Genomic DNA, 72,089 nt, shown 5'->3' with positions numbered 1-72,089 from the left:
TGTCTCCAAAATAGCTGTACAAATAGAATGTAGTACAGATTTCATGTGATATTGAAATGAAATGGGAATAAATAATAATATGAATGTCAAACTACTGTATAAGCATATAGAATAATAGAGCATTTTATATGAATATAGTATATAACATAAAACACAATAGCGCAGACAAGAAGATGGGCAATATCTCATTGAACAAAAACAATCAATTGTTTCGACAACGGAAAACCAGTTTTCCGGTGTGAGTGTGTGTACTGTATAATCATAGCAGTTGGGACTGTGTTAGTGAGTTCGACCACACTTTTTGGAAAGGCTAGTAGGGAATTGAAGCTTTCTCGATTGCGAGTTCTTTGCAGGTACTTCGTTCTAGCGTGTTTCGGACGCTATTTTCCAACCGATAATCATGAAAATGGTACCAAATTGTTCAGAAAGATTTGAACATCTGGCGCCGTACCGCCAAATTTTGATATCACTTATCAACTTTTTCCTATTGAACATCAAACTTTGCCAAATTTTCTCCAAGTTCATCGAATTTTAAAGTCATTTTATATTTAGAAAATTGGAATTTGGCGGTACGGCGCCAGATGTCCGAATCTTTCTGAACAATTTGGTACCATTTTCATGATTATCGGTTGGAAAATAGCGTCCGAAACACGCTAGAACGAAGTGCCTGTTTCAGCCCTTTTTCCGAATCATAACATTGCTCTTAAAGCAAAAATTTATAGATATTTAACTGAGCGTGGAACCAAAAACTGGATATCAGAGCTAGACAGTTTGGTTCGTGATTATAATGCAACAATGCACACTTCAATTAGAATGAAACCTAAAGATGTGAGGAAGAAAGATCGTAATCATGTTTTAATGTCTTTGAATTCTGCATTCAATAGACGATATTAATTGAAAAATTGAAAACCGAAATTTAAGCTAGGAGATGTTGTACGAATCTCAAAGAAAAGAGTTCTTTTCGATAAATCTTATAACATAAATTGGAGTGAAGAGTATTTTGTAATTCATTCTATATTTCCTTCTCAGCCTGTAACGTATAGCTTGTGAGATCTAAACGGAGAAGTAATTAGTGGTAGGTTTTACGGAGGAGAAATCAAAAAAACAGAATTAAACGAAGCGGAGAGACAAGTATATCTGATTGAAAAAATATTAAAGCGTGACAAAAAAGGATTGTATGTTAAGTGGATTGGATTTTCAATGCCTAGTTATATTAGTAGTAGTCAACTATTAGATGAAAAATAATCTATTGTAATACATTCAGTGTAAATAAGATTTGGTGTAAATATAATAGCTCTTTATCCTTCAAAAAACGCTTCTCATTTAAATCCAAAGATTCGTAATTTGCTAAGGGAACAGATGCATTCAAGAGGGTGCGGGCAAGAGAGGGAACAATATGTTGAAGTGAGCTATCAGTGGGGGAGCGAGTAAACGCCTGCCGCTGTGATAAGCTATACATAGCCTCCTCCTCCTCCTCCTCCCCCTCACTGATAACTTACGAATAATGATTAGTTCCTTATCAGATCACGTGCTGCACATGTGTCTAACATGATCCCGATAGTAAATTTCGACAATGTTATAAGAGAGAAAGAAATGCCAACATGGTGTAAAAATGGTAAGTTGTTACCTCATAATGCGAGGATCCTTATAATAGGCTCTTCAGGCTGTGGCAAGACCAATTTGCTATTTAATGTAATTTTTTCAAAGAATGGGTTGAGATTTAAAACTATATACTTGCATACGAAGAGTGAGTATCAAGATAAGTACTTGTTTTTGAGAAAAGTCTTTTCAAAAAAAAAAGATGTTGAATTTCATATAAACAGCAATTGCAAATCTATAACTCACCGGAACAAAATATCACAATATTCTTTAGTAATATTCGATGACTTCCAACTTAATCATGTACCTCAAATAAGAGAATATCTTACTATGGGACGACATCGTAATAAATATTGACACTGCATATTTAATTCAGAGTTATGGAGCTACACAGAAACATTTCACTAGGGACAATGCAAATATGATTATAATCTTCAAGATAGATTTATTGAGTCTGAAATTAATTCACAGAGATCATGTTGGAGGAGATATTTCTTATAAAGATTTTGTTAAACTTTGTCATAATGTTTGGAATCGTAAACCTCATAATTTTGTAACTATTATGAGCGAGTGTGGAATTAATAGTGGCAAGTACCGAGATTCGCTCGATACGTTTCTTACCATTCAGTAGAGATTAATTCTTTGTGCAGTCATGTTGTCTAAAACACGCAGCAGGAAGCTGAATAGAAAGAACGTTGGTTTAATCGAAAAGATTAAGAAATTGAGAAAAGTAATCAGCGACAAGCATAAAAGCTTAGTTAATTTTGAAAAACGATTGGAGGAATACAATAGGAAAACGCTCTCGCCATTGATAGAGCCCATAATTGAACTGGGAAAAAACAAATCTAGTTTTCACTCTGGTGTAAAAAAGGAAGAGCCAAAAGAGGAGAGTATGGAGATTGGTGATGAACAGTCGAGTTATGATAAAAGCTATGAGAGTTCAACAGACAATCTTTTAAGCTCGACTAAATTTGAAAACAGTTTACTCGGTTCTAGTAAAAACGATGATGTGCTGTCACAATATCTAAAAACATTTCATGCGGAAAAATTGAATAATTCAATTAGTTATGGAATTTCATACAATTCTAAAGATGACGTGTATTATATTGGAAATCAGCAAGTAATATTCGACAATGGTTATATAGATATTAATAATGGAAGATTTCGTTTAACACACGGTCTACTTGAGTTATTATTCAGTTCAAGACCGAATTCAAATCTTTATAATCAGAGAGATCTGGATAAGTATAAAAAAATCGAAGAGGGTATGTTTAACGAAATCAGGGAATTAAATTGCAAATGATTCAGAAGTTATTTCCCAGTAAAAAAATTAGTAAAAAGAAGGGATGGGGTTTATTGAAATTTGCAAAAAATAATTCTCATGATAGAATTTATCAATACTTTGATAATTTTAATGAATTAGAGGAAAGATTAAATTTACTCCATTCCTCAAAAGCTTCTGGCAACACTGGACATGATGTTGAGATCGCGTCTATAATTGAAGAGCTAAAAGAAGCAAAACTAATTGTTTAGTGTTACAATGACTCTGCATCAATTCGGTCAAATTGATACACCTAGTGCTGGGGCTGCTGTTGCTAATCTTACGTGTGATATTGACTCGATAACGCAGAAAATAATCGAATTGATAAATCAACAAGGAATCAGCGAAGCTGTGAAGTTTTATTTAGATTCGCAAATAACCAAACTCGTTTCAGAAAATACAAAGAATATTGGAGTGAGCATAATTGAAAGAGAACATATTCTAATTTCAATACAAGATTTTAGTGCCAATATCGATGAAGCTATTGCAGAGAGAACTCTCTAGAATCTGCTCTAGGAGAAGTGAAAACTTTAACAGACAGCTTTTCATCCCAGTTGGACAGTATTAACAACGATAAAGTTGATAAAGGTTATTTAGATGAGAAATTAGAAGCCATATCAGATAAAATTAAGAATTTGGAGGTGTTGGACAGAAACTATCTCAATACTAAATTAAAACAGCTTAGTACAGAAATTTTTACTAAAGTAAATGAAACACAGTCATCGCCAATTGATAAGCAATATTTAGAATCTACTTTGCAGAAATTGACTAGTTCTTCATTAACAAAGGATGAGTTTGAAAATTGATTATCTGAAATGGCGAGTGCAATAAAAGCTAATATTATGGACGGTATTGAACAATTCATTACAAAAGATGATATTGCTATTCTGATTAATCAAATTGCAGAAAAGTATGCAACTAAAAATGATATTGGATTTTTTATTAAGAAAAACGAGATGGAAGTCATTGTGAAAAGCGTTCGTGATGAAATAGCTGAGGCAATTAAAAATTCGGAAGAGGGCACTGTCATGAGACTGCAGTGTTCGGCTCCATTCATAGATTATCTTAATTTATTCATACACAGGATAGCACATGATATCGTGTCCAGATATGCCCAGGTTAGTTTTCATATGAACTGGATAGAGGCCAAACAACATAACCTTACAGAAAATCAGGTAGCCGAAATTATTACAGAAAAAATGGGGTTAGCACAGTACAAAGGGGTCGTATTGACCCTGAAAACATAAAATCTCAAAAAGACTGGTAAGCGGTGTAATGCGTAGCTGCAAAGATCAGAGTGCAGATCATGGTTTTACTTTAATCTGACAGTAGAGTACGCTCGATCAAAGGAGAGTTTAGAAAGGTGTTGTTTGAATTCTCCTTCTCTAGCCTTTCGTAACGCAAAGATCGCTGCGCAGAGAGAAGCATATGGTTTCACTTCAATCTGACAGTATAGGAACGGTCGATCAAAATGGAACTTAGTTAGTCGTTGTCTGTATTCTTGCTTCACTCGGCTTTCGTAATAGAGAATAGCAAAAAAGGAATTTAGAAGGAAGGGTGCCAGTAAGAGATGGAGTGAGTAAAATAAGGAGAGAGTAGATGTGCCATCTGGCTAGACGGGTGAGTTGTGCAATCTCTGACTGCTGCTTGTGAAAGACAGAGAAACGAGGGGCGTATTGCAATTTCTCTCTCTAAAACCTTGAGCCGAGCGCTGGCTTGCGCTACCCATTAAGTGTTTGTCATCATCATGATAAGGAAAGTGGGGGGCGTAGCAAGCATTCTTATCGTATCCATTAAGTTAATACCATCAACATGTTGATAAGGAAAGTGGGGGGCGTAGCACGCGATGTACTTTCATTAAGGACACAAAGACACACACACTTGTCACTTGCCTCTAATCGCTCAAGCTAATAAGATCAAAAATGAGTGAGAATTTTGATTGTACAAGTTTCAATGAATTCTCAATTGAAGCAGACCCGCAAGCCAATTGGGGTTTCAACTGTTTTCCTTTTGATTGGTTTGTAGTAACAAAAGTTACATTTCCCGATAATGGTGAAATTCACCTTAAAATTACCGATATTGATAGTGAAGGCAATTTTACATACATTATTGCATTGCCAAAAGAGTATTCACTAGTTTTAAACAAGCATAAGCTCAGAAGTTTTAATTCTCGCTCGTGGGAACTGAATGTTAGTGGAAATAGAATTTTCCTAAGAGAATTGCACAGTGAATGTAGAGCTTGATTTCCCCCAAGTGGAATAGGTCTGAGGATATCTATACCTATTTTTGGATATGCTAGCTCATTCTAAATTTACTATAGATATTCTCGGAGAAACACTTTAACAATAACGCCTGCGGTTTGTACAGCACATGAAAATTCAATATAAATTGATTGAGTTTTCTTAACTGTCAGGTGGAAAGCAAACCATTATTATTATTAAGCATTAGATGTAGAAATATGCATTCACTTTAATTTGACAGTATAAGTTATCAGATGTAGAAATATGGATTCACTTTAATTTGACAGTATAGATGTAGAAATATGGATTCACTTTAATTTGACAGCATTAGATTATTAGATGTAGTAATATGGATTCACTTTAATTTGACAGTAGAGAACTTGAGAATGGATTCACTTTAATCTGTCAGTAAAGAATTTTTCCCTCAAAGGGAAATTATTTTTTCCCTCACTCCCCTCACAGGGAAATTATTTTTTCCCTCACTGAGAGAGAGAGAGATCACACTCTCCTCCTTCATCCCCCTCGTCCTCACTGGGGGAGGGGAAGATTAGATTAGATTAGATAAGATAAGATTAGATAAGAGAAGATGAGATAAGAGAGAGAGAGGGAGAGGGAGAAGGAGAAGGAGAGGGAGAGGGAGTGAGAGAGAGTGAGATATATCTCTCTCTTTTCATCCCCCTCACCACCACTTGGTAGGGGGGAGGGGAAATCTATTTTTAGAACACCCCCCACCCTAAGGGCGGGGGGAAGAAGAGGCGGGATGGACGAGGGTGGAGAGGGGGAAGGGGATTTCGAGCAAAAAAGCTTCCCAGTTCTCTTGAAATGTATCTACTCACCTCAACGTGAAATAGTGGAGTTTCTTATGTGGAGAGTATCACAGTCTGTGATACTTTACTAACAAGGTATATCATCATCTCAACTTACAACTAATTTCATTTATACAAATATGGTGTTCTCTATACTTCCTAACAAGTAGAATGTATTTTCGTCACTGGTCCACTTTTTTCTATATTCTATTGTTTTTTTCAACTGCTATATAAAGCTTTGTTGGATCAACCCACAATATTACTCATTGAGAAATATGATTTTGGACTAGTATTGTCTTGCAAGAGAAGATTCACAATAAGATCAATTTTATTAGAAGTTGAATGATTCATTTAGGTTGTGTTGAAGGCATTTGTAGATGCTAAACAAGAACGAGAATAATTTTTCATAGGTAATATTTGATACTTTTAGTAAGATAAATATTTTTTCAAGCTAGTATTTCAAAGCTAAAAAAAAACAAATATAGCCTACAATATGAAAATAGCAATAATGACTTGATCACCTGACTAGTATTTATTTGAAATTTTAGTACAGTATAAATAAATTCCACACTAGTTAATAAGACTAATATTACTAGTTCATTCATGCAATAGGCACCTCTTCCAAACCTGAAGAGACTTTCTGCACACCGTTCTACAACAGAAAATATTACAATGGGCTGAAGTGAGAAAGAGTGTGACAGGGATAGGGGAGAAAGCATGAAACTATCATTCGCCAAACACATTTCTCTCTCACAGCTGTATAGCTTCTCCAAACTCAGGGGTTGGAAGAGAGAGAAAGCGATTGTCAGAGAGAGTGCGAGTTAGGTTTTGTTTGGATTTGGAGTTTTGCTTGTCATGTTGTTCTGTCTGCTGTGTCAATGGCTATATAATACAGTATACAGTTATATATGTGTGTCAATATGGAGTATTGTGTTATACAGTATATATATATATATAATATATATATATATATATATATATATATATATATATATATATATATATATATATATATATATATATATAAATCATATAGAATTACTATCTTCAGCTCAATTGGTAAGGGAGAAAGAATACATAGATACGAGATATTCACAGGCATACGATTATCATTTCTGAGAAAGATTATCGACATACTGTGATATATAAACCTACTCTTCATCGCTATAAACTTCAGAGAGAGAAGTTCATTCCAATACTAAAACTAAGTATAATTCCAAGTTGACATTTTTTGTAAAATGATATTGGCCTAATTACTATAGATCTAGAATTTGTCAAAGAGTCTCTATGCTCTCCTAGTTCTCTTTACGCACACAAAAGCAGACATAGGCGGAGAAACATACAGTTCACTATAGTCATGTGAAAGAAAGAAAGACATTAGAGGTGTAGGTGGTGATAGACAAAGGCTGAGCGAGTGTGAAATGGGTAGGTCGTGACAACTATTGAGGGTTGAATTTGCAATGACAATGGAAACTGAAAGAATTTAGGACGAAGGACAATGCTATAGTAGGACAATGTTGACAGAAGAGGGTTCACCTTCATTGTTTTGATGTTTCAAAATTACACTTAAGTTCACACTACAGCTATTCATTTGTTCTATTTTTGTCATTGCACAATAATCGTAAAATTGTTGATTGAACCATTACGCAAAGAAATATATTTTGTGAATTGCAAACTTTGTCAATCACTCCCACAACAATAACCATGATAATGGTCACTGACTATAGATCCAAAGTAAGAAAGTTCCGAGACTAGTTAGAAAGAGAATGAGAAAGAGAGTGAGAGAATATGAGAGAGACCGAGTAAAAAGGCTCACAATCAATGCATTGGGCAGTGAACTGACCGTGTGCTACTGTTCTGTCTCTTTCTATTTATATAATAATATAGACCTGGGGATATGGATTAACAGCTCATTAGAATGCCCTATTTGTAATATGAAAGAGAAGGAATTTGTGGAGCATTTTCTGTTGAGGTGCCCGATGTATGGTGGAATAAGAAGACACTATTTAGAAAAATTCACTACAAATGTGGTTACTGACGATGACAAACTCATGGTATTACTTCGAACTTTATGGAGCAGAAAATCAACCGTTTGTATGTGTATACAATGAAAGCAATCGAAATCAGATCTATGATAATAAGCACTTGAATAATGTCCGATAATTATAGTCAGGAAACAGAGGTATCATTGAAAATATTAAAAGTATTCGATGCTCATTTTAGACGGTTAAGTGGGGAATGCATTGAGCTGAATAAAGTAAGTTTGATGGGGATAGATTGAGCTCTAAAAATTAGATAGTTGGAAAAGATTATTGTATGTGTGATGGATTATTATTTAAAAATGTATTATTTGTCTGGAATTTATTATTGTTGAAGTTAATACTGTTACTACTCGTTTTGTTAATAAAATACGAATAGGTAGATATTCAAAACTAGAATGTTTTTATTGTTGATTACTAAAAATGGTATTTTATTAGTATGTAAGAAATGTAGTATTGGATAAATTTTATGTAAAATTCATTATTTTCTTAGTTGAACTGTTATTGCACGTTTATAAAATATGTATAGGTAGATATATAATACTGGAATGCTATGATTGATAGATATTATGGAATTGTTATTAAATGAGAATGTACAGATTGATATTTTATTTTAAAATTTTAAATTTTTTGATAGTAGAGAAGGTTTAAGATTTCAGACGGACTTTTTTGCTCGAAATCCCCTCCCCCCTCTCCCCCCTCGTCCATCCCTCCTCCCCTTCCCCCCGCCTGTAGGGCGGGGGGTGTTCTAAAAATAGATTTCCCCTTCCCCCTGTCCAGTGGAGGTGAGGGGGATAGAGAGAGAGGGAGATATATCTTTCTCTCTCTTTCTAAAAATAGATTTCCCCTTCGCACTGTCCAGTGGTGGTGAGGGGGATAGAGAGAGAGGGAGATATATCTTTCTCTCTCTTTCTAAAAATAGATTTCCCCTTCCCCCTGTCCAGTGTTGGTGAGGGGGGTAAGATATCTCTCTCTCTCTCTCTCTCTCCAGGTGAGGGAAAAAAAATTTCCCTTTTAGGAGGAAAAATTCCCTCTCTCTCTACTGTCAAATTGAAGTGAATCCATATTTCTACATCTAATGCTATGCTGACAGATTGAGGTGAATGATAGATGTGGGGAAAAAATCTCTTTGAGAGGGAAAAATTCCTTTGGTGTCAAATTAAAGTGAATTCATATTTCTACATCTAATGCTATACTGACAAATTGAAGTGAATCCATTTCACTCTACTACAATGACAGGTTCAAGAGATAGAGATCTCCTTCTTTTACTCGTGCCATCTCTTTCCCGCACCCTTTCCGAAAGGAAAGGAGATAAGAATCAATTGAGAAATTCTTTCTACATCTAATGCTATACTGACAAATTGAAGTGCATCCATTTCGCTCTAATGATATACTACGATGACGGGGTCAATTGATCCTTATCTCTTTCCCACACCCTTCTTTATTACGAACGCTGAGTAAAGGAAGAATGTTATACTAATGTTATACGCTGCCTTCGCTTCTCACAAGCAGCATTTCTTCTTTTACTCGTCACATCTCTTTCCCGCACCCTTCTTTATTACGAAAGTGAGTAAAGGAGACAAGAAGTAACTATCTTCCATTTTGATCGATCGTTCCTATACTGTAGTAGTGAAACGTTTCTCACCAGCATTACGAAAGGAAGGAATCTAGTATAAGTTTTATAATGGGAACATATCACCTCTTTAGAGTAAAGTGACACGTGCATTCGCTCGCGCGTGCCTCACATCTGCTCTGCTCCCTGTGAGGTCCCTTGCTAACTCCAATATCTCCTGCATCGAAAACCGTTGCATGAAAAAATCGATTTATGTGACAAGTGTTTAGTCGTTAAAGTTACTTCACACAACCTTCTTCAAGATTTATCGATATAGTCAAAAATGACTAGGGTGAAAACTATAGGTGTTGAAGTTCACTCGCACAACCTTTTTCAAGATTTATTGATATGCTCAAAAATGTCAATCATGGTGGTCTAGACTGAAATTTGAAACTATAGGTGTTGTCTCACTCAACCTTTAAAAGATTTATCGATATACTCAAAAATGTCAATCATGGTGGTCTAGACTGAAATTTGAAACTATAGGTGTTGTCTCACTCAACCTTTAAAAGATTTATCGATATACTCAAAAATGTCTAGACTGAAACTATAGGTTTTGTCTCTCTCACACATGTGTTTATACAATCAATCACACTCGTCTAGACTGAAACGTTCACTCTCTCACACTCAACTCAAGATTTTATGTTTTTGGCGCCAATATAAAGTCTTTATATTTGACCAAATCCATTTTTTCTGTAATAATTTGTACTACCTGATGTTCGTTAAGCCCATGATCCTTTGCTTCAATCCAATTCATATGGAAACTTACCTCGGCGTATTTTGATACTATGTCTAATGCGATTCTGTGGATAAATAAGCTTAGGTAGTCAATGAATGGGGCCGAACATTGCAGTCTCATGACAGCACCCTCTTCCGAATTTTTAATTGCCTCAGCTATTTCATCACGAACGCTTTTCACAGCGTCTGCCATCTCGTTTTTCTTAATAAAATCTCCAATATCATTTTTAGTTACATACTTTTCTGCAATTTGATTAATCAGAATAGCAATAGCATCTTTTGTAATAAACTGCTCAATACCCTCCATAATATTAGCTTTTATTGCACTCGCCATTTCAGATAATCGTTTTTCAAACTCTTCCTTTGTTAATGAAGAACTAATCAATTTCTGCAAAGTAGATTCTAAATATTGCTTATCAATTCCCGATGGGTGTGTTTCATTTACTTTAGTAAAAATTTCTGTACTAAGTTGTTTCAATTTAGTATTGAGATAGTTTCTGTCCAGCACCTCCAAATTCTTAATTTTATCTGATACAGCTTTTAATTTTTCATCTAAATAAGCCTTATCAACTTTATCGTTGTTAATACTGAGCAACTGAGATGAAAAGCTTTCTGTTAAAGTTTTCACTTCTCCTAAAGCACTCTCTAGAGTTTGAGTTCTCTCTCCAATAACTTTATCGATATTAGTACTGAAATTTTGTAAGGTGCTTAGAATATGTTCTCTTTCAATTATGCTCACTCCAATATTCTTTGTATTTTCCGAAACGAGTTTGGTTATTTGCGAATCTAAATAAAATTTCACAGCTTCGCTGATTCCTTGCTGATTTATCGATTCGATTATCTTCTGTGTTATCGAGTCAATATCACACTTAAGACTAGCTCCGCTAGCACTACCCGTATCAATTCGTCCGAATCGATGTAGAGTCATCGTGACACTAAACAATTAATTTTGCTTCTTTTAGCTCTTCAATTATACTCGCGATTTCCACATCATGCCCACTGTTCCCACTAGCTTTTGAGGAATAGAGTAAATTTAATCTTTCCACTAATTCGTCAAAATTATCAAAGTATTGATAAATTCTATCATGAGAATTATTTTTTGCAAATTTCAATAAACCCCAATTCTTCTTTTTACTAATTTTTTTACTGGGAAATAACTTTTGAATAATTTGCGATTTAATTCCCTGATTTCGTTTAACATAGCCTCTTCGATCTAAATGTATACCTGTAAGTGTTAAGATTTTTTTATACTTATCCAGATCTCTTTGATTATAAAGATTTGAGTTTGGTCTCGCACTGAATAATAACTCAAGTAGACCGTGTGTTAATCGAAATCTTTCACTATCAATATCTATATAACCGTCAACAAATATTACTTGCTGATTACCAATATAATACACGTCATCTTTAGAATTATATGAAATTCCATAACTGATTGAATTATTCTGTTTTTCCGCATGAAACGTTTTTAGATATTGTGACAGCACATCGTCGTTTCTGCTAGAACCAAGTAAACTGTTTTCAAATTTAGTCGAGCTTAAAAATTGTCTGCTGAACTCTCATAACTCTGTTCATCTCCCTCCTCATTATCATCAATTTCCATACTCTCCTCTTTTACTTGTTCCTTTTTTGGTTTTACATCAGAGTGTGAGAATTTGTTTTTTCCCAGTTCAATTATGGGCTCTATCAACGGGGAGAGCGTTTTCCTATTATATTCCTCCGATCGCTTTTCAAAATTGACTAAGCTTTTATGCTTCTCTCTAATTACTTTTCTCAATTTCTTAATCTTTTCGATTAAACCAACCTCCTTTCTATTCAGCTTCCTGCTGTATGACAACATGACTGCACAAAGAATTAATCTCTACTGAACGGTAAGAAACGTATCGAGCGAATCTCGGTACTTCCCGCTATTAATTCCACACTCGGTCATAATAGTTAGAAAATTATGAGGTTTACGATTCCAAACTGTATGACAAAGTTTAACGAAATCTTTATAAGGAATATCTGCTCCAACATGATCTCTGTGAATTAATTTCAGACTCAATAAATCTACCTTGAAGATTATAATCATATTTGTGTTGTCCCTAGTGAAATGTTTCTGTGTGGCCCCATAACTCTGAATTAAATATGCAGTGTCAATATTACGATGTCGACCCATGGTAAAATATTCTCTTATTTGAGGTACGTGATTAAGTTGGAAGTCATCGAAAATGACAAGAGAAAATTGTTGTATTTTGTTGGGGTGAGCTATAGATTCCAAATTGCTGTTTATATGAAATTCAATACCCTTCATTTTTGAAAAGACTTTTCTCAAAAACAAGTACTTATCTTGATACTCGCTCTTCGTGTGCAAGTATATAGTTTTAAATCTCAACCCATTCTCAGCAATATACCTCTTATCATCATAAGGGCTCAAACAGATTTTTGCACATTCAACCTGATACATGGTGTGATTATACGATCTTAACATATTAAATTTTTCTACATGTTCACTACGTTCAAACAATGATTTCATATATAAATTAAAATTAAGCTTTCTACATTTTACTCCGCTCTGTACACCCTTTGCTATACATTTATTTATAAGTTCTTCATTCTCGTTACAAACTAAATATGAGTAAAGTTTGGATCTAAGTCCGAGAAATCTATGGACAGGCTTTGACCCGGTCTCATCCTTGAACTTTCCTACAACTTTATTCCTCTCCATGGAAAAGCAAGGGTGGGAAGGTGGATAGTTAGAAGTATCGAAAAGGGACAAATTTTCTCTAATCAACTGATACACATCTTCGACTTTAAGGTTTAGAAGAAAACTGTCGGTGTCAGTCATGCACAGTTCTATACGATCCCACGGTATAATTTTTTGTAATTTACAATAGAAAAAATCGTACATATGGAATTTACTCAACTCCAGTACACTGAAGCCGGAATAGACAGGCTTGTTCATTTTAAGTTCCAACTTACGAGAGAAAACTGCGATCACGTTCGGACTAATTATTTGCCAGCGTTTACATAGCGGGTTTGAAATGTACTTATCTAACCGTTTTTCATCTGTGATAATTTTAACATTCATTTGCTTACGACAACTCTGAATAGTTTTTCCAAATATCAAGTTGCAACAGGCCTTAAAGAAGGATATTTCAAATTTATTTTTCGCGTTCTGTCTATTCCGGATATTGAAGTCAATGTAGCTTTTCAGCCAGGGAGATTGGGAAAAGCTAATGACGCGATGCACTTTCAATAATTTCAAACCAAGCTGAAGGTAGAGCTTTAAATTGACATAGTGAACAATGTACTTTTCACGGTCGAAAAGTGTGTTCATGAGCTTTTTGGTTCCAGTTTGACCGTTCTCATTTGTTTGGTAGTTCGACAGCAATTCGCGTGGTGGGGTTTGGTGGAGAGGGGCAAGGGGGAAGCTCGCATGCTTATCATGTAACTCTTGGGGGTACTTGAGATCACATTCTATTATATACCCGGTTTCTGAATTGCTGTCCAAATTCGCGAAATCAAGGCTGGAAATTTCTTCCTCTGAGAGGAATTTGAAATTTCCAACAGGCAAGCTTCGGCTCATAGCTTCCGAGTATAAACTGTTTGCATCGATATAAAGCAGATAATTAGACGGTTTTGAAGGATCGTATGTTTCGGCTAGATGTTTGTTATTCGCCTCACAATAACGTTTATCGATAAATGAGACCCCGCCTCTCATTCCCGCCTCAAACATAAGATGCATGTCCGGATCTGTTAGTAATTCCAGTTCGACTTTAGTGTGTTTCAGCATGCAATTCCAGGTGAAGTGCGCAAGGGAAACAAAATGGGTCACATCGAGGCTGTATGAGCTAAAAAGCGTAGACCTCATGGATTCAAAAACTACCGCTAATAGCATTACGTCCAAACATAAATAAAAATCGTGATATTCACCCAGATTTTTCAGCTTGAATGTTGAGAACACTCTTTGCGCATGCTCATATTCTTCGTGAGACAGAGGTGTATCAATACCAATACTTCCAAGGATTCAGACATAAACTTGTAGGAATCTAAAAATTTAATTTTGCCTACTGAAAGTGTCAAAAATCTCTCTGACGTATTTGCGATGCAGGAAATTTCTTTTTTACATTTACCAAGCGATTTTAGAATAAAATGCGAATCAAAACCGGAGAAATTATGAAAATAACACGATATGTACTCCGGAGTACGAGCTGTTAAATTACAAGAAACATGTGCCGCACACAAGTAATTACTGGTTTCATGCGCGTGGTGACGACATTTAATATCGCTGTCTAAAAACGGTTCAGCACAAAGCCCGCAGTTTACTGTATTTTGAAATTCACGCTCTTGACTCTCGGATAAAGCTTGCATCGGAATTTCTCGTTTCATATCCTCATACAAAATGTCACCGAGATCTGTAATTTCCTGAAGAAATTTCTCCATGATTTTTTCGTCTAAACTACTCGATCTATGGAGTACAGGTCCGTGAGCGATTTCGCCGTTAACATCGATAACAACGAAACAATACCCGCAGGGAATATGTCGCGCCGTTTTCTTTGTGTAACTACGAGTAATTTCATCAGAATCGGAATCATCATCATCATCATCATCATTATCGATATTAACAACGTATGTTTCTAAATCCGCGTAAATGGTGTAGTTTTTCTTCAATGTCGCGCCTAGTTTCTTGAATTTAATTGTCTCTCCGCGTTTAGGATATGAAACGCGCTGAGATTCAAACTTGCAACAAAGTTCCACATGTTTCAACAAATTTGCTTCAGCATCACAATTCTTAGATTTGTTTGATGTGAACCGGTGAAAACAAAAATTACAAACATGTACTTGGCCGTGGCATTTTGAAAGGTGGGAGAGAAGACGAGATAGCCCGTTTTTCCCATTCGCGGTATTTACTAAACAGAAATGAGTTTTTCCTGCATCGCCTTTTAGCATTAAAAGATTAATTTGGTGTTTACGCGTGCGGAAAATGCTTGTACGGAAGGGGAAAAACTTTTTGTTGTCGTATGCGATGACGTGAATTGCAATGTCCGGATTGAGTATTTCAAATTTCTTAATATCGCGTGTCGTCACCGGGAAATTTACACCTTGCGTATTAAGTGTGTGAGCAAACTTACTCAAATACTTTACACTTAAGTCCGAGTTCCTTGGCTTCTGATGGAAATACGTGAGCACTGACCATAAAAAGCATTTTTCGTCAGAGAGATTTTTCACATTTATAATACATTTTTTGTTTTTCAAAAACTGGGGTGTTTGAATGAAACTGGATGTGTATATAGGATTAAATTTAATCACGTTCACATCCAGTGATTCAATTTTCTTTAGCACCCATCCACTCCCGTGTCTTACAAAATTTTCAAAAGATGAGAGGATTTTTCTCACAGCTAACATGAAATGCTCATTAAACTCTTCATAGTTCTCAAGCACATTTAGTGCTATGTTGGAGTAGCTATGTAGATTTATTAGAGATGAGACAGAGTCACCAACCTGCTTGTCATCCATCACCACTAATTTATACAGCAAAACGTTGAGGACTATGAACCATTTTACATTCCCATCATAGCGTGCGGCATGTTCCCTAATTATATCGAAAACTCGACGTTTCGAGCTCTCGAGCACACTGGTGATGTCGATATCCTCCTCATCGAGGCTGATGCGATGGCGGGCTGCTGCGGAATTGATACCACGTAGTCTGCGTTCCCTCGGCATGATTCTGAAAAAACAAAACGATCAGGATGAGATAGAGTACAACAACAACATGTTTAGTTGTGAATTGTCATTGGTAGAAGAAGGGTGTGTGAAAATGATATCTCAAGATCACATAATGTTGCATGAAAGATTAAGATTATTATCTTTTGATAAAAGATGGTTGAAATCTTCTCCGCATTTGTCCGCGGAAAACATGGCGAAAGAGGGATTTATATTCTCATCTCCACCAGACATTGTGCGATGTGTATTTTGTTCAATTTATTTGGGAAAATGGGAAGAAAGTGACATACCAGCAATAGAACATGCAAGGTACAGTCCAAACTGTAGAAGGAAAGATAATATAACAATTGAAGAGGAGAATTACGATAATAATATTCTACGAGAATATGAAGAAAGATATTGAACTTTTAATTGTGTAGAAGATTCATCCGTCCAAGGAGAGTACTTTGAAAAACTACCTCCACACCATCTACATTGTGACTTTTGTAAATCATTACGCAATAAAGCAGAGTATTTTGCGAGAAATGGTTATTTCTTACATAAAAATCCATTCTATCTGCAATGTGTCTATTGTAAATATATTATCGGTGAACCAACTGAAAAAGTAATTCATTTACTGTTTTGTTTATACGATGAGTGTGAGAAAGAAGAGCGGGGCTTGAATGTTCCGGATATAGCATATTCTAAAGATAAATCGCATGCATGCAGTATATTGTAGAAGGTTTTTTCTCCTCGGAGGAGAAAACCTGTCCTCGGAGGAGAAAATAGTCGTCGGAGGAGAAAACCTGTCCTCGGAGGAGAAAATAGTCATCGGAGGAGAAAACCTCTCCTCGGAGGACTATTTTCCTCCTCAGAGGATAAAATCAAAGTAAAAATGTACTTACATGTAGTGCTTGATGCTGCGTGAATCTCCTCGAGTGTAGATAGCGGGCTACAGGTGTAGATAGCAGGATACAGGTGTAGATGATTATGCTATGATTGATTCCTCTCAGGTGACCGCCCTATGATTCCTCTCAGCTGTGTTGTCTCGGCGAGAGCTCAACTGGTTATGAGGTTCGGAAGTCGAGTTGAGAGGTGAGAAAATGCTGTGAAAACAATGAAATATTTAATAACTGAATCGAGAATGCTATTCCTCTATGTTGTGAAATATTTAATAACTGAATCGAGAATGCTATTCCCCTATGGTGTGAAATATTTATTAGAAATAGAGTGCTATAAAGTACAATAAATTATCGCTAGAGTGTGCTTTTCATAATAATAATAATAATAATAATAAGCTGGAGCAAGGTACTCTGTTAGTTGTGATCTTCTCTTTGCTGATACAACATCAAGCTAGTGTACTGAGATGGATAATGTGTTTGGTGTGGAGAACAAGTCTTCAGATTTGTTCGTTCAATTCATTATAGATAGACATTTTAATCAATTAAGTGAATACCATTCTGTTCCTTTAGAAAAAATGAGATATCAATATAAATTAAGTGAACTCTTGGACACGCACCTAGATATATTGGGACAGTTAGCAGAAAAAGGATGGACAAATCTACAATATTCAACTTTTGTGAGAGACTATGAAAAATTAGGAGTTTGGCATAGTGATAACTATAATCATATTCTTGTTTGTGATTTATACGGTTCATCATATGATAAATTCTGGGGCGATGGTGACTTCCCCGATTCGTGGAGATGTCCGTGCACGCATCTTGAAGACTCTATCGATAAAATTAAAAAAGTTATAATAGAAAACAATGCTCATTTAACAGAAGAACAATTAAATCAAGTTATCTGGAATTTTTTTCGAGATTCTGCAGATGAGACAGGCTTAGAACAGGATTGACAAAGAAAGATCAAAATCAAGTATGTGTGCAATATTGTAAATAAATGAAATGCAACAACTTTGCCACTGTTAAAATATTAAAATGTCATATTGATGATAGAAAACGCTGACAAGATTCATGTTTGAAAAATGAGATGCTCTTACTTTGATGTTGAAGGATCTAACATTGATTAACAAAATTAGAATCATGGGTTTTATTGGGGATTTCTAGCAATGTCTCATGCCAAGTTCTAGACGAGATTTTTTTTTCGTCTTCTAACACATGGATGCTATTCGAAAAATGATCGTGTGTGGCATACTTACAATCTGATAACGATCTGGGAGCACGTGTTGTTGTTGGGGGAGAAATTCGAATTTTTTTTGCCTTGTGGCACGCTCTCGCTTGCACGTGTCTGGAACAGAGAGAGAAACGAATGCTATATAAACACGAGCGATGAGAGGAAAATTACCATTTACATCAGAGACAACAGAGACTTCACACACACACGAGATGAGTTCGCCGTCCCTTATCCTGCCGGATAGCCCGCCTCCGCAGCATGTGCTAAACTACTGGCAGGGCAAAGCTGCCGAGTCCTGTGCCAGCTCTTCTGCTGCTGCCGCCTCCACTCCTGCCTCCACTGCAGCCGCTCCACACCGTCCGACATCACCAGGGGGCGAGATGGTGTTTCCGGACAGCCCCATCCAACGCTTGCGTCCAGCAGCTACGTGGGCTCCGCGGCGTGCTGTGTTGACGACGCTGTCGAACAACATCAGGCAGAGGCAGGCGAAGAGGAAACTCGACTTTGAGGAGGGTGAAGTCAGCGGCGAAGAGGATAGCGTGCTCCCTCAATCAAAGGTTAGTTTCAACAAATATTATTAACTTGTGTATGCACAGATTTTTTTTCTGTGATTGATTGTTAAAAAATCTGTGCACATACGATTCTTTGATTATTTGATATGAATATTATTTGATCTGAATATTATTTGAACTGATTAGAATGCAAGCAATATTTCCTCGAACTGATTAGAAATGGTATTATGAGATATTATCGTTTGAAGTATTCAATCATGCATAAATGTCACCAATATTATTTGAAGTGCTTGGAATGTAAAGGAAATTACGAACCGAATTGATGCTAAGGAAATATTATTTGAACTGCTTAGATATTATCATTATTTAAAGTATTCAATCATGCAACAATGTTACCAATATTATTTGAAGTGCTTGGAATGTAAAGGAAATTACGAACCGAATTGATGCTAAGGAAATATTATTTGAACTGCTTAGATATTATCATTATTTAAAGTAGCCACTCATGCAACAATGTTACCAATATTATTTGAAGTGCTTGGAATGTAAAGGAAATTACGAACCGAATTGATGCTAATGAAATATTATTTGAACTGTTTAGATATTATCATTATTTAAACCAAATCAAGTTGATGTATTGATTAATTAATTAACCTCAGTTAATGTTCAACCATTGAGTTGAAAGGTAATGAAAAATGGTATGTAGGAGAAAAAAGCAGAGTTCGAGGAAACGGGGTAAAGGAATCTTGAGTTCAGCGGCAAGAGTTTTTAAAGGTTTGGCAGGTAATGTAACATCAACTATTCTAAATAAGGTAATTGATAACCTTGGGGAAGAATATCATATTCCCGGATACGAGTGGTGTGGCCCGGGCACGAAGGTTAATGAAAGGTTAAAGAGGGGTGATCAAGGCATAAATTCGTTAGATAAAGCTTGCAAGGCCCACGATATAGCCTATACTCAAAATAGTGATAATAAAACTCGGGCGGTAGCTGACAGGGCTCTAGCGAACGCTGCATGGGACATTTTCAAAAATCCTCAAACACCCCTTGCCGAGAAAGCACTTAGCTATCTTGTTACAAACGTTATGAAAGCTAAAGCGGCGTTTGGTGGGACTTTGAGAAAGAAGAAGAAGAAGAAGAAGAAGGGGGAGAGGAGAAGTTATAGTAACGATATTAGACGCAAAGCTATAGCTCAGTTGAAAAAGCATATTGCAGGAAAAGGATATTTTTTGAAGCCTTTTCCTAAAAGTGGTGGCAGACTTCTACCCCCACCCCCACCAGCATCATATGGAGTGAGTTTATTCCCTCAAGTTAAGAAACGTAGAACAACGGAGAAGAGTAGGAAGAAGAAGAAGAAGAAGACATGAATATTGAAGGAGAATTGAGTAATTATGATTTGATTGATTGGTCGAAATTATTACAGATTCGGTTAAGAGGCATATATATGCTAGATGCATTACCCAAAAAAATTCTAAAAAACGAGAATGCCATTGTGAATTTAGCAAGGGAAAGCGAGGATGGTACACATTGGGTAGCATATAAGAAAATTGGTTCTAATGTTTGGTATTTTGATCCGATTGGAAATTTACAACCTCCATACGAATTGGACAAATATTGGAAAAAAGAAAATGGAGTAAATATATTTTATAATGTAGAGCATATGCAACCATTAAATAGCGATTTTTGTGGTCATCTTACATTATTGTTTCTTGCAAATCAGTTGTAATTAAGTGATTGTGGTGAACACACAAGATGGTGGTTATTACATTACGATCTAACACAAGTGATCTCTATGAACATTTACAAGAAATTATAGAATTGGATAAAAATCGTGAATGGGAAATTGGATTGAATTATTTTTCCAGTTACAATAGTATTGCAAACATTAACAGAGGAACAAATTCCAGCTTCAAATATGGTGATAGATTAATCGAGTTGGATACTGGTGCATATGAAGTTGAGGATATTATAAAATCTTTAAAGAATAAATTGAATATTGATGACAAGAAGAATAAACTTATTATACGTGCAAACGTAAATACTATGAAGATTGAAATTCATTCTGATAAAGCCATTGATTTAACACGTTCTGATTCGATTGCTAAGATACTTGGTTTTGATAATGTTGTTTTGCAGCCAAATAAATGGCATTATTCCAAACATTTGGTTAACATAACAAGCGTTGACAGTATTCTTGTTGAGTGTAATTTAGCTTGCGGCAGTTACTCTGAGGGAAAACAAAAACATGTAATCTACGAATTTTTACCAAAGGTTCCTAGCGGTTATTTAATAAACGAAGTACCATCACCGATTATTTATGTACCTTTGAATACACATCGAATTCAAACTATTAATGTAAAGGTAACGGACCAGAACGGATCGTTTATTGATTTCCGCGGAGATACAATTACAATTAGGTTGCACATACGTGAAAAGTAATGGGTTATCTTATTTTCAACCCACGTTCGAATAAGACCAATCAAGTCATTAGAGAAAGGAACGCGATAGCGACAACACCTAAAAACAAAAGTGCTTTGTCGGCTAAAAGCGCGAGAATATTAGAAAAGTTGGGTTTTATAGTCGATTGGCGACATGTTAGGCGGGGGAGCGGCGGCAATTAGTGAAATTCTGGATGTGGAGACAGACCTTCAGTTTTATAATGATATTACTAAATTCCAATTTCACACTCATACAGTTTATTCGGGACAGGAATAAAAAACTCTGACGAGGCACGTATTGGCATAAATTCTTTAGATGTCTATTCTTTACCTTGTAAATCATTCATATTGATTGAGGGAACAGTTAACTGTACAAAACCGGGAAAAGACCCAGCCGATACACCAGTTGCAGCAGAGTATAAATTAAGCAGTAACGTAATCGGTAACCTTTTTGACGAAATACGATATGAATTAGCAGGTCAGCAAATTTCTAAATCAAGATTGATTGGATTAACATCCACAATTAAAGCTATATTGGTGAAAAATACTCTCGATAAAAACACATATCACTTGGCTGGTTTTGACAGAGCAGGATATGAGCTAACGGATAATACATTCACTTTCTGTGTTCCGCTGAAATTAATCCTGCCGTTTTTTGAAGATTTTCAAAGAATAATTTTAAATTTGAAACAGGAACTCGTCTTATTGAGGTCACCGACAGATCTAAATTGTGTTGAGTCTCAAAGTGGAACAAACGTTAGTGTGAAAATTACAAAACTGCAATGGCGCATGCCCTACATAACTTTAGAAGATCATGTAAGACTGAAATTTTTGAGACTGCTCGATGCTGACACTCCGCTGAAATTAGGTTTCCGCCATTGGGAAATATGTGAATTACCAAATTTGCAAAATTCACTTAACCATTCTTGGGCAGTTCGTACCACATCGAGTTTTGATAGTCCAAAATACGTTATAATTGCATTTCAAACTGATTGTAAGAATAAAATAAAAAAATCAATATCTAATTTCGATAGCTGCGGTATTTACAATGTTAAAGTATATTTGAACAGTGAGTATTATCCATATGAAAATCTGCTAGGTAAGAAGGAGGTTTTATACCGGATGTTCTTGGATTTCGCGCCTTCGTATTATAATCATTCAATCAATAGCGAACTCGGAACAGAAATCGATTTTAAAACATTTTGAGAATCAACACCGCTGATTGTTGTAGATTGTTCACACCAACCAAGTCATTTGAAATCATCGACAGATGTTCGTATTGAAATGGAATTTAAAAGTGCAGTACCTGCAAATACTTCCGCGTATTGTGTTTTAATTAGCGATCGTGTGATGGAATACACACCTCTCACGAGTATGGTGAAAGAAGTTCAGTAATTTGTTGATAGAGTGCATCACTGCAGGTTATATAAGGTGTGTACTGCGACAAATGTAAGCCATTATCAGTTTCACCTTTGAACAGCCAACATGTCCTATTCTTTGTGTTCTGATATTTTGGACAAGCCACAAACTCGCTCTATTGGTATTCAGTGCGATCTTGATAGTTTCTATTATGAAGCAAGGTGCAGTACGCCGAAGCCGCTGGGGTGGAGGAGGAGAAGGGGAGAGACGCAGGATTACCGAACCCGCTGCAGGTGGAGGAGGACAAAGGAGGATTTGAGGAATCCGCCGCCGCCGCTGAGGGGAGAGACAAAGCCCGCGAAGAGAAAGAAGGTCAAGCGAGTGCTAAAATTGCTACGGTTGATCTTCACTGGTTTAAACATGATTGTAATCAAATTATTGTGAAAGAACTTGCCATAATTGATCAGTTTAATAATTATATTGTGTTCCATTTCAAATCACCATTTGCAAAGACAGAATTGAGTGCAAAATTGTATAACGATGTAACATGGTTAGAACGTCACTATCATAAAATAAAATGGGAAGATGGAGATTTAGAATACAGTGAGTCATTAATACGTGATTACCTTACAGCTTATGAGAAAATTTTCACAAAAGGAACTGAGAAAGCAAAGTTTTTAAGAAGATTGCATAGCAACGTACAATGCATACCAGAGGATTTTCCAAAACCTGATTTCAGCTTTTTCACTAGTTCATGGTGTTATGCTGCATGCAACATTCATAAAAATAAACCACATTCTCGCTGTGCGTTATTCTCTGCTCAACATTATAATTCTTTGTTGTTTAAAAATATGTATCAAACAATAATTTCTTGTGCGAAAACAATCGAATGCAAAGTATGAAAATGGCTCCAATGTACACAAATTCACAGAAAAGAAACTTTGCTCGTTATGGATTCTTCTACAACGGAAAGGATCTACAGTGTGTTTATTGCCTGCATGCATTGAGACTGCATAAAGCGCGTACATGTTGTCTATCGTCAATTGATGAAGAAAGGCCACTTAATTACTCTATAATAGTTCCTGCCTACACTCAGTTTTCTTCATTCGCTCAACAACATGGATCCGAGAAAGTGGTTGGCTCCCGACAACGAATTGGAAGTGAGGTTAAAAAACTGTATTGATTGGTACGATGAGTGTGAAAGTGCAATTAGGAAATCAACTCCTGAAAATTATAGTTTGGCGAAGCAATTGAAAGACATTTTTCTAAGCACGGTGAATTTAAATGATATAAGAGACTATCTATGTTATTATCGTCCTCATAATTATGTATAGATAAGCTAATTAGAATTGAAGATGAAGTTATGTATTGTTGTAGTGAAATGTGTAAATAAACGTTTTCTGCCTTCAAATGATTTTTCATTCCGATATCCCATTCACGTTTTTTAGTTTAGTTGCTGCTTAGAGCTAGAGCAGACAGCACGTGTGGGGTAATCTTTAGTGCACGTGCGTCTATAACACGTGCATCTCATCAATTTAGAGCTAGAGCAGACAGCACGTGTGGGGTAATCTTTAGTGCACGTGCGTCTATAACACGTGCATCTCATCAATTTAGAATTTTTTCCCCCTCATTCGAGTCACGTCAAACATCTGCGAGATGCAGTGTTATGGTTTTTCAAAATTCAAAAAATTATCTCGTCTCTTGATGTCAATTTCATTTAATGAATTTGATTCAATTGCGAAGAATATAAAATTTTCAACAGGATGTCAAGATGTTGATTTACCGTTAACAAAAACAGAAAATGTACACTTTTCGATTCTATCTGAGATTTTCGAACTGCTCAATATTCTAGACAGCGGTCATCTACATTATGATTGTACAAATGATTCATCATTATCTGTTGTTAAAAATTCCGATGAACTTTGGAAATGCTTGTACAATATTGCAGATAAAAAATGTAAAAGAACGTAGAGATTTATAGCATTAGATGAGAGAGAATTTCTCAATTCAATTAGATGTAGAGAGAGTCATTGACCTCACTTTGGATTAGAGTAATATGGATTCACTTTAATCTGTCACCAAGGGAATTTTTTCCCTCTCATCTATACTGGGAGAGAATTTCTCAATTGATTCTTATCTCCTTTCCTTTCGGAAAGGGTGCGGGAAAGAGATGACACGAGTAAAAGAAGGAGATCTCTATCTCTTAAACCTGTCATCGTAGTATATCATTAGAGCGAAATGGATGCACTTCAATTTGTCAGTATAGCATTAGATGTAGAAATATGAATTCGCTTTAATCTGACACCAAAGGAATTTCTCAAAGTGAGTCTGGCATTAGAGCGAAATGCATTCACTTCAATCTGACAGTATAGCATTAGATGTAGAAATATGAATTCACTTTAATTTGACACCAAAGGAATTTTTCCCTCTCAAAGAGATTTTTTCCCCACATCTATCATTCACCTCAATCTGTCAGCATAGCATTAGATGTAGAAATATGGATTCACTTCAATTTGACAGTAGAGAGAGAGGGAATTTTTCCTCCTAAAAGGGAAATTTTTTTTCCCTCACCTGGAGAGAGAGAGAGAGAGAGAGATATCTTACCCCCCTCACCACCACTGGACAGGGGGAAGGGGAAATCTATTTTTAGAAAGAGAGAGAAAGATATATCTCCCTCTCTCTCTATCCCCCTCACCTCCACTGGACAGGGGGAAGGGGAAATCTATTTTTAGAAAGAGAGAGAAAGATATATCTCCCTCTCTCTCTATCCCCCTCACCTCCACTGGACAGGGGGAAGGGGAAATCTATTTTTAGAACACCCCCCGCCATACAGGCGGGGGGAAGGGGAGGAGGGATGGACGAGGGGGGAGAGGGGGAGGGGATTTCGAGCAAAAAAGTCCATCTGAAATCTTAAACCTTCTCTACTTTTGATTGTAATAGATATATTCTTCTGTATATTAGGAACATATACTTACTAAAATACTCTTACTTGTGATATATATTTAAAGCATATATGATTCAAGACATACCAGTAACTTGATATCATGGAATGTAATGACTGTATTCAACTCAACTCGTTTGTATTAGCATATGTGCTTGAAACAATAATAAATTTTTTTATTTATCATTATTATTTTACTGTTCTGACTGCCTGAACAATACACTGCAATTGAACAATGCATTGGAACTGAAAACGCGCTCCCGACAGAACCGTTAAACCGATTTGTTTGAAATTAAATTTAAAATTTGCCTTTGAAATGGCTACCTGCATTAGTTAAATTTTTACTTATTATAAAAGCTAGCAATTGTAAATACTTATTCAGATTGAAAAAAATGAATTAAGTGAATTGCAAACTTCGTCAATCACTCACTCCCACAACAATAACTATTACAATATGGTCACTGACTACAGCTCCAAAGAAAGAAAGCTCTGGAACTAGTCAGATGGAAAGAGAGAGAGAATGAGTGAGAATGAGTGAGAAGGCGCTCAATCAGTGTATTAGGCTTAGGCAGTGAACTGACCTGTCCTGACTACTGTTCTGACCGCGTGAACAATACAATCCAATTGAACAATGCATTGGAATTAAAAACGCGCTTCCGACAGAACCGTTCAACCGATTTGTTTGAAATTAATTTTAAAATTCTTGAAAAAAATTTGCCTCTAAAATGACTACCTTCATAACCTAATTTTTCTCTTAATATAAAAATTATCAATTGTAAAAACTTATTCAAATTGGAAAAAAAATTAAGCATATGGTAGCAAGTTTCAAACCTTTAAGCTGATTTCAAAACAGTTTTGCTCTTCCGTATTGGACTAGAAATAAGTGAGTAATCACATAAATTAATTTGACCCCAACAGTGCTATCTATAGGGCTAGAATCACAATTTTTTCCATGCTGATTCGCCTTAACATTAGTGTCCTCCCCATAAATTTTCAAGTCAATCTGTCAACAAATAAAAAAGTTATTGACATTTTTCAAATATTTTGTCTTCAAATGATGAAAGTACAATGAATTCCGTGTAACCTACATAGATGTTGAACACAATTTGGACTAATCAATCCATTTTCGCCAAAAATTGATTAATCAATGATATTTTTGAATTTCTGAACTCAGGATTGTGTTTCTGAAGAGTTCCTTCATACATATAGCATATCAAATAGGTTTTAAATCATACAGTTTGGCAGTTTGGGAGGAGGGTGACGAAACGATGACCCTCTACTCCACCCACTCATCATTCGTAAAGGAAGATAAGATAAAACCCACCCCCTTTCTATTTCTTCCAAAAAAGCCTTGAATGATCTCTTGGCGCTCCCTCAGCTACCTTTGTCTCAGAGTCCTATTTTTTTTTTTTGCAATAAGCTTTAATTTTGAGTTGAAGAGTTTACAGAGTGCTCGATTTGCAAATAATTAGCATATACAAATCCTAGTTAGCTCTATCGTATTTAACTGAATCTGGGATGGCATTAAGCGAGAAAGTTATGTTTGCAATGCTTGAGAAAATAAAAAATGAGATCAATGATAATACGCTCACAATTATCAAACAAGTGATTAGTGAATTGAATATTCCATCGTTGCTTGGAGAGCAAAATAAAAGAATTGATAAGCTGACTGAGGAGAATGATAGGTTGAAACTCTAGGTATCGCGGCAACGGGCAGTAATATTGATTCCATGCACAGAGAGAAAAATCTTGAATTTTACGGTATGGAGGAGAAAGAGTCGTGAGCAGATCATGGAGAAAATACTGGATTTGAGTAATGGTGTGATGGAAGTTGAACTGAAAGAGACAGATATTGATTTTTTCAAACGATTAGGAACTGCTGGTCCCGGTACCAAATGCCCAATAATGTTGTCATTGGTATCAAACATGAAGAGACAAAGTATTCTAAATAATGAGATAAGATTAAAGGCTCGTAAGCTATCTGTCTATCCAGATTGTGACAAGGAGACGAGAGAGAAGAAGAAGAAGTTATATTCAACTCAAAAGCAACTGCGGGATGCCATTAAAATCAAGGGAATCGGACTTCTAATCAACGGAAATTATGCTACTTGGAATGATTCAACCGAAGATGCGTTGAACAAGTACTTGGAAGAGGCCTTGCTATCAGCGTTCTCGGCGTCGCATGAAAGTAAGAGAATCGCCCATCAGGAACAGAATCCAGCAAGAGGTGCAGCTACAACTGGAGGGAACATAACACAATTTCTCCGTCCACAACGCAGCAAGTCAAAGTGGAGAAAACCTTCGGAACGTCAATAATTAGTAGGATAATGCCGTAAAGAATTAGAATGTTTGAAGGTAGCACCTTACAATGTAGCTGAACTCGCTATTGCAGTTGACAACATAGACTTTTGAGAGAAAACAAGAGAGTTTAACTATGTGAAACAACACCTTATCACTGAGAAATTGTGCCTGATTGAAAATTATCACCATAGCCAATTGGAAATTGGACTGCTTACTAGTTATCATATTTTATTTTCAATCAGGACATTGATAATTGGTGAAGCGAGTGGAGCCCATTTATAGAGTCTATAGTATAGCGCATGGTAGTTCCGCAAAAAAATCCGTTTAGAAGAGTAGTGAAGAGGCCATGTTCTTAGTATAGTTTCGAGATTACTCAAGTTCAATTTCTGAACGAGAATTCTGAAAAGACAATTCACCTGTGTTGAATTTCTATTAATAATAATTTCTCTGGATGTTGGACGACACATCCAGAGGAGTTTATTCATAAATTCATACATTACATATTTTTTTCATATATTTTCAATAATATAACAATATTCAGTGTTTACAAAAATGATACCTCACTATATAATATATGTGTCGAGGTTATCATCAAATTAATACTAATTCATGCTACAACAGATAATACAAAAATTCCAAAAATCTAAAACTATATCTATTACCCTAAGCATCACCTAGTACAAAGATACTAAACCGAGGTACTATTTTCTACATATAAATTACCTTATTTAAAAAGAATACTGCTTAAATCTAAATCCTACTTACTATTAGTTCCTCACTACTTTGTATCCCAATACTGAATAACCAATGTCTAATTTTTCTTTTGAACCTATTGAAATTTTCCTCTCCTTTGATTTCAAATGGTATTCTATTAGATATTGTAGGCCCTAAATATCCTAGTGATCTTTGCCCAAACGCTGTATTCATTCTTGGTACTTCTTGATTGTAACGTTCTCTTATTCTAGTATTATGGCTATGATTTATGATATGGTTCCTATTTTGATGTTTTTTCATATACCCTAATAACAACAATATATACAATTGCCTAACGCTGAGTACTCTATTTTCTATAAATAATTCTACAGTTGAAAACTGGATTTCCCTGTTTCCCATTATTTTCAAAATGCGTTTTTGAGTTTTAAATAATGGATTTATAAAACTGAAGTTAGCTGCACCCCAAACTAACAGACCGTACCTTAAAAGAGATTCAACTAATGTTAAGTATACAGTTTTTAACATTTCTTTGTCTATGATACGCCTTAATTGATAGAATTTGTATATAAGCTTCCTTATTTTGGCAGTTGTATATGTTATGTGTTTGTTCCATTTCAATGAATCATCTACTATTATTCCTAAATACTTTATATTGTCAGAGCGTTCTATTAGTGGGCAATTGCAATTATTGTTACAATTTCTATCACAATTATGGAGCTTCATTGTTGTCATGTGTGGTTTTGTGCTATTTGTTAAAGAAAAAGCTAAAAATTTTGTTTTTTCTGAATTCAATGACAATAAGTTATTTCTTAACCAACTAGTGATTTTTGTGAGTTCTATCTCTGCTGTTTGGAACACTTCTTCCCAGTTTTTTCCTTGAAAAAGGAGTGCTGTATCGTCAGCAAAGGCTATAACTCTACCTTGAATTTGAATGGAGCACAACTCATTTGCAAAGATCGAATACAAAATTGGTCCTAAAACTGTTCCTTGAGGTATTCCAAACTTCATGGAACCCTCTGCACTCATATGGTTCTCAACCTTTGTTTTTTGCTGTCGATTGCTGAGGTAGGATCTGAACCATTCAAGTGGCACTCCTCTTATACCTATTGCCTCAAGCTTTTTTATTAATAAGTCATGGGAAACAGAGTCGAAGGCCTTTGCTAAATCTAAAAATACTGCTAGACATTTATTCTTTTCCTCTAAATTGCTAGTTACAAATTTTGATAATTCTAGTCAGCTAATTCTGTACTTATACCTTTGCGGAAGCCAAATTGGTTAGGAGAAAGAATATTATTAATTTCTAAAAAGCTTATTAATCTTGATTTAACTAGTTTTTCTAAAATTTTTGATACATTGCTAATCAGTGAAATAGGTCTATAATTACTAATAATTAGTTTATCGCCTGCTTTATGTATAGGTCTGACACAGATTTGCTTCATTGCTCTTGGAAAAGTACCATATAACAAGCTCAGATTAAAAATATGAGTTAAAGGCTTAGAAATTAAATCTTTTATTCCTTTCAAGGTCCTGTTATCTAATCCATCTAGGCCTGGTGCACTATTGATGTGTAAAGAATCAATTGTGTTTATTATTTCCTTTTGATATTACATGAGGTTTTTCAAATTTGTTTTTTTTTTTGTTCAAATTAGTGCACTTTCTTAAACTCAATTATAATGTTGACTTTATTTCAAAATTGAATATAAGTAATTATTCGTAATTATATGTCACTCACATCTCCTCAAGGACGGATTCACCCCATGGGTTGAGTACTAATTAGCCTACTTAATAATTATTATTTCAAAAGTTGATTTGTTTGTAATGTATTTGAAAATGAATAAAGGCATTTATTATTATAATAATCATTATTATTATTATTATTATTATTATCATTATTATTATTATTATTATTATTATTATTTATTATTATTATTATTATTATTATTAATCACGTACACCCTGAGTAGTAGGTGATTGATACCCAGGTGTTGCTCCTGGATGACTTCGCTCAGTCGTAATGTGAGCGGGGAAAGGAGGCAAGTCGAAGTTCCTCTTCCTTCTTCTTTGTGCTTCAGCTGGCGTGAACAGCACCTCCCGGTGCTTCTGACGCCGTGAAGGTCGCTCTCTTCTCTGATGACACCACTTTGATGTAATTTTGTATTGGCCTTACAGCCTCGGTTCTGCTCCAGTGAAGTAGGAAGAGGAACGATAGACAGGATAGGGATGGCAGACAATGGTCCGCTGTGCCCTGGGGAGATGGAAGAATAGGGACGGCAGACAACGGTCCACTGTGCCCTGGGGAGAAGGAAGGACAGGGACGGCAGACAACGGTCCGCTGTGCCCTAGGGGAATGGAAGGACAGGGACGGCAGACAACGGTCCACTGTGCCCTGGGGAAATGGAAGGACAGGGACGGCAGACAACGGTCCGCTGTGCCCTGAGGAAATGGAAGGATAGGGACGGCAGACAATGGTCTGCTGTGCCCTGGGGGAATGGAAGGACAGGGATGGCAGACAACGGTCCGCTGTGCCCTGGGGAATGGAAGGACAGGGACGGCAGACAATGGTCCGCTGTGCCCTGGGGGAATGGAAGGACAGGGATGGCAGACAACGGTCCGCTGTGCCCTGGGGAAATGGAAGGACAGGGACGGCAGACAACGGTCCACTGTGCCCTAGGGAGAAGGAAGAATAGGGATGGCAGACAACGGTCTGCTGTGCCCTGAGGAGAAGGAAGGACAGGGACGGCAGACAACGGTCCACTGTGCTCTGAGGAAATGGAAGGATAGGGATGGCAGACAACAGTCCGCTGTGCCCTGGGGGAATGGATGGACAGGGACAGCAGACAACGGTCCGCTGTGCCCTGGGGGAATGGAAGGACAGGGATGGCAGACAACAGTCCGCTGTGCCCTAGGGGATTGGAAGGACAGGGATGGCAGACAACAGTCCGCTGTGCCCTGGGGGAATGGAAGGACAGGGACGGCAGACAACGGTCTGCTGTGCCCTGGGGAAATGGAAGGACAGGGACAGCAGACAACAGTCCGCTGTGCCCTGGGGAAATGGAAGGATAGGGATGGCAGACAACGGTCCGCTGTGCCCTAGGGAGAAGGAAGAATAGGGATGGCAGACAACGGTCCGCTGTGCCCTGGGGAGAAGGAAGGACAGGGACGGCAGACAACGGTCCACTGTGCTCTGAGGAAATGGAAGGACAGGGATGGCAGACAACGGTCCACTGTGCCCTAGGGAAATGGAAGGACAGGGATGGCAGACAATGGTCCGCTGTGCCCTGGGGAAATGGAAGGATAGGGACGGCAGACAACGGTTTGCTGTGCCCTGGGGAAATGGAAGGACAGGGATGGCAGACAACGGTCCGCTGTGCCCTAGGGGATTGGAAGGACAGGGACGGCAGACAACGGTCCTCTGTGCCCTGGGGAAATGGAAGGACAGGGACGGCAGACAACGGTCCGCTGTGCCCTGAGGAAATGGAAGGATAGGGATGGCATACAACAGTCCACTGTGCCCTGGGGAGAAGGAAGAATAGGGATGGCAGACAACGGTCCGCTGTGCCCTGGGGAGAAGGAAGGACAGGGACGGCAGACAACGGTCCACTGTGCTCTGAGGAAATGGAAGGACAGGGATGGCAGACAACGGTCCACTGTGCCCTATGGGAAATGGAAGGACAGAGATGGCAGACAATGGTCCGCTGTGCCCTGGGGAAATGGAAGGATAGGGACGGCAGACAACGGTTTGCTGTGCCCTGGGGAAATGGAAGGACAGGGATGGCAGACAACGGTCCGCTGTGCCCTAGGGGATTGGAAGGACAGGGACGGCAGACAACGGTCCTCTGTGCCCTGGGGAAATGGAAGGACAGGGACGGCAGACAACGGTCCGCTGTGCCCTGGGGAAATGGAAGGATAGGGACGGCAGACAACGGTCCGCTGTGCCCGGGGAAATGGAAAAACAGGGACAGCAGACAATGGTCCGCTGTGCCCTGAGGAAATGGAAGGATAGGGATGGCATACAACAGTCCACTGTGCCCTGGGGAGAAGGAAGAATAGGGATGGCATACAACGGTCCGCTGCGCCCTGGGTGAATGGAAGGACAAGGATGGCAGACAACTGTCCGCTGTGCCCTGGGGGAATGGAAGGACAGGGATGGCAGACAACGGTCCCCTGTGCCCTGGGGAAATGGAAGGACAGGGATGGCAGACAACGTTCCGCTGTGCCCTGGGGAAATGGAAGGATAGGGACGGCAGACAACAGTCTGCTGTGCCCTGGGGAAATGGAAGGACAGGGACGGCAGACAATGGTCTGCTGTGCCCTGGGGAAATGGAAGGATAGGGATGGCAGACAATGGTCTGCTGTGCCCTAGGGAAATGGAAGGACAGGGACGGCAGGCAACGGTCCGCTGTGCCCTGGGGGAATGGAAGGACAGGGATGGCAGACAACGTTCCGCTGTGCCCTAGGGAGATGGAAGGTTAGGGACGTACGGCAGCCAACGGGCCGCTGTACAAGGACAGGAGGTCGGGGACGTATGGCAGCCAACAGGCCGCTGTACAAGGAACAGGAAGGTTGTGAGCGGAATGCTGTGGTCTGGGGCTCATCCGGTGTTCAAATACTCCCCCAAAGTGGAGGGGATGGAGTTGTGCCGCCACCAGAGGCGGTGGAAATCGTCTCTATGCGCGGAAGATGGTGCGCCATCGGTACCTTCCTTATCTCTGCGGTCGCCTAGCTTTGCTGATAGCCGAGCATCTTTCAATAATATTATTTACTTTTCTCTCGTCACAATTTGACTTTGTGACACCCCACTCCTTCTTGGGGGGGTGAGGGGTCTTCGGAGCCCTCTATGGCACCACCTTAAAAGGCATGAGCCATCTTGGCATCACCTTAAGAGGTGTACAGGCAGGCATCACCTTTAGAGGTGTATGTCACTCACTATGAGCATCATCTACACCTGGTCCACAGGTACATATTCACATCGTCCATCTGGAAATTGGACTTCTATGCGTGGCTTGCCAGCCCGTCTCCACTTACCAGGTGTTGAGACTCGGTGACACAACACTGGATCCTTATTCCTTGAGAGTCCTGGTTTGGGATCCTGGGACTGTGAGACTACCTCTTTGACAGTCGAAGACTGTGTTTGCTCTTCTACATCCATATCAGTTGAGGAGGGTATTGACTCCTCCACATCCATGACAGGGAGGTGTGGTATTGTCTTTTCCACATTCCTCTTGGAGTTACCACTTGTGTTGGTGGCTGGGGCATGAATCGTAGCCCGCCGTTCAGAGTCAGTCATCTCATCCTTGTGATCCATCACTATGTTGCCCCAGGATTCTTGCCTTGGAATATATGAAAACTCTGCCTTGCTATCAATCAAGGCATCTAGTTTGACTCCATTCAAACTAACCTGCTTGAACATCCTTCTGTTGCAACTCTTGTTCTCCCGAGATTTAGAGTCCACAGCCACTATTGTTGGGACTGATGTTGTCTTAGTCCTCAATAAGAGCGATCGCAACATAATTTGCTGACTTGAAGGATTCAATTGGGGATGATCCCACTCTACCTCTCTCGTGAATGTATGAATATTCACTTTATTTTCACGCATGAATTCCATGCCTAATAGCAACTCTTGTCCAAGTCCTTCCATTATAGATGCCGCTAGTGGAACTGTGATTTGTTCTATAGTTATGTTAGTCATCACCTTCCCATTCAAGAGGGTAGACCGTCCATCAGCTAATATCGCGTGGTGACGTGCTGGTTCCTTCCGTATCATCCCTATTTCTTGGAGGACTTCATACACCTCATTACTCATATAATTAGCTTTGGCGCCGGTATCCGGCAATGCCTGAAACTTTTTACCGCCAATTGTCACGGTAATAAATATTCTGTTGTCCCTTGATGACTCTTCAATCACAGGAATCGGAATCCTCTGTGCTGTTTGCATCACTGCTGTCTTGTTCAGAGTTTTATTCTCCTTTTGCATATCACAGACACATTTCAGTGCTCTCTTTCCACACCTTTTACATGGTGGGATATCGGGACAGTGTGATCTCCAGTGCCTCGGTCTCTTGTATTGCCCACAGATGGGTTCAGACTCACTAAGAGATGGTCTGTTACTAGTAGGGGTTATAACTGTCTCAACCTTGAGCCTTGTAATCTTTTTCGTGTCCTCAGTCATGTGAACTCTCGAATTCTGTCTATTCTGTTTCTCCTCTGCTTTGATTTGTTCATACTCCCTCTTGAATTTTTCCAATCTGTCGATACTATGAACATCTGATTGCTGAATATACAATTTGTACCGTGGGAGGAGATTCTTATACACTCTCTGTAATTTATTTTCGTCTGTGAAACCTCCTTGATGCCTCATGAGTGTCAGTACATCTTCGAGAAATTCGTCAAACGATTCACCTTCCCTTTGCTTCCTTGCCTGAATTAGATTCTCGAGGTCCTCCTCATAGGTAAGTTGGTAGTAGCGTGATCTGAAATCTGTCACAAAATTGTCCCATGATTTCAACTTGTCACGACGATTACGCATCCATAGAGTAGCTTTACCAACTAGTAATTCAGGAAGGGCAACTAAAAGTTGGTTGCCAGTAAGCCCATAGGCTTGTTGTAGCTCGTCTAGCCTTTCTAAGAAGCTGGGAGCATCTGATTGGCCGTCGAATGACAGTTTCCAGCTTCTTACTTTGTCACATACCGCTCCTGGGTCCATGGAGGGGTTTGTGTAAATGTTGGTTCCAACTTCAGCATGGTACCTGTTGCTGAGTGTCCAGATTCCTCACTGCTTCCGCTCACTATTCCGGGTCTTGGGCTGGGATAACGTACAGCCATATTCTTATGTTGTTCTACTAACAACCTTCTCAACTCGGCAAGTGTTCCAGATGGCACTATGCCCCAATCTTGTAGGAGATTAAAAGCTTCATCCTTTTTCAATCTATGGATCCAGGAAACTCTGGGGTCGACTATCACCTTGGGGTTTATGTCCTCGACCGACTGATCCTCTATCAGCTCCTTGTGCTGAGCATCTAAAACAGCCTCGCCTTGTTCACTCATGATGATTCTCACTTTGTTGCCTCGTGCCCCAAGTGCGGGCGCCAATCTATCATGTACACCCTGAGTAGCTTCAGAGGTGGGTGATTGATATCCAGGTGTTGCAGGACGGCAGACAACGGTCCGCTGTGCCCTAGGGAGATGAAAGGTTAGGGACGTACGGCAGCCAATGGGCTGCTGTACAAGAACAGGAGGTCGGGGACGTATGGCAGCCAACGGGCCACTGAACAAGGAGCAGGAAGGTTGTGAGCGGAATGCTGTGGTCTGGGGCTCATCCGGCGTTTAAATACTCCCCCAAAGTGGATGGGATGGAGTTGTGCCACCGCCAGAGGCGGTGGAAATCGTCTCGATGTGCAGAAGATGGTGCGCCATCGGTACCTTCCTTATCTCCGCGGTCGGCTAGCTTTGCTGATAGCCGAGCGTCTTTCAATAATATTATTAACTATTTTCTCGTCACAATTTTACTTTGTGACATATTAAATCGTACAGTTCTTCCGTAATTAACACATATTATTTTTATACGTGTGTAATATTTTTGACAATGATATATAGGTACGCTTTTAAGTTGTATAATTTTTAATACTCCCAATTCAATTCACTACATGAATCAATAATATTCTAGTGGATTCGTGAATATTTCATTGTTTAGTAATTTGCATTACTTGAAGGCTTTTATTTAATTATTTGAGTATAGTGTAACAGGGTCATACTTACCTATGACTTACTGCATTTGACTAATTATTTTATTATAAATCATAACTTACTTTCTTGTAAAGTCAATCAATGCAATGAACTGAGTGGAGATACTTGAAATAATTATTAATAAAATATTACGGGTAGGTGTTTCTAAAGATGAATTACACCCAGCATTTTCACTGCGGTATGGAAATGAATTTTCCAAGAATCTTACAATCAAAACATTGAAAGGTATTCTAACTAAGTAGAGTTTATTTGATTGTTTCTTCTTCATCACGATTCAGAAATGTTGTTGTTAATTTATTCTGAGCATTACCACATAGGAGAAGTAACAGTATTCCTTCAACTTTGTGGCATTACACAATAATAAAATCATTGCAGCTGAACTAAACATTTCAACTAACATACTATAATACAAGAAAGTAGTGGTGTTTTGAGAGAGCTGCCTATCCAATAGAAATCGAGGGGTGTGGCCTCCCCCTCCACCCCCCCTGCCACAGTCCGCCATTTTGGCTCCGCCCCCAGCCAATAGGAAGCGAGGGGCGTGGCAACGCCCCCTCCACCCCCCCTGCCCTAGTCGGCCATTTTGGCCCCGCCCCCAGCCAATAGGAAGCGAGGGGGCGTGGCCAAGATGGCGTCCCTCCACCCCCCTTCCCTAGTATCGGCCATTTTGTCCCCCACCAAAGTCCCCGCCCCAACCAATAGGAAGAGGTTCCCCAGGCCCCGACGGCCATCTTTGTTGTAGCAGGTGTCAAAAACATCTGCCCCAGTCATCCCCCACCAAAGTCCCCGCCCCAACCAATAGGAAGAGGTTCCCCTACCCAGGAAGTGCCCCCGACGGCCATCTTTGTTGTAGCAGGTGTTCTGACATCTGCCCCAGTCACACCTGCTTCTAAGTGGTGCCAATTAGCATATTAAAAATATCCCCACATTTAAAATCTTTAAAATCTTTAAAATCACAGATATCTAAACTCTCAAACTACACTACTAGCGCTAAACTCTCAAACTACACTACTAGAGTTCAAAGTTTGGCGCAAATTAAACTACAATAATATGTTCCTTGTTTTCCTCCACCACAGGAAGAATGAAAAAAATTACATTTCATATTTGTTCGTATGAGATGTCATTTTCCCCACACTATGCTGTAAAAGGAATGGTGGCGCTTTTTTTAATGTGCTTTCCCCATATTGAGAAAACTCTAATTGAATGTCGCTATAATAGGATGTATATAGATAGGCTAATCTATTCTACATACTACTATAGTTATTCATTACAAAGTGTTAATCAACATTAGGCCTATTGCACAACAATATAGTGCATGTTCCTTTTTTCCTCCACCACAGGAAGAATGAAAAAAATTACATTTCATATTTGTTAGTATGAGATGTCATTTTCCCCACACTATGCTGTAAAAGGAATGGTGGCGCTTTTTTTAATGTGCTATCCCCATATTGAGAAAACTCCAATTGAATGTCACTATAATAGGATGTAGAATAGATAGGCTAATCTATTCTACATACTACTATAGTTATTCATTACAAAGTGTTAATCAACATTAGGCCTATTGCACAACAATATAGTGCATGTTCCTTTTTTCCTCCACCACAGGAAGAATGAAAAAAATTACATTTCATATTGTTAGTATGAGATGTCATTTTCCCCACACTATGCTGTAAAAGGAATGGTGGCGCTTTTTTTAATGTGCTATCCCCATATTGAGAAAACTCTAATGAATGTCACTATAATAGGATGTAGAATAGATAGGCTAATCTATTCTACATACTACTATAGTTATTCATTACAAAGTATTAATCAACATTAGGCCTATTGCACAATCAATGATGGGAATGGGTTGTTTTTTTTTTTTTTTTTTTTTTCATATATTCCTATCTTCTTCTAGAAGAACAAGAGGCGATTCACCTTCTCGCTGTACACACTTCAGATAGAGTTTTTGTTTGTTGAAATCCTCAAGTGTTTGAAGATTCAATACACTCAGAAATTTCTCAGGTAAGTAAACTTCGCAATAATAGTCACCATTGCTGTCATGATCGTATAACCTCATTATGATTCGCTGTCCCTGCTGTGTTCTCACCAATCTAGCGTGTACAACACGGTACCACGAATCATGGTCAAGATCTTTGAGTGAGACCGTTGGATATTCAGTTTTCGAAATATAATTGAATGACTTCATACTAAAAAGTCTATCATTTCCAGTGCTGGTGTTGCTTCTCTGTAGATGGTGATCCATAATAAAAGCTTACCGCGCGCGCGCGTTCGAGTGCAAGAGTAATAAGCTATGCTTGCTTCAATGTGCGTTGTCGGTTAAAGACTGAGCGCACACAAACCTATTAAGCCGTCAGTCCCCCACAACCGCCTCCCATTTAGTTTCCTGTCGACTCCTTCCACTTTTACACATTCCTTCTGTTGACTCGTTCTCCCCTCCGCCACGCCTCCTCACAACTTTCCTTCTGTTGACTTCCCGCCGTATCATGATGTTGTCTCCCCTCCGTCACCTTTACACGCACTCTCGCTTTCTACCTTCTTCTTCTTCTTCTTTACATGTAGCCGCATTCCTTTCTTCTCCGCTGTTCACCTTAACCTCTTCTTCTTTACAGCTAGTCGCATCTTCTTCTTCTTCTTTACATGTAGCCGCATTCCTTTCTTCTCCGCTGTTCACCTCTTCTTCTTCTTTACAGCTAGTCGCATCTTCTTCTCCTCTGTTCACCTCGAGCGATCTTAAAATTTCTTCTTCAATTCTTATTAGCTTGTTTACATTCAAACTAAAGGGTCTGTAATAAGCTAAGTAATCACTGATATCGTTAATATTAACTGTATTTAGAAATATTGCTTTCAATTGTCTAGCAATACTACTGTTTTTTGTCTCTATTGCTTTTTGACACAAATCATACCATTCAATGTAGTTTTGTAATTTAATTTCTAAACATTCTGGCGCATAAGACCAAGTTTGTGGATTCATTATAGCTCTTCAATCTGCTGCTACCGAAGGTACACTAAATGAGTGGTACTAGAACAGTGAAATTTATTGCTTTTCGCTTCTCCCTTCCACCACTACCTACATTTTCGCTACAGGTCAGACTGCATACTTTCGCTTTATGCAAAATCAAATCAAATCCACAATAAACACACAGTATGCTTTCCCCATCAAAATAAAAACCTTGTCGGGCATAGTTGCGTCTTCGTTGTTTAGTTAGCAGTTTACAATGTTTCATACTTTCCATTCTATTATTTTCGCATGTATAATCGATAGCAGCAGCATTACGATTCAATGAACTCATATTGTTTGTAGGCATTGAAGCAGCACTATTCTCCATTCCCTTTGTTTGCTTGTTACACATCAAGATTGTCAAATAATGATACGCACTGAAAAGTGCACACCGGGCATTGGACGATTTGTTATGAATTTTGCATACACTAAAACACCAAGAATTTTCAAACATTGTATAGTCTGGTTTTTGAATATCCTCCGGCATAGTAAGCACATTGTCGTGTAACCTTTTCAAAAACTGTGCTTTTTCTTTTCCCTTTGTATAGATTGTGGTATAATTTTGCAAATATGAAGCAAGCAGCGCTTCAGTGTAAATTAAGTCGCCTAGGTCCCATCTAATTTTATGATAGTTATGTTCAAGCCAGCTGACATCACGGTACATTTTTCTACTCAGTAATGTTTTCGGAAATGGTGATTTAAAGTGTAGCACAATATGTCGTAGTTTGTAATCGATTATGGCTACCTCTTTAATAATGATAAAATTATCATCACTTTTGAAAAAATGAAACTCGACTACAGCAAAATCAATGTCATCATTTTTCGAAAACCTGTCCCATTCTTCTTCACGAACATTATTCTTCGTCTCTCTCTTCTCCTCCTCAATTCTTGCTGCCTCCTTCTCCAATCTTCTTCTTCTTTATCCAAGTCGCATTGTATGCCAAAGTCTCGAAATTTTGTTGATACTTGCTCATCATTGTCCATTTTCTGTTGTCCGTCGGTGCATGCACACATTCTATGTACAAATGCATCAAATTTTGCTTTTGTCAATGATGACAAAAGTTGTTTGTTTCCATTATACGATCATACGGCAGATATTCACTATTCAGGAAAAGTTTTACATCATGCAATTTGCACATATCAAATTTCGACATTGACTTTCCCATTACATTTTTCCTGTTTGTCTGAAATGCTAATATTACAAATCGCGGTGTATCAGCTTTTGATGCCGTCTTTATAGTCCAAATCGTGCTAACACTGCTCGGCAGCTGAGGATATTCGTGGATATCCCATTTTCTGAATGCAATTTTCAACAGCCTATCCTGATCAACAATTTTCAGAAATTTCGATCTTAAATGATCATCTACATGAATATAGGGCACTTTCCAAAGCAATTTTGTTATTTCCAATGACATTGATGTTGCTTGTGGCGACAATACAATTAATATCTGTTGCGGATCTCAAAAGCACAAGCTCTTGTCTCATATTCAAAATTACATGTTGAAAATCTTCGAAAAATGGCAGAAGTAATTTTAACGGTACGCAATAAGCAAAATTATTTTTAGTTAGTGTTGATGCACTATCAGTGAAACCTGCTAAATTATATGTATTTTTATTGTTTAGTTGTTTCACTAAATATGATTTAATAGTAGAAGTAATACCTACTAGTCGACTCTTTGCAACGACTGTACCTGCCAACTCAAATCGTATCTCATCAAACATATGTGCTTCTGCATTTGAACTGAGCGTATATACAGCCTCGACCGGCGGATCATCAGGTTTGTCTTTTGGCGGCGGTTTTGTACATGTAATTTTCCCCTCAACAATAAGAAAAGATTTTGCAACTAATGAAATAAGGTCATGAGACGATTTCGACAAACGTATTTCATCATTGTTATTAAATTTCAAATTACCATACGGCGCATGTCTATGATAATCAAATTTTGTTATATCTGAATAATAGTGTATGTCTTGTTCAACATTTAGTATGTCACTAATTGCGGCCGCCGCCGCGTGTTTTGATGACATATTTCCAATTCACTTTAAAACCAAGCTTTTCTAAAAACCTTGCTCGATTATGTGTTATCAGTTTCACGGACTGATAAGTACTAACCGGTGTCGGCAATTTGTTGCTGCATGCTAAAAGCAGTCCTACCGCCACTCCACTCCCTCCTACTTGCCGCACCTAGGTTGTTATACACAACAAAACCCATTCTGTAGCGCGATTCCTTCTTGCTCGCACTCTCTCGCTTGCGTTGTTTGCGTGACTAATGCTCACATCATTCTAACACATGCTTGATCCACCGCTGCCTCACTCTCTCTCTCTCTCTCTATTCCTTCTTTCTAATGTGTACTCTTATTGTTATACTATCGCCGCGGAAATCAACTAGTTTACCATTCTGATCAACTACTTGAATTACAATAGATTGAATTCTGTGCGTGTTTAATGGAAAGTAAATAATTGGCGATGGTGATTCATTTATTAGAAAACCAGGTGCAACCTTTGGTAGAAATTCAAAAATTGTATGAACCTCTTGCCCATTTCGATAACTGCCGCATGCAATATTACAAGTAACCTGGAACGATGTTATATTTGTAATGGATACTAAACGTTTAGAATAATGCCATTTATTTGCTACAAGAATTTCTCTATCAAAACCGAGTATATCGGCTAGTGATGTGTTCATTGTTAAATCAACATCTTTATCCGCTTTCAATTCACATAGCATTGTCGTATTATTCTCTTGTATAATTAGATTTGAACTATCAACGTTCAATTTTCTCTTTATTTCATTTATTATACGATCAATTCCTTAGAAGCCTGTATCCAAATCAATCAAGCTATCACCATACTTGAAAGATGAGTTGACATTTTTAATTATATTCGGTACACTATTGTATGTCCATAAATTAATCAATCCAATTTCATATTGATAGCGTGCGTCTAGCTCTAGTACAGTGGGAAGTACTTCAATTAAACAACTGCTGCTGCTGCTGCTGCTGCTACTGTCTTTAGATGATAATGTTATTACAACCATTGTGTACTGTTTTACCACCTTCTTTCATACACATCTACAAGTGAACTGTCTGCTATAACGCATCTGCAAGAAATAAAAGACAAAAATGACCACATACATTACTATTTAGTGTTTGTAATTGATCATAATTGAAATAAATTTCAACATTTGGTTGTTGTTTGAAATAGTTTATCAATTGTATGGGCGGCTGTAAATTACCAATTGGATCAAAATAATATACTTTTTGTGCATGTTTTTTGTAAGCCACCCAGTGTGTTCCACTGTTCATGATCGAGTCTAAATTTATGATCGATTTTTCATTTAAATTAATTCTTTTTGGCAATGTATCAATCATATAAATACCACGCAATTTAATATCTAAAATATCAGCCCAATCTAGTAGATCATAATTTGACAGTGGTCCTTGTATATTAATCTTCATTTTCTCACTTTCTTTGGTGCTCTTCTCCTCCTCCTCGTCCTCTTCTTTGTTGTCCTTCTTCTTTGTGAAGGTGATTCAATGATTCTACCGCCTTTATACAAGGGCGCATATGGTCTTAAATAAAAACCTTGACCAGCTATGTGCTTACTTAAATGTTTAATTGCTTTTTGTCGTAAATGTGCACTTCTTTGTTCTTGTAGTGATGAATTATTTTTCCAACCTTCTCTTCTATTATTCCGCCGCCTCCGTTGTACTCTACCCCCACCAAAGGCAGCTTTAGCTTTGATCAAATTTGTAACTAAGTATGCGGCTGCTTTTTCAGTTAAACCTGTGTTTGGATTTTTAAAAACAGACCATGCTTTATCAGCCAAACGACGATCAGCCACATTTCGCGACGAATTATCACTATGCTGCGCATACGCTATATCATGCTCTTTACATGCTTCATCCAGACTATTTATTCCTTTGTCCCCCCTCCTTAATCTTTTATCTAATTTGGTGCCGGGTCCGCAAAAGCGGTAGGAGGGGATATGCAACTCCAGGGGTAATGTATCGACAATTTTATTAAGGGCGGTTGATGCAAATCCGCTAAGTTTCGATAAAATACCAGTGCCAATTTTACGTCGCACTCGTCGACGACGACGAAGGCAAGACTTTTTTGCTACCATCCTTTCAATAGCAATGTTGAAACCTGACTAAATAGAAATTAGTTAATCCCCTTAAGACCTAACCGTTGTCGGCTCCGGCTCGCTATCAAAAATATTACAAAGTTGTAATGTTGTTATTAGTAGAAAATTCGAAATACTATCACCAGACGATGGGTTTATGTTATACAACTGTTCAATGCTGTATAATTGTTGAAAAAATTACAAATAACCTTACGTTGATCATTCATATAAGCATACCATTTGTCTAGTCCATCATCAAATAATTTCGATGTTTTATAATTCATTTGAGATTGAACACATAGTCTTATATAAGATAATATATGTGCTTTATTATAAGCTTTTACGCTTAAATTGGCAGTACTGCTGCTGCTGCTGTCTTTTACAGATTGGTTTAATGATGAAAAATTTAACACATTTTCAACTCTAATATTGTGCAATGTACAAGTACTCAGAGTATAGTATAAGAGTAATATCATACTAATTGTGTATATTATGAATGTAACAAATACTATGATTATTTTCATTTCTTGTCCTATTGACTTGACTCCCATCGTGTCTGCTGGCAAACTAAGTTTGCAGTGACATGCAACTGAATGCATTCATGTATGACGCGTGTGTGCAGCTATGCATGACCAGACATGTCTGAACATGTTTGTGTGAAGTCATTAACCTTTGACTATAAATAGTCATGTAGAACAATGATTGTACATCAGTTGTGCACAGTTGTTGATCACACACGCACAATGTAAGTTGAATGAAGTGCAATAATCAACATATATAATTTATTATAAGAAATTAATTATAAATTTATAAGAAAAAGAAACCTAATCCTTTAATTCAAATTGCCACAATTTGAAAAAAAAAAAAAAAAAATTTAAAATTTGAAATATTATTAATTTAAAAATGTTCCTCTGATCAGCTGAATCTACGGCCGCTGCCGCGACCGTCGATTCAGCCTTATATCAGAGGAACGACCTTCGCTGTGAACAACTTGCATTATTAAATTGTGGCAACCTGAATTAAACGACTGCACATTCGCACGCGTAATCTTAGTAGTAAATCTATGCGGCATGAAAGTTTCAATTTCGGCATCTTCGTTGCCCCGACGTCCTACATTTGCTACCCTAATGATAACAGCATCCTTGTTGTAGGAGCGCACAACACGCGCACCTAAAACAGGATACTGAAATGCATCGGATAAATGTTTTAACGCAATTGTATGACGTCGGGATGGATCTGAAAACCTTATCAGTCCATCGAAATCAAATTCATGCCGCATAGAGTTAGATCCTAAGATTGCGCGTGGACGTCTATAAGGATGAGTGGCGGTGGCGGAGGTAGAGGCGGCGGCGGCGGGGGGACATCCTTGTTGGTGTGATGTGACCGTGAGGGCGGGGGGGATTCTTGTTGTGACGGTGGGGGCGGGGGGATCCGGGCAGCAGCAGCTCGGGTGGCGGGTGGTGGTGGCGTGTATACCACAAGCTGCTGGCAATGCGGCGATGAAGGGGGAGGGTGATCGAGGCTGGAAACCTGTTGCTGGCGCCGAACTGTTTGATGAAGAGGATACTGCCAGAGCTTTTGTTCCTTTAGTTGGTTCTCAGCTCTGGTCAATAGATCCATTAATGAATCGTCTTCATCAAACAGTTTGACGCCAACGTCGGCGGGTGCGGCGTCGCTTCGCAATAGTTCGGCCTCCAGCATAGCCATTGCCCCGTCCTCGGACCACAACTCGTTAGTGTAAATTTCCTGTAGAAAAAAATTAAGTTTAGCAAAAATATATTATTTTTTATTTTTCAGTTGCTGTTTGAAAATGTTGCCGCGAGCAAGAAAGCGTTGCATTCATTGTTCCAACAACAGTGACATCATCAACAACAACAACGATAGTGATGAGAAGAAAGCGGTAAATTACTTTAAAGAAATCGATAGGCTTGACTCATTTTTTGAAGGTAATAAAACTATTTGGCCGCATCAATATCCAAAACCGAATCATTTAGCAGAGGCCGGGTTCTACTTTTTAAAAGTTTTCGATAGAACAAAATGTGTTTTTTGCAATGTAGTTTTGGAAAATTGGGAAGTGAGTGATTATGCTATTTTTGAACATAAAAAATGGTCACCGAAGTGCGGCTTCATAAACAATTATCTTGTTGGTAATATTCGTACAACGTCAACTTTTCAGAAAAAACCAGACTACAATGAACAATACGAACGTGAAAATTCATTTATGAAAATGGAATGTTTGCCGAAAAATTTCAAACAGTTAGCAAGTGACGGATTTTATTATGGTATTGATTTTTCAAATTCGAATGGATTTGGTCTTATTTGCAGTGGTTGTCATATGTGGGCAGACACATCGATCAATAAATACCAATTGAGGGATTTACACATTCAATCATCGCCAAATTGCGATTTTGTTAAAAAAAGTCAAGTGTGTGAAGCAGAAGCAGAAGAAAAAGAAGAAGAAGAAGAAGAAGAAGAGGATGATAAAGACATAACCTATTAGCAGTTGTACAGTGTGTGATAAGTATTCCAGTTTAGTTTGCGCAAAGGGGATGTTTTAATTAGCAGTAGATTAGTTTGTACATTCAATGTGTGAAGAACAACAAAGACATCCACCTAGAGTGTTATTTGGGTAATCAGTTTTAGGGGACATTAGAAGAACTTTATTTGTATGATAGAAGTATTCAGTTGAAAAAGACTGATTGCGCAAAGGGATGACAGTGTTTTAATTAGCAGTAGATTAGTTTGTACGTGTGAAGAGCAACAAAGACATCCTCCTATAAGTAGATTTGGGTAATCAGTTTTAGGGGACATTAGAAGAACTTCATTTGTATAATAGAAGTATTCAGTTGAAAAAGACTGATAACATTAGTTTGCTAAATTTGTATGAGAAGAAAACTGACAACAAACAGAAAACTACTGTTGGATTAGAAGAATGTATTTCAAGTCAGTTTGCTAAATGAGTAAATGGAAAAAATAATAATAAACTCACATTGGTTTCGCTGTTGATTGGTGCTGCCATAGGCGAGGTTTGATCTGCTGACATCGACGTAGTGTTGTAGAAGTTTCAAACTGATACTAACAGGAGGACGCAGTTTTTCGTCATTATATATTATCAACTTGATGAATATAGATGGTAAGAAGTTCAAAGAAAGTATATCTGTTTTGTGCATATGTTGTATGCGAAATTTAGTACAGATGTTTCATTCCCGGAACACTGATAAGGAAACGTTTGCAAATTTCTTAAGGAACGGGCAAAATGTGTGCACCTTGCGTCTCTGTAACGGACTTAACATCTGCCAATGTTAGCTGAGTGAAAGATATTAATTTATTCATTGTGCAGTGCACATGCATACTTATATAATTATTGCAACCCCCACATGTTCTGCGTGATAACAAACTGACAGTTGATGGTACCGAGCGGCTCAAAATTATAAAAGCATCGAGCGACATGATATTGCTTGCATTCGATTATAGTGTGACGTTTCATGCACAGTGCAAATGGACAACCAACAATCCGATAAAGCAGCAGCTGCAGCAACAAGCGAAGAAGCAGCAACGCCAACAATCAACACGTAAGTATAATGAAATATTTTTTGAAATTAATTTACAAACTGTAAAAAAGTAGCAACAAGTTTTGTGAGTGTTTTCATTGTCAATAATGATTGGCGGTGAAAACATTGTCACGTTTTCATTGGCAATAATGATTGGAAAACAATATGATTAAAATGTTATACTCTAACAATCAAACTGAAAAAGCGGCGGCGTGGCAGTAAACAATTTGACTACTTTAATTTCTATTTTGAAAACAATTGTCTTGCTCTAACAACTGCAAACAAATATGTATAATGGCGGCTGAGGAGGTAATAATTGTGCTTGAAGTAAACTGGAAAATATACTATCTGTAAACAGATTTATGATCATCCAATAATGTGCGTTTGCAAATAAATGTATACACACACACACACACCACACACACACACCACACACACACACCACACACACACACCACACACACACACACACACACACACACACCACACACACACACACAGTCATTTTATTCTATACAATTATTTCATTCTATATGTTTGTTTTTTCAGCCTGGTTGAGACGATAGCGGTCGACAAGGAGGTGGAGGTGGAAATGGCGGATGAGGAATGGTGTGTGGTTGACAGCAGCGATTCGCCGCCGGCAAAATGTGTCCACTTTTCCTCAGCGTGTGATACGCCAAAACGTGGTGGAAAAGGTCGGGGCCACGGCATTTATTTTGCCGATCAACGCGTCATCGCTCAGGGCAGAGGAAGAGGCCGCCAAATTGATGTGGGTGGAGTGAGCGCGGAGTCATCATTGCAACAGTCCAGTCGTAATAGTGGACACCAAGCTGAAGCATCATTGATTCTGCTAGACGTGACAAACTCATCACAACCGAGAGTCGTGAACGCTACTGCTACTAACATCGACAACGAAGTTGAAAACATTGACCCGCAGCAAACCTCTTCAAAGCGGTAAGACGGCAAAACCTATTACCTATTATTACTACTACTACTACATCTACTAGCAAAATCAAAAAACTATGGATTATACTATTGAACGAAGTACTAGCATAAATTCGAGTGCAGTTCGCTACAGATTTGTTTTTAGAAAAATATTCATTGATGTTGTTCAAACATTATTGCAAATTTTAAAGCCGAAAGTAATTGAATTAATTGTTGAAGAAAGTGATAATTTTGACAAAAATATTAAATGGTATTTTGTTACAACTGTTCAATTGAAAAAAGTAAATGTTGATAGCAGCAGCGATCAATCGCAACAAGAAGAAATCGTTGAAACTATGACAAACGCATCGTTTTACAGTTATACGTCATTGTTAATTAATCTTGATGAACAATTAGATATTTTGCAAGATCAATTTATTAGTGGTGTAGAGAAAATTGAATCAACGCTTGATAAGTTATTAGATACGGTAGTGGTTGGACTGTAGTTAGAATCATTTCATTTGATTTGAATATTACTCGTTACAATCCTTTAGCTGGCGGAAATAGTACATACATTGAAACACCTGATTTTATAAAAGCAAAAAGAGCCGTTATAAATGTAAAAAACACAAATGATAGTAAATGTTTTGTATGGAGTGTACTTAGCTATTTTCATTACAGACGTAGAAATATGAATGTTGACTATCTGATGCAATTTGAAAATAATCTAAATTTGACCGGTATTAAGTTTCCTACTACAGTGCATGATATTAAAAAATTTAAACATTTCTATAACAGTGATTGCTTATGATGCTGCTAAAAAAAAGTTTTTCCCGTACCGTTGTTCAATTTACAGACAACGCGAACATAAAATCAATCTTCTACTATTGTCAAATGATACAACACCGAAAAAATGGCATTATGTTCTGATAAACACGCGACAAGGGTATAACGGATTGTCACGGCTACTGAGTCATCACTTGTCTTTGCATAATGGTGAAGTGTTCATTTGTCCATATTGTTTTAACAAATTTACAACTAACCGGCAAGCAAATTGTGATAGAAAAACCAATCTAGAAAAACATATGGATTTGTGTTCAACATTTGCAATACAAAGAACAGTACTACCTAAACAGGGTGAAATGTTAAAGTTTAAAAATTTTTCGTACACACTGAAAAATAAGTACATTGCATTTGCCGATTTTGAAAGTTTTATTGTACAAAAAAAAAATAACTGTGAGGACGACGATGGAAGTGATGATGATGATTTGCTCGGAACTGATATAGGAAATAGCTTTACAAGGAAAACACAAAAACATGTTGCTTGCGGCTATGCGTTTATTATTTTAGACGAATCAGGTGAAATATTCTACGGCCCACGCGTTTATAGAGCTACAAGTGTTGGCGAGAAAATTATTGAGCAATTTCTTGATGAGATCATTGCCATAGGTCGAAACTGTTCCTTTGATATGCAACAAGAAGTGCCCATGATTGAATTAAATGAAGAACAATTATTAGCTTTTAACAATAGTACAGTATGTTTTTTGTGCAACGATGAATTTAAAGCCAACGAAATTCGTATTAGGCACCATTCTCATACAACAGGAAATTTTCTCGGTGCAACGCACAAGTCATGTAATTTAAATGCAAAAGCACCAAAACTATTAAACTGTTTTTTTCATAATTTTCGCGGATATGATAGTCATTTCATTGTTAAGGCATTAGCAGGACGAAAGGAGAAAATTGATTGTATTGCAAACTCATCGGAAAAATTCCTCACAATTACAGTAGATCGAGTACGTTTCCTTGACAGCTATCAATTCTTAAGCTCAAGTCTACAGTCACTTGTTGCCAATCTTGCAAGTGATACAGAAAACATTGATACTAATTTCAAAGTAATGTGTAAAATATTCAACGATAAAAATCATCAAAAACTTTTACTACGTAAAGGCGTGTACCCGTATCAGTACATAACAGATGCTGAAAAATTTGAAGAACAGCAATTGCCAGCAATTGACTCATTTTACAGTACACTTAGTAACACAGCATTGCAAGTAGAAGATTACGAGCATGCACAGAAAGTTTGGCGCGAATTTAACATAAACTCATTGGGTGAATATCATGATCTTTACCTTTTGTCAGATTGCTTACTGCTGGCAGATATTTTTCAAAATTTTAGGACTGTATTTTTTGCAATTTACAAACTGGATGTATCACACTTTGTATCGTTACCACATTTTTCGTTGAATGCAATGTTATATTTGACTAAAGTACGTTTAGAATTAATTAGCAATGCTGATATGAACTTGCTCATAGAATCTGGTTTACGCGGTGGTCTGTCAGTCATTCCCCACCGTCATGCAGTCGCAAACAATAAATATATGGGCGCAAATTATAACCCAGCTATTGAAAATAGTTTTTTGCTCTATCTTGATTGTACAAGCTTATACGCACATACAATGATTGCCTACAAGCTACCTGAATCAAATTTCAGATTTTTATCACAAGATGAAATTACAGCTTTAGGCGATTTTACAAGCATTCACGATGAAGCCGAGACTGGCTATATAGTTGAAGCAGACCTGTCCTATCCAGTTGATTTACACGAATTACATAATAGCTTTCCCCTGGCACCATTAAAAGATCAGCCGCCTTACAACCTGTTCTCTTCATATCAAACAGACAACACTGTTGCTCTGTGCAGAGAAGCGGCCGCGCGCCGCCCGTCTCCCGACACCGGTGCCGCTGCCGCGTCATCACGTCTTTTAGCCACCCTTTATAATCGTAAACGATATGTACTCCACTATAGAAATTTGAAACTTTATTTAAGCTTGGGCATGAAATTGACTGCTGTACATAGAGTAATCGCTTTTCATCAGTCATACTGGCTTAAACCATTTATTGATTTGAATGCGCAACTGAGAAAGGAAGCAAAAAATTCATTTGAACGTACCCTCCTTAAATTTCTTTCAAATAGTCTGTTCGGAAAATTGATGGAGAATAATAGGAAAAGAATAGATTTTAAGCTAATTACTTATCAGAAAAAATTGGAAAGTTTGATTGCAAAACCAAGCTGTAAACGATGGATTGTGTTTGACAAAGACATTGTCGCTGTACAAATGTGTAAAACAGAAATAAAATTAGATTGACCAATTTATGCTGGTTTTTCAATTCTTGATTTGAGTAAATTTACAATGTTGAATTTCCACTACAACATTTTCTTGAAAATGTTCGATCCAAGCTGTGTTAAATTATGCATGAGCGATACAGACTCGTTGCTATATCATATCAAATCGGACGATATCTATGCAGTTATCAAACAAAATCTCCAACATTTTGACACAAGTGCTTATCCTGTCACACATTGTTGTTATAGTCAATTGAACCATGGTGTGCCTGGCACATTTAAAGATGAATTAAAATCTGGCATTATCACCGCTTTTTGCGGTCTTCGTGCAAAACTTTACAGTTTCGAATATGTACTAAGCAGTAGTGCTAGTAGCAGCAGTAGTAGTAATAGTAGTAGTAGTAGTAGTAGTAGTAGTAGTATTAAGGATAGTTCTTATGAAAAATTTAGTAAGCACGCAGCTAAAGGCGTAGCAAGAACAATTATAAACAATAAACTAAGATATGATATGTACATGAAATTTCTGACAGATCGATTAGTTCAACGTGAATGCTTTTCACAATTACGCAGTTATTCACATGATATTTATCAAATATCGTGTGCCAAAGTTGCATTATCACCATTTGACACAAAAAGATACATTGAATCAAACGGTATAGATACGAAAGCGTGGGGTCATTATTTAATAGAAGAGAGAAGAAGAGAAGATATTGATAGCAGCAGAACGGCTAGCGGCTCTGGTGTTACGCCAGACTGATTGCAGCAGTGAGAGAGAGAGAGGAAAGTGGAGCAAGAAGCTATTAGTGAAACCAGTTCATATTAGATACAACAAGCACCGCTCCGACACAGCTCAGTGTCGAACACGAAGAAGAAGGTGGCAGAAACAACATCCAACTAAAGAAGAAGAAGAAGAAGACGAAGAAAGATCGCTGTTGAAGACAACAGAGCAGTGCTGCAGGTGTGACTGAACTCTAGCAAAAACAATCACGCACGCACGCACAAGCACGCGCACACCCACATTCGTGTAGGGGAGAACGAAACCGCAAATATGTCAGATTTGCAACAGAAAATTGCTCAGGAATTACACCGTCCAGCGCAAAGAAAATTCAACAGACGTAAATATATATTAAAAGGAATAAAAGACCTCATTCAAATTGATTTAATTGAATTGCCAGAATTTGCTAGAGCAAACAACAGCTATCGTTATGTTTTGATTGCAATTAATTGTTTTTCACGTTATGCTTTTGCTGAACCATTAAAAACTAAAACAGGAAAAGAAGTTGAACGAAAATTAGCGATTAGGTTGTGAATCGCTTTAACAAAGCGATTTAGGTTGTGAATTTTACAATAAGGATGTTAAACAACTATTCGATAGGTTAAACATTAATCATTACAGTGTATTTTCTGAAATTAAGGCAGCTTTTGTTGAAAGATTGAACTGAACACTGAAATCACATTTGTATGAACGACTAACTGCTAGCGGTACGCAAAAATGGTTAAACATATCGCCGTACATTGTTTATCAATATAATAACACTATTCATTCAGCGATTGGCATGACACCGGCCAGTGTTAGACGACGTCATGAAAAGCATTTGATCATGTTACAGTCGAAAAAGACAAAGCAATCGCCGCGTACAGTTTATCGACCAAAGTTTGCATTAGGCGACGTAGTGCGAATAAGTAAGTTTCGTCAGGTTTTTGATAAAAGTTTTAGATTAAATTGGTCGCCAGAACTGTTTATAATTCACGGTGTTTATCCCACACAACCGCCAACCTATGTAATTCGCGATCTTAACAATGAAATCATACAAGCAGATTTTATAGTGAACAATTGATGAAAACAACTTGACACCGTCCGAACAAAATACATATTTAGTTGAACGAATAATACGAAAATCAAACAATAAATATCTCGTTAAATGGTTAGGCTTTGATAAAACTAGCTGGATAGATAAGAGTGATATTATTACTCCGTCTGTAAAACAGAAGAAACTGCGTGCAATGCGCAAAAATCATTAAATTTATTTGCATATTGTTTCAGATATGATATAAACATAATGTCAATGGCAATGGATGCGCCACTGTTGTTCTATTTGCTGAATGGTAATGATGCGTGTAATGTTATTGAAAGAATAATTGATCTTTTGTGTACGCTTAAAGCAATGTGTGTAAAACATGTTGATATTGAAAAATGCTTTCTAGTTAGCTTATGTAAAAAAACATTTTACAGTGATGTTGTTGTTGTTAATGTTGATGATGATGATGATGATGATGATGATGATAGTAGGTATCATTTAGGTATATGCTCATATAACAATTTAAAAGATGCAATTCAAAATGCAAGCAGCGTATTTGATGTAGTAGATACTTGTATCTGTGCTCAATTTTCTATGCAACTAAACATACTTTACTCACAAATTAAATCAATAGACTTTAATGTAGCTGATGTTGATGAAGATGATGATGATGATAAGAAGAAAGAAAAGATATTAATTTATATTTTAGATTATTGCATGTCAATGGCTAATCTTAATTAATGCGTGTGACGCTGGTGCTAACAGCTATACTGTATTATGTGAAAGGGAAAAACACACGCTTTGTAATAATTTACAATTTTTTATAATATTAGCAAAAAAAACACTGTCAACTTTGTATGTATTATCACTGTCTCAGATTTGTCGCCACTTACCTTACTGCAGCTGTCAACTTTGTATGTATATTTTCACCTTTTATGTATGCAGCTGTCAACTTTGTATGTATTTTAAACTTTTTATGTATTGTCAACTTTGTAAGATATTGTCAACACACTTGTTTTAGCTGCTGCTAAATTTGTATGTATCTAGTATTTTTAATAAACTGTGGACATTGTATGTGCGTGTTTTCTTCATTCATAAACCGCTTGTAGTATACACACACGCACACACACACACACACACACACACACACACACACACACACATCAGATGTAGCGATGTTAACAGCATAGTTGAACTGTAGACATGCATGTGTAAACAGCATGCGCGCAGCAAGAGTTAATGATTAGTTGTTGTTATTATTATTATGATGCCAGCAAAAGAGTCAATAGCAATAGTTAACTTTGATAATCTAATTGTAGATACAAAACAAGTGGGCAAAAATTGTCTAGATAGAAAAAAGCATGGCGAGTTTTTGCCAAGTTCAGCTAGAATTCTAATTTGTGGTGCATCAAATTGTGGAAAGACAAATGTACTGCTGAATTTAATATTCGATAAAAATGGATTAAAATTCAAAAACCTATACTTGTTCAGTAAGTCTTTGTATCAGGAAAAGTATAAATTATTGGATGTTGTTTTTTCAAAACTCAAGTGTGTAAACTACTATAAATCTGACAACATTGAAAGTATACCGCAACCGAATGATATTGACACTCATTCACTGATAATATTTGACGATTTGAATGTTACACGTGTGCCGCAAATACGTAATTTTTTCACAATGGGCAGACACAAAAGCATAGATTGTGTGTACTTAATTCAAAGCTATGGCGCAATTTCAAAACATCATATCAGAGACAACGCAAATATGCTGATTATTTTTAAAATGGATATGCACAATTTAAAATTAATATTTAGAGATTTTGTTGGAACTGATATGACATTTGTTGCATTCAGAAATCTATGTTCAGATGTATGGCAAAGCAGAAATCATAGTTTTATTTCAATTTTCACCGAGTGTAAACCAGATGCTGGTAAATATCGTAATTGTCTTGGTAAGTATATTGATCCAAGTGTGTATAGCAGCAATTGACATGTGTCAATTCTCATCATTTGTTGTTGAGCCAGTGTAGGTGAAAGAACTAATTATCGTTCTACTACTAGCAATATGCGTAAAATTAAATTAAAAAGAAAAAAACAAAGAGGAGGGCGAGGACGTGGACGAAGACGAGGACTAGTGCAATGTGATCATCATCATCATCGTCATACTAGTAAAGTAATTTACAGGATAAAAGGTTTGCGTAAGTCAATTATTAATAAACATAGATCATTAACTAGTATGATTCGGGAAAATGATTCGATTAGACAAAAATCATTAGAACCAATTATCAATCCACTAAAACAATTGAAAGATACACTTGTACAACATGCACACACTAGTAGCAGACTTAAAGAAGAATCAGAGGACGATGAGGAGGAGGAGGGGGAGGAGGTGGAGGAGGAGGAGGAGGAGGAGAAAGATGCGGGCAAGGAAATGGATGTGGATGAGGGTTTGAATAGATCTAATGTAAGTGATATTTTGAATAAAACAACAATAACAGTGGATTTTATTGATGAGTATATACGTGAATTTCATAATGAAAAACTAAATAATTGTATATCTTATGGTATATGTTATGATAGTAAACTAAATGAATACTATATGGGTGTAAAGGATATTAGTATTGCCAATGGTTATTTAATTATCGACAATAATAATAAGTATCGTTTAACAGTTGGTTTGTGTGAACTTCTATTTAAAAAACAGCCTGACCAGAAACTGTACACAGAATGTGATTTAAGAAAATATCGTAATATATTGCAGCTTACCGCTGCTCATTTAGATAGACGCGGTTATGTAAAGAGAAATACAGGCTATAAATCACAAATTATTCAATCTTTATTTCCATTGAGTAGTAGGAAAACAGAAAGATCTAGGATTGATGATGCAGCAGCTGTTAGTGGTATGGGTTTTATAAGAAATGAATCTACTAGTCGACAGTATGTCTACTGGGATAATCCAAATGAACTGATAGACAGATTAAATATTCTGCTTTTATCACAGCAGGCGGGAAATAGATCACATTCAGTTGAAATAGCTTCTATTATTGAAGAACTGAAAGAAAGTGGTATTATATTAGGTGGCAATGTTGCTTTTAGTCGTTAGTTTGTGTTTAACACTTGACAAGGATAGAGATGTCGGGCAGTAGCGCCACTGCTGTGAGTAGTACAATAGATCGATTTGGTAGGACACATCATGTGTTTAATACAACAGCACCGCCACCATTAGTTTTAAACAGTGGTTGTGAATCATCAGCAGCAGCAACATCGTCATTAGTGGCAGCAAGTAGAGAATATTTAGACAGTAAACTACTTGAATTATCATCAAATATATTCAATAAACTTCAGTCTGATCCATTGTCACCGCTAGTTAACAGAGAATACTTGGACAGTAAATTGCTTGAAATATCATCAAATATATTCACTAAACTACAGTCTGATCCATTGTCGTCGCTAGTTAACAGAGAATACTTGGATAGTAAATTAAAGGAAGTTTCAACTAGTATAATCCAAAAACTACAGTCTGATCAATCATCACCGCTAGTTAACAAAGAATACTTGGACAGTAAATTGCTTGAAATATCAACAAATATATTCACTAAATTGCAAACTGCATCATCTGATTTTGTAGATAGGAAATATTTAGACAGCAAATTACTTGCAATATCAACTAGTATATTCCAAAAACTACAGTCTGATTTAATTACTAAAAAAGTGTTTGAAAGTAAATTGCATTCAATGTCTGATATATTGAAGGAGATAGCACAACAAAAACAGTATTTCGATTCACAATTGAAAACATTGTCTAAATCAATTAATGATGATATTGAGGTAAAGTATGTTAGTAGGTCGTTGTTTGATCAGAAATCAGACGAATTGAAGACATTATGTGAACAACAAAGTAAAAACAATAGTTTAAAACATGTTGATACAGATTTGCTAGAAACTAAATTGAAAGAATTAAAAGACAATCTACTTGCACAAACTAAACTTAACTTCATTAACAGGCAAGATTATAATTTGAAAGTAGTTGATCTAGAAACATCATTCAATATTATGTTTGCTGAGGTGCAAAAGAAACTTGATGAAAAAAATTTAGCTTCTCACCAAAAGCTAAAAGATGACATTATGCAGATGATTATGAAAGGTGAAGATTTTCAGAAATATTTAAATGAACAGTTGTTCAACTTTTCATACTATTTGATTGCACAATATGTCAAAAAGAGGTACATCTTTGACATGAGTGAAGCTATACAACATAATTTGAATTCTGATCAGGTGCAAGAGTGCACACCCCTCGCTTCCTATTGGCTGGGGGCGGGGCCAAAATGGCGGACTGTGGCAGGGGGGGTGGAGGGGGAGGCCACACCCCTCGATTTCTATTGGATAGGCAGCTCTCTCAAAACACCACTACTCAAGAATCCAAGAATCTTCTGATGATGAGCATGTGATAATTATAGGTACTTATTTATTGAATTTACAATATAGGACCATCTGCCTCCTCTTTCTTTCTCTGCTATTATTCAAGATACCCTTACCATTAACATTGAGCGTAGAGAGAGAGAAAGAGACTGAGAGCGTGATTGTGAGAAATGAATAAATAGATAAATATAGTCAGAGAGGAAGTTACAGAGAGAGAGATAGACGGAGAGTGAGTGAGATAAAGAGTGAGAGAGTGAGAAAGTAGAGCTACCGACCTATTGCACATCAGTTCAATTAAACTGGAGGGTCTATGGTACATAGAACTGATGTGTAATAGAACCTTGCAATCTTGCATTCAAAATAGTACTTGGTCGATTACACATCAGTTCCATGGTGCATCAGCCCGGTCGTCTTTAGTATACCAGTGAGGGTCTATGGTACATAGAACTGATGTGTAATAGAACCTATTATTTTAGAACTTAGTATTTTTCAAATGCAGGTTCTATGTACCATAGGACCAGATTTTGATAGTTTTACATTTGAGTAATAGTGTGGTTCGATGGACCATTGAGCCATTTCACATCAAGATAATAAAATCATTATTATAATTCTATGATACATAGAACCACTACGCATTTCAATGACAAGGATGTATGGTACATCAAAATGATGTGTAATAGAACCAGTCCCTCCTCTGGCTAGGTGAGTTGAATTTCATTTAACAACAAAACATGAGAGTATTGTTCACATTTTTTCAACCAATCTTCCATCCAGCGTTTACGTTTTACCCGCCTTTTTGTAGCTCATACTATAATTATAGCAACACAAGCTTTTTTTGCTGGATCCGTTTCACACGTCGTGGTAACACAAGCTTGACGACACCTATACTGAAGAAAATTAATGACAGTAAAGAATGATTGTGTAGGGTTGAAGAGTAATGATAATCTGAAATGACATCAAATAATCTGATAATGACATTAACTGATGAATTTGAAAGTGTGAGGCACTAATCACAATGATAATTCATCAATGCAATACATTTGAATACGGTTTTTTGGTTTCTGCTTGATTAAAGTCAAGAACTATAAAGCTGAATTCAATCTATCCAGTGCTTTAAAAATACCCTTACAGAGCATGGGTTACTCGCTAGTGTTATTTATATTCATGATTATAATAATTATATGAGTCTAATTGAGGCAGCATAATATTATTCAAGGTTTATTGATTATAATAGACTAGGCTACAGCGAGTATGGCACATAAAACTAGAATCCACTCAAAGACAAAAATTTAGATTCGATCATTAGAATATAATTATATTTATTATGTAGGCTATTCCAACGCTGGTGGACAGTGCTTGGTGAATAAAATAACTACTGTAGCTTATATAATATTGTTTATTATTATTCGAGAAGAATTGCATAGATTCATAGAGAGAAGAATTTGATTCATGTAGGTAATATAATTGCAATATCCAATAGGCTACAGTTTATCAATTAGGAAGTAATAATTCCGTTATACACTTCGACAGTCATTATTCAATAACATTCCTTAATTAGCCAGATATATTCGATTGTGAGTATTCAGCTCTTGTTGTTCTATAATGGAATTATTTATTTTAAACTGCTAGTATTGCTTGAATGAGATTAAGGCATGCTGTCAAGTGAATTATCACTACAATTTTATGCAATGATAGATAGTAAGTGAGAATATAATTATTTAGGAGTTTTGTTTCAGTCTTCTGGCAAATATACAGAGATGAGTAAACATTCAAAAAGTAGGGCTAAAGCTGAATCAGCAGTGGCAATAAATGTTCCAGCTAGAGTTAGATCACAGAGATGGTTAGAGAAGATGAAGCTGTTCGACAAAGTTGTTATTCCATTCTGCCTGTATGAATCGGAGGTTTGGGGTTTGGGGTATGAAGAAGTGGTAGAGGTAGCCAAGCTATTTTTCTTGAAGCGCCTGCTTTTGCTTAGCCGTTTAACACCGAGTGGGGGTGTCAGGTTGGAGGCGGGTAGACCGAAACTCAAGTTCCAAATCTTCAAAAGATGCCTATCTTGGCTGATAAAGGTTGTAAACATGACGGAGTCAAGATATCCTTACGTTTGTTATCGCCTTTTACTAAGCATTGGTTTCAATGGTAATTGGATATCTTTTGTAAAGCTGGAAATGGAATCGGTTCAGCTTCAATATTTGTGGACAGAATACGGGTTTGATGCTGTTGAATTATTCAACAGCAAAGACAGAATTCTTCAAGTTTATTTGAGTAATTAATAGACGAGGATATAGGTATGGCACAGAATTTGCCAAATTCTCCTTTCTACAAATTATTGAATCCCAACTATGTACTGGGCGAGCAGCTTATTTGTGAGCTGTCCATTAAAATGATAAGGTGTATTACACAATTAAGAATGTCAGCTACTCGAACATTTTTGTACATTGATGTTCAGATACAGAGAAAGTTCGCCCTGCCTGTGAATTGAACTTGGAGTCATTGATGCATTTGCTGCTTGTTTGTCCAGCTTATGAGAATTTAAGAATACAATATATCTCACCAAAAATAGAGAACATTATTCAGAATGTGGACAAACTGAAAGTAATATTATCAAATTTTAACAATGAAGAAATCAATCAGGTCTATCAGTAGTATACTGTTAAAGCTTTGGCCAGGAGGGAAGCTAAAATATCAGAGTCAAATAGGTCTGCGTGATTTTGAATCCTCCCAATCAATGTAGGCTGAAGTTCTTAAAGTGGGTATGTGGAATTAGTGCATGTCCTTAATATGGAGTTAATATCTAAATGTATTCTATTATCAATCGTTATAATAGTAATATGCTAGTGTTGTTTCCATGTTATGATTATTGCCATATGGTGCATCTATTTGTTTTGCCAATAGTCTATTCAATGCTTCATAGCTTGTTAAAAATGATTGTTAATTTCCTATGAAGAATTCAATTTATTGCCAAAGACTGTATGATAATTGTAAGTTACTGATACTGTAATGTAGTGTGATGATTGTAATAATATTGTGTAACGACTCAACTCATTTGTATAGCTGTGCTGTTAACAAATGGAATGATGATTGATTAGTAAGTGAGAGTAGTTGAACAAGAGTGTGAGAGAGAAGTATTGTATTGACGTGTGGGCTTGTGTGAGAAAGAGGGAATGTATAGGATTGAGAGAAAGAGACTTTGACAGAGCATCAATAGGTACGTGCGCGCGTGATATTATTTTTATCCCCATAATTATTTCCATTGTGTTAGCTATGAGAGAGAATGAATACTCAAGCCTGGTGTAGAGAGAGAAAGATAGTTGATGATCCCCCTCCAAGTGTAGTTATCGTTTAACACATAGTTATCAGGAGATGGAGGGCTGGTCCATCTCTAGAAGCAACACTGGTGATACAAAACCGGCTGAATAAATTTGTAATTTATGATGGTAAAATTGGCAACGTTTCTGGCTGCCATAAGTCGCCACTGGCTGCCACTTGTTGGGTATCATGGAGAAATACTCAAAAATATACACGGCTGCCATAAGTTCGGGAAGTTGACAGCTGCCATTATTATAGGACAATGGTACAATGTTAGCAAACTTTTTGTTTATTGATATTATGACAATAAAAAGTAGATTTAGGACCTAAATTCGATGTTTTAATATATTATTCACCATAAAAACGACATATACTCCACTCCTAAGGCTGCCACTCCAGGTGGAGTATATGTCGTTTTTATGGTGAATAATGTCTTAAAACATCGAATTTAGGTCCGAAATCTACTTTTTATTGTCATAATATCAATAAACAAAAAGTTTGCTAACATTGTACCATTGTCCTATAATAATGGCAGGCGTCAACTTCCCGAACTTATGGCAGCCGTGTATATTTTTCCATGATACCAACAAGTGGCAGCCAGTGGCGACTTATGGCAGCCAGCGACGTTGCCAATTCTACCATCATAGATTCCAAATTCATTCAGCCGGTTTTGCATCACCAGTGTTGGAACTAGATATGGCTGGACCAGCCATCCATCTCACCACAACTCCGCTCCCTCTGCTCGCATTAAATGATCACTGCACTGGGAGGGGGATCATAAACTATCTTTCTCTGTCTACACCAGGCTAAAACATTCACTCTCATTCATTCTCTCTCATACATATCGCGCGCGCGCGTACCTGGAGCTCTGTTAAAGTATTTTTCTCTCAATCCTATGCTTTCCCTCTATCTCACACAATCCCACACATCAATAAGTACTTCTCTCTCACAATCTTGTTCAATCACTCTCACTTACTATCCATCATTGCAAAAAAATAATGTAGTGATAACTCGCTTGACAGAATGCCTTAATCTCATTCAAGCAATACTAGCAGTTTAAAATAAATAATTTCATTATAGAACAACAAGAGCTGAATACTCGCAATCGATTATATCTGGCTAATTATGAATGTTATTGAATAATGACTGACATAGTGTAAAACGGAATTATTTCTTAATTATTGATAAACTGTAGCCTATTGGAAATTGCAATTATATTACCTTCATAAATCAAATTCTTTCTATTCTTCTCTCTACAAATCTATGCGATTCTTCTTGAATAATGATAAACAATAATTAAACAATATTTTATAAGCTACAGTGGTTATTTCATTGACCAAGCACTGTTCAACAGCATTGGAATACATAACAATAATATAATCTAATGATCAAATCTTAATTTTTGTCTTTGAGTGGGTTTCAGTTTTTTTGAGTGCCATACATGCAGTAGCGTAGTCTATTATCATCAATAGACGTTGTATTATTATGCTTCTCAAATTAGACTCATAGAATAATGATCATAAATATTAATAATACTAGCAGGTAACCTATGCTCCGCAAGCGTATTTTCAAAGCATTGAACAGATTTAATTTAGCTTTAGAGTTCTTTACTTTAATCAAGCAGTCAAGCAGAAACCAAAAGAGCTTTATATTTTGTTAATGATTGCCAAGATTTCAGAGCCTTGGTGATCAGAATCTCCAAAGCCTTGATCAGTATTTATAATTTTTCAAGTATCGACGAATTGCTATTAATTCCACCAAATCTTGCTCGAAATTTGTAAAGATTTGTCTAGTCCTAACGTATAGATTTCAAGCGCTTCCATTTGTTTTATTGGAAGGAGTTAAGCTTATAAATGATCAAAAATCAAATCGAGATGCTTTTGCAGTTGAAGAAGAGGTTTCTAATCAAGGACCAGGTGAGTCATTCCCATAATACAAGATTCAGAGGTTTTGTTTACCCACATAGGCTCAACTCACACTTGAGCGACTGAGGTCGAGAGCATTTATTGAGTTTTCAAATGGTGACAGTCGTGGAGACTGGAATCGACTGGTCTGAGTATCACCATTTATTTGGAAACACATGCTCTTGACTAGAGTCGAGTCTCTTCTCGACTTGAGTCGCGTGAGTGTGAGTTGAGCCTTAGTCTGCTGGAGAGTGGCCCGTTTTATATGGGAATGAAAATATTCAATTCAATTCCATCTCATATAAGAGAAATTACGGGCTTGAACGAGTCCGAAAAAACATTCAGGGAGTTCCTTCCTTATTGTATTGTATCCTCACAGATTAGCAGAATTCCTTGTTGTTCTATATTTGATTAATGTATGTTATGTGAAATCTGTTGTGTTCTATTCACTGTTGTGTTAAAATATGAAGCATGGTAGTATTATATTAGAATAAGCTTTGACGTGTCATATACTGCGGGAGCGTTGCTCCCTCAATGCAATTTTATAATTATGACGAACAAGTAAAGAAAGAAAGGAACATCATATTATTTTGTGTACGAATAATTTAGCTAGCCTTTATCATGATAAGAACTCAATTAGGTGAAATATTTAATCTGAAATATTGGCAAAACTCATTGAAATAAGGAGTTTTGTAATAATCTTGAGAGAGAACATGATGAATTCATAATCATTATATAATATTATATATAACTTCATGATATGCAGGGTAATCACAACGTTAGTAGACAGAACTACTAACTTTGGGGTAAATACGGTATCGGATGGATTATATTATAATTATTATATTATTATATTAAAACTGCAAATGGCATAAAATTACAGAAAATTCACAGCCAATTCACATATTGAAAGTAAACGCATGTTTGCTCTACCTGTATACTTGAATAATTTAATTTTTAACTATGACAGAACTTTATTTTAATAGTAGAAATCTATGGTGATCTTACCTCATTTAAATATAACTAGGTAAACCCCTCCACTCACAAATTGTCAGCCCCCTCACACTTATCAATCTCAATTTTTCTATTATCTTCATTTTTAGTAGAAAATTAGATATTACTAAAGATACAGTGGAACTTGCTGAAAATTAAATACAGTATTACTAAATTAATGGAATTACTAAATTTATCAATATTAATTTGATGAATTAATTAACTACCTCCACCACCTTAGCACAGGGAGTGAGGACTTTTGATATGTTTACCCCCTTACTATTCTTAAAAGAGATGCGGGGTCGAGAATTGTGTTCCAAACTAAACTTTTCCGTTGACTAGACTATATTATAGAAAAATCGCTATTCTGTACAAAATTTGGATTTCAGCTGTGATCCTGAAAACTGTTGATAAACCCATCATAATATGCATCGTTATTCAAAACAATCAAATTCACTATGCATGATTGAATTCTGCATTGGAAAGTGCCAGTATGTGGAAATAGCGGCTATGTTCGATAATGCACACTTTTACTACAATGAATCCTATTCCAAAAATATTGAAAATAAACATTATTGAATATAGCCAGAGTGTTTAGAAAATTCTTCTCTTCAAACTTCAATGAATTTCACCAAGAATTGTCCACCATTGAAAATTACACATAATGGAAAAATAAAAAAACTTGATTTTCCTATTTTTTCATTATGTTTCAGGTAATTATCAACCACTAACTAGAGATTAATGCAATAAAAACAAATTATTGTTATAGATTTGTGAAAAATCTCATCCTCTATAAGCGCTGTTGTTTCAAATTTGTCTTCATCCACTCCGTTTGAACTTTGGAAAGATGATACATTTTTTGAAATCCTCGGCTTCTTTTTAAACTTACACTTAATTAATTTCAGAACTAATTATTATTGTAATCCAATTCAATGTGAGTGGAAGGAAGAATCCTCATCTACTATTTGAATTCAATTCTCTATTATCAAGGGCAAAACATTTTTCTCCAAATACAGAAACGTACACTTTTACTAGTGAAGATTTCCTACTTTTCTGGCGTTGTATGGGAATAACTTCCTGAACTATATATGATTGACAATTATTATAAAATAATGACAATTAATATAAATAATGACGATTATTATAAATAATGAGAATTATTATATTATTTCATATTGAAATGTAATTAATTAAATTAATATCATTCTATATGACATTAATATTGTAGTAGTCATTCATTCTCAAATCCTATTTCAGGATGCAAGCAAAGTCAGCTCAATATTATGATTTTGAGCTACGTTTTTTCGCGAAAGCATTGCAGTTTCGAACAATGGGAGCTTACGGTTGCCATTTTTATGCTGATGATATCAAAAAGACATACGCTCTCTCTTTCGCTCTTTCTCGAGTGTGATTCCTCTCTTACCTCAATCACTATTGGCTTCCCCAATTTCTATTTTTATATTATAAGTGCAGTATTTTTATTAATTGGAATGGAATGGTTCAATGAAAGCTACATTATTCATAGTTCTACTTTAATATAATACATGATCATGGAGTTGTATCCTTATTTATTATTATTGTCTTTGTAAAAGTAATGTTTTTTCACCTTTAATCGAATAGAATTGAGATAGAGGAACATAAATTTGAGTTATCATTTTCAGGTTTCCATGCCATCTACTGTTATTTTGCATACTAACTGTTTACTACTACATCTACTGTTTATTTGGACTCATTAGTTTTACAGCTGCAACCAGAAATTCTAGACTAACAATGAGAGAGAAAGAAATGTCCAGCACTTCTTTATTTTAAACGAATGTTATAAGCAGTGAGTATAGAATATACATTCTATACTCACTGGTTACAACAGAGATTAGATTAGATAAGAGAGAGAGATTGATTGATTGATTGATTGAGTACTTTATTCATGTAGATTACAGTATATACTGGCTTATACACTTATATACGATAGCTCACAATACAGCAAAATTATAGATGAATTTACAAAATATAAATCAAGAAAATAATTATTGAGCTGTATATGATAAAAAAAAGCAATTTGTAATAACTACAGATAAAATAGATAATATTGTTATGCATCGACATAAATTTGCGGAGCTTTGGACATATCAATGTCCACTCTTCGGAGAGAATATTCGAAGTATCCTTCCCACTAACTCTCTACCAAAAAAGAGAGAGAGAGATAGAGAAAGAGAGCGAGTGAGATTCAGATTCAGATTCCTTTATTCATGTGTTAAACAGAACATAATTAAACTTACGATGTAAAATAACATGGTGAATCATATTTAACTAATGAGTTCTACAATAATATTGAGCAAGAAAAATGATGAAATATGCAGAAGTTGAGGAACTACTGTAATGTTTTCAAATGAAACGGTGAAGTTTGAACCTTAAGAAGTCCATTCTCAGAGAGGGTATCAAGGATACCCTCCCCTTCAGCACTTAACCGTAGAAAAAGAAAGTTGAAAATTCAAATGAAATATTATTATTCTAAGCGTAAAAATTAAGAAAAAGTATCAAGTAAAAACCAAATCATAGAAACAATAAATCATTCAGAAAAGAGTAAATCAACAGAAAAGAGTAAATCATAATAAGGATGAAAATAAAGGAAAAGTTCATTCCCAATAATTAGAAAATCGATATGATGTAATAATAAGTGAAATAAAGAGGGAGTGGAACTAGTGGAAGTTATCATTAGAAAAGAGATGTGTAGATGTAAATCCAAAAATAATGTTAATAAGAAAGGGAAACTATTATACAAAAGAGATTAATTTATGTAAATAACAAGATAATATGATTATGAAAGTTCCAAAAAAAGAATAATTTTCCAATTAGGGAATTATGAAGGGGGAATTATAATACGAAAGAGAGGGGAAGGGATATAGAATAAGAATGCTGAGATCCACTCCAGGAAGAGTTTGAATAAGAAACAATCTAGAATGTAGCTTATACACAATTTTTATGCTAAATTTACATGAATGATTCTCTGATCAGGTAACTTTAAAGTTGAACTATCAATATGGGCTTGAGTAATTCTTTCATGGCGTTGGAGTGAGTAAACAAACCTGAGGCAATAGTTTTGACATCGCTGAAGTTTATCGTTTAAGGTTACTTGTATATTGAGCACAGAATAACAATATATAAGATGTGGGAATATGAGCGATTTGACTAGTAGCAATCTAATTTTTCTGGGAAGAATATCTTGCATCTTCTTCAACGAATGCATGGCAGAGAATACAAATTTACAAGTCTTATTAATTTGATCAGACCAGTCAAGATTTTCGTTCATTAATTCCAAGGTTTTTAACTGAATCACAGTAAGCTATTTCGACACCATCAACACTAATTTTGTCAAGTGAGTTCACATCGATATTGTTGACTAGTCTTTACTAGAGAGAGATTGATTGATTGATTGATTGAGTACTTTATTCATGTAGATTACAATATATACTGGCTTATACACTTATAATCAATAGCTTACAATACAACAAAATTATGGATGAATTTACATAATATAGACTAGGAAAATAACTATAGAACTGTATGTGATATGAAAAAGCAATTTGTAATATAATAACTATAGATAATAATCATATTGTTATGCATCTACATAAATTGGCGGAGCTTTGGACATATCAATGTCCATTCTTTGGGAAGAATAATAAAAATATCCTCCCCACTAACTCTCTACCAAAACGTTAATTTTGTTATTTAAACTAAGGATTTATTTATTAATGGAAATATTGTAAAAGTTTTAATCAATATGAATATTGAAGAGAAAAATAATAGATTAATAAAATGAAGTAGGCTGAAAGTAGATCAGGGTTATCAAATTTCAGTAATATACAGCAGTATGCAGTGGATAATTGAAATAACATGAGTTTATAAAATATATATATACAATTCGTACTATAACATGGTTTAAAGGTTTATATTGGTGGAATGGGTGAGGGATGGTTGTCATGTGATCGTTCTAGGGCCGGACAGTTTCAGTCATTTGTTCCAAAATATGCTTTTTTAAAGTCAGGTTGAAGCTCGCTCGGCTCTCGATAGACCTGATAGAAACAGGAAGTGTATTCCATGCACGACAGGCACTGACTAAGAAGAATTTTGTGAAAATAGTAGTTCGATGATTGGGTATCCTTAAAGTACTTTCTCCGGTTCTAGTATGTGAAGCATCTATCCTCCTACCTTCAGAGACAAATTTGAAATCATCTTTAAAATAGTTCGGATTACCGTATTTCAAGATATCTCTAACAAGCTTGACTATTCGAAAAAGCCTCTGATCGGGAAGCTTCAATGTTGAACTAGCAATGTGGGCTGGGGTGATATGATCATGGCGTTGGAGAGAGTAGACGAAACGTAGACAATAATTTTGGCAACGCTGTAGTTTATCATTCAGAGTGACTTGCATATCGTTAAGAACAGAATTACAATACATTAAATGTGGGAAGATGAGAGATTGAACCAATAATAATTTGATGTTTCTAGGGAGGATATCGTGCATTTTCTTCAATGCATGCATGGCTGAGAATACCTTTTTACAAGTTTTGTTCACTTGTTCTGACCAGTCAAGAGTATTATTCATAATAATGCCTAAATTTTTAACTGAGCTACAGTAAGGAATGTCATTACCGTCTACACTAATTTTGTGAATCGATTCAAGGTCAATATTGTTTATAAGACGAGAATATCCAATTATAATGGGTTGTGTTTTGATGGGATTAAGCTTAAGGCCATTTTTCTTTGTCCATTCCACTATCGAATTGATATCCTGATTCATTATTCCAACTGTTTCATTAATTTTTGTTATGGGACAGCTTAAATAGATTTGAAGGTCGTCTGCATAAGTATGGAAACTGGAGAATTTGATAATGGAAGAAAGGTCATTAGCATACAAAGTGAAGAGGAGAGGGCCTAAAATTGAACCTTGTGGTACTCCATGTGGTACTCCATGAGAGAGAGAGAGAGAGAGAGAGAGAGAGAGAGTGAGAGAGAGAGATTGATTGATTGATTGAGTACTTTATTTATGTAGATTACAATATATACTGGCTTATACACTTATATACAATAGCTTACAATACAGCAAAATTATAGATGAATTTACATAATATAGACTAAGAAAATAATCATTGAACTGTATATGATATGAAAAAGCAATTTGTAATATAATAACTATAGATAATAATTATATTGTTAAGCATCTACATAAATTGGCGGAGCTTTGGACATATCAATGTCCATTCTTCGGAAAGAATATTAAAAATATCCTCCCCGCTAACTCTCTACCAAAACGTTAATTTTGTTATTTAAACTAAGGATTTATTTATTAATGGAAATATTGTGAAAGTTTTAATCAATATGAATATTGAAGAGAAAAAAAAAACAGAAAATTGATAAAGTAAAATAATTATATAGGTAGATAAATCAAATAATTGATTAATAAAATGAAGTAGGCTGAAAGTAGATCAGGGTTATCAACTTTCAGTAACATACAGCAGTAGGCAGTGGATAATTGAAATAACATGAGATTATATAATATATATATATATATAAATAATTCGTTCTATAACTTGGTTTAAAGGTTTATATTGGTGGAATGGGTGAGGGATGGTTGTCATGTGATCGTTCTAGGGCCGGACAGTTTCAGTCATTTGTCCCAAAATATGTTTTTTTAAAGTCAGGATGAAGCTAGCTCGGCTCTCGATAGATCTGATAGAAACAGGAAGTGTATTCCATGCACGACAGGCACTGACTAAGAAGGATTTTGTGAAAATAGTAGTTCGATGATTGGGTATCCTTAAAGTACTTTCTCCGGTTCCAGTATGTGAAGCATCTATCCTCCTACCTTCAGAGACAAATTTGAAATCATCTTTAAAATAGTTCGGATTACCGTATTTCAAGATATCTCTAACAAGCTTGACTATTCGAAAAAGCCTCTGATCGGGAAGCTTCAATGTTGAACTAGCAATGTGGGCTGGGGTGATATGATCATGGCATTGGAGAGAGTAGATGAAACGTAGACAATAATTTTGGCAACGCTGTTGTTTATCATTCAGAGTGACTTGCATATCGTTAAGAACAGAATTACAATACATTAAATGTGGGAAGATGAGAGATTGAACCAATAATAATTTAATGTTTTCAGGGAGGATATCGTGCATTTTCTTCAATGCATGCATGGCTGAGAATACCTTTTTACAAGTTTTGTTCACTTGTTCTGACCAGTCAAGAGTATTTTTCATAATAATGCCTAAATTTTTAACTGAGCTACAGTAAGGAATGTCATTACCGTCTACACTGAATTTGTGAATCGATTCAAGGTCAATATTGTTTATAAGACGAGAATATCCAATTATAATGGGTTGTGTTTTGATGGGATTAAGCTTAAGACCATTTTCTTTGTCCATTCCACTATCGAATTGATATCCTGATTCATTATTCCAACTGTTTCATTAATTTTTGTTATGGGACAGCTTAAATAGATTTGAAGGTCGTCTGCATAAGTATGGAAACTGGAGAATTTGATAATGGAAGAAAGGTCATTAGCATACAAAGTGAAGAGGAGAGGGCCTAAAATTGAACCTTGTGGTACTCCATGTGGTACTCCATGAGAGAGAGAGAGAGTGAGAGAGAGAGATTGATTGATTGATTGAGTACTTTATTTATGTAGATTACAATATATACTGGCTTATACACTTATATACAATAGCTTACAATACAGCAAAATTATAGATGAATTTACATAATATAGACTAAGAAAATAATCATTGAACTGTATATGATATGAAAAAGCAATTTGTAATATAATAACTATAGATAATAATTATATTGTTAAGCATCTACATAAATTGGCGGAGCTTTGGACATATCAATGTCCATTCTTCGGAAAGAATATTAAAAATATCCTCCCCGCTAACTCTCTACCAAAACGTTAATTTTGTTATTTAAACTAAGGATTTATTTATTAATGGAAATATTGTGAAAGTTTTAATCAATATGAATATTGAAGAGAAAAAAAAAACAGAAAATTGATAAAGTAAAATAATTATATAGGTAGATAAATCAAATAATTGATTAATAAAATGAAGTAGGCTGAAAGTAGATCAGGGTTATCAACTTTCAGTAACATACAGCAGTAGGCAGTGGATAATTGAAATAACATGAGATTATATAATATATATATATATATATATATTATATATATATATATATAAATAATTCGTTCTATAACTTGGTTTAAAGGTTTATATTGGTGGAATGGGTGAGGGATGGTTGTCATGTGATCGTTCTAGGGCCGGACAGTTTCAGTCATTTGTCCCAAAATATGTTTTTTTAAAGTCAGGATGAAGCTAGCTCGGCTCTCGATAGATCTGATAGAAACAGGAAGTGTATTCCATGCACGACAGGCACTGACTAAGAAGGATTTTGTGAAAATAGTAGTTCGATGATTGGGTATCCTTAAAGTACTTTCTCCGGTTCCAGTATGTGAAGCATCTATCCTCCTACCTTCAGAGACAAATTTGAAATCATCTTTAAAATAGTTCGGATTACCGTATTTCAAGATATCTCTAACAAGCTTGACTATTCGAAAAAGCCTCTGACCGGGAAGCTTTAATGTTGAACTAGCAATGTGGGCTGGGGTGATATGATCATGGCATTGGAGAGAGTAGATGAAACGTAGACAATAATTTTGGCAACGCTGTTGTTTATCATTCAGAGTGACTTGCATATCGTTAAGAACAAAATTACAATACATTAAATATGGGAAGATGAGAGATTGAACCAATAATAATTTAATGTTTTCAGGGAGGATATCGTGCATTTTCTTCAATGCATGCATGGCTGAGAATACCTTTTTACAAGTTTTGTTCACTTGTTCTGACCAGTCAAGAGTATTTTTCATAATAATGCCTAAATTTTTAACTGAGCTACAGTAAGGAATGTCATTACCGTCTACACTGAATTTGTGAATCGATTCAAGGTCAATATTGTTTATAAGACGAGAATATCCAATTATAATGGGTTGTGTTTTGATGGGATTAAGCTTAAGACCATTTTCTTTGTCCATTCCACTATCGAATTGATATCCTGATTCATTATTCCAACTGTTTCATTAATTTTTGTTATGGGACAGCTTGAATAGATTTGAAGGTCGTACCAAGAATAGCCAACTTATTCAGAAGGACTGTATGATCAACAGTATCGAATGCTTTGGAAAAATCAAATAGGGTGAGGATGGTGCATTTTCTTTGGTCCATAGCTAACCTTATATCATCAGTGACACAAAGCAGAGCTGTCTCAGTTGAATGGAATTTTCTAAAGCCTGATTGAAAGTTATGAAGCTTACTATTGTTGTCTAGAAATTTTACAACTTGAGCATGAATAAGTCTTTCTAGCACTTTGGACAATGCAGGTAAAATACTGATTGGTCTGAAATCCTCAACTTTATTGGGTGATGGAACTTTGTTCAGAGGGCGAACCAGAGCAAACTTCCAGTTTTCAGGGAAAATGCCTTCTTCAAGTGACTTGTTGAAAATGTATGTAATGGTTGGTAAAACAGCAAATAACATCTTCTTGATGAATTTAATAGGAATTTTGTCTACACCCGTAGCATTACTATGAATACGTTGAATTGCTCTGGAAGTGTCTTCTTCTGAGATTGGATGGAGATAAAATTGATCAGTGATTGGTAAATCTAAGTTTGTAACCTGCTCTTCAAGATCATCAATATGATTA

At 36.5% G+C, this 72,089-nt stretch overlaps 1 protein-coding gene across 1 annotated transcript; it reads left to right on the top strand.

Moving 5' to 3' along the window:
* The first annotated feature begins 46,397 nt into the window (after positions 1–46,397).
* Positions 46,398–48,253, top strand: LOC120354993. The gene is made up of 2 exons (XM_039443218.1): positions 46,398–46,878; positions 47,407–48,253. The coding sequence occupies exons 1-2, from the start codon at positions 46,805–46,807 to the stop codon at positions 47,813–47,815; spliced, it is 483 nt and encodes a 160-aa protein (XP_039299152.1). The 5' UTR covers positions 46,398–46,804; the 3' UTR covers positions 47,816–48,253.
* Positions 48,254–72,089: the final 23,836 nt, after the last annotated feature.

Source organism: Nilaparvata lugens, chromosome X (assembly GCF_014356525.2).
Source record: "Nilaparvata lugens isolate BPH chromosome X, ASM1435652v1, whole genome shotgun sequence".
In the NCBI taxonomy this organism is placed as follows: Eukaryota; Metazoa; Arthropoda; class Insecta; order Hemiptera; family Delphacidae; genus Nilaparvata; species Nilaparvata lugens.
The sequence above is the reverse complement of the archived record's forward strand: the minus strand, read 5'-3'. Positions and strand labels throughout refer to the sequence as shown.

Bases quoted from the DNA above. Each gene is read 5' to 3' on its own strand.
- LOC120354993 (XM_039443218.1), top strand. From the start codon at position 46,805: ATGGACAACCAACAATCCGATAAAGCAGCAGCTGCAGCAACAAGCGAA. The intron at 46,879-47,406 runs GTAAGTATAATG...TTGTTTTTTCAG, and splicing joins GCAACGCCAACAATCAACAC to CCTGGTTGAGACGATAGCGG.